We start from the raw sequence: 72,089 nt of genomic DNA, 5'->3' as shown, positions 1-72,089 counted from the left end.
ATAGGACCAATACTTTTGATAGTTTGAATTATTAACCAACTCTAGATCTATAGTTATTTTCAATGACGAATCTGATTTTCTGGCAACGGAAATGAGAAGCTGCATAATTTGCTATACACACAGATGACTCTTATTTGATATGATAACATCTCCATCAGTTGAATGCATTTGAGTTTATTATGTTTATTATTAAAGTTTATAACAATGTAATATTTATTATAAGTAGACAAACATATTTTCAAAGCTACCTGTATAAGAAATTTGGACATGTCACATAGGTTTCTTTCACTGAAGACCCAAGTAAAAATAGGCTAAATACTAGCCCTTTGTTTTTACACATAATGAAATCCACAGAAAAGGTCATTCCAGGGTAAGTTAATTCAGGGCTCAATGGTATCCCAGCATGTTCCCATCTTTTTTTTTGCCCTACTTAGCCAGCGAAGTCTCAGTCTATTAATGAATGATGATTTCTACGATTTTAGGCAACACATGAGAAACATCATCATCTGATGTTATACTGGGCTTTTTATTTATTTTTCTCATCTTCTCTTTTGTCTAGCAAAATAACACTTTCTAAGAAGTAAGATTTTTATCTCATCTCCTTGCTTATGATTGTGACCCAGAGCTGTACTTAAACCAATCAATAGCTAGAGTAATAAGACTTCTATGATTGGCTTAGACCACTCATCATTCACCCCAGGGCCTCAAGGTAAGTAAGGGTTATAACCATAACTTTTGAAATCCTGATTGCATGTCAGAAGATTACCCAAAGGAAATTAATTCTTCCTCTTTCCAGTGAGGAAGAATAATGGCAGATGGTGTGCCTACTGGGTGGGAAACCAGAGTGGCTGCCACAATGGATGAAAGTATTCATTATAATAAATGAGACAGAATGACAATTGAGGATTTCATATATATATTTTATTTTGTTTCTGTTGTAGGGGAAAGATTTTACTCATGATTGCTCACTTGAAGAGTGTGAATGCAAAGGAGGGACTAAACAGATTAACTGCTATTCTAGGAGAGTTGTCAGCCCTTAAAAAAACACTTTGGTGATTAATGTTGTTCTTGCTGTTGTTTTGAAGGAAGGAGATGGGTTTCTTGCTGATGGGAGGTCAAACTCTAACGTGAAGGTACAGAATGCACTCCTTGTGATCCCAGGAGTTGTTAGAAGTTGCCAAAATCTGAAAACAAATCCTAGAAGATTAGGAAAAAGGACAAGGTTGGCAGATTTCATTAAAGCTGATTTCTGAGACATTTAAATTCTTCTCTAGGATGTAAAAACCATAAAGAGAAATGGTCCCAGTCTAGTCTATTTTACATTAAATTCTTTATTTTCATAGAAATTCACTCAAAATTAGAGTTACTGTATAATACAATTTGTCTAGATATGTCTTGGGTCCTGACCTGGTGTATTTATTAATATCTCATATTTTATTTTCTCCTAAAATTGTCTTCATTTGATTATGAATTATATATTTACCTAGTCAAAACAAGGAATGCTTGGTAACTAAAACCATGAAAAGTACCTATTATGCTGTCAGTAAAACTTTTAACTTAGGTCAAAACAAACTCTGTACCCTAACAAAAGTTTGAACAAGAGAGGAGTGTCTTGAAGTCTGCCCCATTGGACAGAAGGGAAGTTGAATGCAAACCATTGCAAACCTTTTCTTTTGATAATGTCACTTTCTATGGATTAGACTGGGTTTCCCTTGTGACTTGGCTGGTAAAGAATCCGCCTGCAATGCAGGAGACCTGGGTTCGATCCCTGGGTTGGGAAGATCCCCTGGAGAAGGGAAAGACTACCCAGTCCACTATTCTGGCCTGGAGAATTCCATGGACTTTGTAGTCCATGGGGTCACCAAGAGTCAGATAAGACTAAGCGACTTTACTACACTATAGATTAGACTAGAATACTGACCATCAGTCAGGTGTCTTTCATATTCAGCTCTCTTGACACTCTTATCAAACTCTGATCTACAGCTCTAATCTATAGTAATCTGATTTACACATTGAATAAAATTTCTCTGTTGAACTTCAACCTATATAACCAAAGGTTATGGAATCTAAATATCCAATTTACTATTGGATATCTTAACATGGATATCTTTTATTAAATCATTCATTCTAATCATTAGAAGAATCAATTTCTAGCAATTGTACCACTGTGGTCCCCATTTTCTTATTACTACAACCTTTAGAATATATGGAAGTAGTTGTGTTTTTCTCCTTCTCTGAAAGATCATTTTGCTGATAACTGAGAATTTAGATCATTAGGTATTTATCATATGATAGAACCTGTCTTCTTTGAAATAAAAGAATTATCTGCCCATTGGTGAATAAGTTTAAGAGTTAGTTAGAAGGCTTAAGGGGAAGTGGCCTGGATTTGAAAAAACTGGTGACAAAAGCAGGAGACTGAATTGACCAAAATCAAGTAAAATAATCTCAGAGGATAACTGGTGCTATCATAAATCTGTAGTGACAATAGACTACTTATTTTGAAGATACATTATTTTTTTTCTAGCAACACTACCCAGCCTGGAGTAGAAGTAATCTGGATAGATCCCAAGACAGATTTAAAGTGATTTGTTCTCAAGTACATATGATGAAGTCAAGAAGAACTGACTCACAGAGAATTAGGGAGAGAATTTGAAGTGGTTAATAGTTCTGAGCTCTGGAGAAACTGATTTGCTCAGAAGACTAAATGTGAAAATGTGGAGGAACCAAGGGACTTATGTTCTCTACAATAATTTGATGGGGATGAGAAAACTGAATTGGGAGATTGTTGTTGGCTACTGAAATATGGGCATGAAAAAAACAGAATAAAACAGATCTAAGAAAATCTCAGTTTGTCTAAAGAAAAGTAGGATGTACCACTGAAGATACTGGGGATTAACTTTACTGCTACTTGCTATGTTGACAGAACTAAGATTATTCTTGACCTTTGGTTCTTTTTTGGACAGACTTTGGAATATACATTTTTCTCGGTTTGTATGTGTGTGTATGGGGGGGAGGTTAGTTCATACTTATCATCAGGTTTTCAAGGGATTTGGGAGCCCCAAAATGATAAGGCCAATTAGATTATTAGATGAGTCTATATTTAATGAAAATATTATTTCCACTTTCTTTATGGTTTTCCTACATATGTGTCTGTAATCATCTGGTTTCTTGTCTGTTATTTATTACCTGCTCTAGCTTATTAGCCTTTCTTAGTAAGTTTCAGAAGTAATTCTGAGAAAGGTCCAGGACATATATGCCTTGTTTTCTCTTCAATAGTTAACTTTATTTTTCTAAGAAGTTAACTTTATTTTTCTAAGAATATGTCATTAGATTTGGTAGAGAAAAGAATCAATTCCTTTGAAATATTAAATTTAATAGGATACACAATACATTTATTTATGTAAGTATACTTAATCAGAAACAACCAAAATATATCTTACTGAAAATGGATCTGAATTTTAAAATTTCTGTTGTTCAGTTGCCCAGTCAGGTCTAACTCTTTGTGATCCCATGGATTGAACCATGTCAGGCCTCCCTGTCCCTCACAACCTCCCAGTTTGCCTAAGTTCATGCCCATTGCACCAGTGATGCCATCCAGCCATCTCATCCTCTGATACCCTCTTCTCCTTCGGCCCTCCATCTTTCCCAGCATCAGGGACTTTTCCAATGAGAGTCGGCTGTTGCCATCAGGTGACCAAAATACTGGAGCTTGAGCTTGAGCTTCAGCATCAGTCCTTCCAATGAGTATTTATTCTTTAGTTATTTAAACTAAATGCTCAAATAGTGAATTCTGAATGCTAAATGTTTACAATAAGATGATACAATAAGAAATACATTAATTAGAATTTTCTTACAGATGTATCCTCTTAGTTTGATTCTAGGAACATTTAAAGCCATTTCCTTTATGTTTCAAATGATGATTTTATTTTTACTAATTCACTGGGATAATAGATGAATATGGAACCTAAAGGAATATAGAGTTACTTGAAAATACTCAAAAGATACACATTATTGTGTACCTTTGCAGAAGAAGAAATTAAGGATGAATTTGGATTTTATAAGCTGTTTCATGGCAAGAAGGAAATGATTCTCATGAATGGGAAAGAAGTGATGATTTGTAAGCTAGATATGAAACATTTAGAAAGTTTACCTTTTGTAATGAAAATGTAATACTAAAATTGACAGTTGGTAGATTTTACAAATACCTCAGTGTACAAAAATTCATCAGGAAAGTGACAAAATGATAAAAGAGAATGTTGCACAGTAATATTAGTGAAGATTGAGACTTGTGCTAAAAAAGCCATCCTACTGCTGAGAACATCATTAGAGCTATTAACCAACCAGTATGCAACGCCAAACCCACATACTTGTAGTGATTGATTAGAAAGTAACTGAATTTATACTTGGTGCACTGGGCCAAAAGAACAGAGAAACTTCCTACAAGTTACCAAGTTTGGTTTTTGTTTTGTATCAGGGAAGCTTGTACATTTAATGCAATGAAAAAGTGAAGTATCTTCCCTCAAAAAAGTCATCAAGATCTTAAAAGGAAGAGGAAATAAAGTAAAAATAAATGGTAATAAGAATCCATGGTACAGAGTAAGCACATGAGCCCCTGATATATTTTATTAGCTATCATTATCTTCATTATAATACCTAAAAGTACTCATCACCATTTGAAACAGTGTATGTACATTAATCATCACCACAACTTCAGAAGTATTGTTGATTTTCTTATTTTACAAAGAAGGCATCAGAGGCAAAGAGCAGATAATTATTAACATTCCCAGTGGCAGCTGATCGCTAAATGGTAGAACAAGGATGTGGCAGCAATCTAATTGTAGGACAGATTTTTTTTCTAACCACTTTACACTGATGGGCCTGGTCACTGCCCATACAAAACAGAAATATTTTTAAATTTTTCTTATTCTAAAAATAAAAACTCTCTTAATCTAAGAAATCAAGGAAGGGAGACTAAGTACAAGATGGATGCTATCAATAGTTTGGGGATGGTGTTTTGATATGACAGCCTTTCAAAGGATATAGAAAAAAAGTGTATATTACAAATATAAAAAATTTTATAAAATCTTATAAAGAGTTGCAAACATAAGAATAGAGAAAGTAGCATGGTCTTTACAAATAAGCAATAGGAATATTTCACCATTATACTAAGTAATCCAAGCCTCCATTCTGAAATAAACCTACTGAAATCCCAACTTTGCTACATAGAGGTCACATGATCTTAGATGGGCATTTAGCTTCAACAACATTATCTATTAAATTGGAACAGTAAACTATTTAACCAGGCTATTTTGATGATTGCATGAATTAATATATTCTAAATGCTTAGCAAAATACCTGACAATTAGTAAATAAAATAACCACCACAATTAATGACAATAAAATAGGTGGTTATTCTATTTTTTCCATTTTAGTAAAGCATGGAAATACAAGAAATTAGAGGTTTTTTTTTCTGAGGCAAAAATGTGTTTTAAAATAATATGCTACTTTCACTGAACTTTTAATCATTTATCTCTTTTAACATTAAAATTGAGTCATATAAGTAAAATGAAATGTCAACAAGGACAGAATTTTAGACTGTTAAAATATTACAGATGTGCATAAAGCACACACAAAATCAGTTTATTGTCTTAGACTTGAGACTTTTCTGTACCAAAGAAGAATTTTTTGTTCCAAATAGGAAATTTTAATTTAGAATTTAACTTTTAATTGAATGCACAGCTCTATTCACAACATCAGAAAGTAGGCCTTACATTATTCTATAAGCTGTTCTATAATGCATACTTTAATAAATGGATTGATTGGCAATTAATATTTCCCCAAGCTAAGCTTCATCTTTTTGTTCTCTATGCTTATTTGGGGGCTTTCCTGGTAGCTCAGCTGGTAATGAATCTGCCTGCAATGCAGGAAACCCTGGTTTGATTCCCGGGTTGGGAAGATCCCCTGGAGGAGAGTATGGCAACCTACTCCAGTATTCTTGCCTGGAGAATCCCCAGGGACAGAGGAACCTGGCGGGCTATAGTCCATGGGGTCAGACATGACTGAGCAACTAAACACAGCAACACAGCACATGCTTGTTTTTAGAATATTTCAATTTGTATATACTGACAAAAAAGACATTGCCTAGGTCTACTCAAGCTGGTTTTAGAAAAGGCAGAGGAACCAGAGATAATTGCCAACATCTGCTGGATCATCGAAAAAGCAAGAGAGTTCCAGAAAAAACACCTATTTCTGTTTTATTGACTATGCCAAAGCCTTTGACTGTGTGGATCACAATAAACTGTGGAAAATTCTGAAGGAGATGGGAATACCAGACCACCTGACTCGCCTCTTGAGAAACCTTTATGCAGGTCAGGAAGCAACAGTTAGAACTGGACATGGAACAACAGACTGGTTCCAAATAGGAAAAGGAGTACATCAAGGCTGTCTATTGTCACCCTGCTTATTTAACTTATATGCAGAGTACATCATGAGAAACGCTGGGCTGGAAGAAGCACAAGCTGGAATCAAGATTGCCGGGAGAAATATCAATAACCTCAGATATGCAGATGACACCACCCTTATGGCAGAAAGTGAAGAAGAACTAAAAAGCCTCTTGATGAACATGAAAGAGGAGAATGAAAAAGTTGGCTTAAAGCTCAACATTCAGAAAACTAAGATTATGGCATCTGGTCCCATCACTTCATGGCAAATAGATGGGAAAACAGTGGAAACAATGGCTGACTTTATTTTTCTGGGCTCCAAAATCACTGCAGATGGGGACTGCAGCCATGAAATTAAAAGACGCTTACTCCTTGGAAGGAAAGTTATGACCAAGCTAGCTTGCATATTAAAAAGCAGAGACATTACTTTGCCAACAGAGGTCCATCTGGTCAAGGCTATGGTTTTTCCAGTGGTCATGTATGGATGTGAGAGTTGGACTGTGAAGAAAACTGAGTGCTGAAAAATTGATGCTTTTGAAGTGTGGTGTTGGAGAAAACTCTTGAGAGTCCCTTGGACTGCAAGGAGATCCAACCAGTCTGTCCTGAAGGAGATCAGTCCTGGATGTTCATTGGAAGGACTGATGCTGAAGCTGAAACTCCAATATTTTGGCCACCTCATGCAAAGTGTTGACTCATTGGAAAAGACCCTGATGCTAGGAGGGATTTGGGGCAAGAGGAGAAGGGGATAACAGAGGATGAGATGGCTGGATGGCATCTCCGACTAGATGGACATGAGTTTGAGTAGACTCTGGGAGTTGGTGATGGACAGGGAGGTCTGGCATGCTGCGATTCATGGGGTCGCAAAGAGTCGGACATGACTGAGTGACTGAACTGAACTGAACTGATGTCTATTCAACAGCATATGTTTTTTACCTTGCTCTAAACATTTGTATTTGAGTTTTGCTAAAGTAAAATATTTAAAATGTATTAAATATTAGATTTTAAAAACTTCATATAAAAATGCCCTATATAGGAAATGTTTTCTATTATATATTTTAAAATATTTACTCCAACTTTTTGCCTTTAGTTCCGTTAGATCAAATTTCACAGATACACCAGTACATAAAATCACATGTTTGCACTATAATAATTTATTCATAATAATTAGTTCAGTTCAGTTCAGTGGTTCAGTCATGTCAGACTATTTGCAATCCCATGGACTGCAGCACTCCAGGCCTCCCTGTCCACTACCAACTCCCAGAGCCTACTCAAACTCATGTCCATCATATCAGTGATGCCATCCAATCATCTCATCCTCTGTCATACCCTTAATAATAAACCTTGTAATAATAAACCTTGCTTAATCACATTGTTGACAAAGGTTCATGTAGTCAAAGCTATGGTTTTTCCAGCAGTCAGGTACAGATGTGAGAGTTAGACCATGAAGAAAGCTGAGCACCAAAAAACTGATGCTTTTGAACTGTGGTATTGGAGAAGACTCTTGAGAGACCTCTGGACTGCAAGGAGACCCAACCAGTCTATCCTAAAGGAAATCAATCCTGACTATTCATTGGAAGGCCCGATGCTGAAGCTGAAGTTCCAATACTTTGGCCATCTGATGTGAAGAACTGACTCATTAGAAAAGACCCTGATGCTGGGTAAGATTGAAGGCAGGAGGAGAAGGGGATGAAAGAGGATGAGATAGTTGGATGGCATCACCAACTCGATGGACATGAGTTTGAGCAAGCTTCAGGAGTTGGTGATGGACAGGAAAGCTGCAGTCCATGGGGCTGCAAAGAGTCAAACATGACTGAGCAACTGAACTGAACTGAATCAAAATACCAAAATGCATATTGTTATATTTTTCCACAAAAATGTTCAAACACTGTCTACTTGACTAAGTATGTTTATGGTATAGATTTAGTGCATTTGAAAATGTGACTTACAACTAACTTGTGTTTTCCTACTATTTCCTAGTTTTAGAGTAGAGCAGAATGAATATTAGAACCATTGATATATACAATTTTAGTAAATAAAAAATCTTGCGAAACTTTTGTTCAATATAGAACTAAATGGTGTGAACAGCACATTAATGCTTAATGACATAAAATCACAATCCATGACATTAATGAATAACACAACAGAAAAACATGTTTTTAAATTTCTTTCAGCTCATTAATTTAATAAGTGAAAATCAAATTTTGAGCAAGATGTCTAATTTTTATAACAAAAATTTATTATACTCTTAATTATTAGGGAGTAAACAGAGAATTTTACAGGGAAATAAAATATATAGGAATATAATAAATCCCTGTCTTTAAAAATGAAAAAATTAATGTGGGCTGAAAGTAATCTATAGTTCTATTCTTAAACATTTGTAGTCTCTTCAAAGTATATATTCAGTGTTGACATTCCTCATGTGAACCAATGCTACTATTATAAATATGCCTTCACCATGACATGAAGACATTGATATGCATATTCTTTTACAATAGTTTAATAAACTTCAATTATTTTAAATGGGTTAGTTGTTTTTAAAAGCAATTACAAAAAACAGCAGTAAAGAAGACTGACAGGGTCTTCTAGCAAGAAAAGAAATGAGCAAATCATTCTTTTTTTAGTACATCATTCTTATTGTGGGCTAAGCCAACCTGCTGTGGGAAAGACAGGAGGCTTGAGTTTCTCTTCCTTTTATAATGAAAGCCCCTTATTTCCTTTACTTTTGCCTGCTCCAGTTGCTCACTGCAGGTCCACTGAGGAACTCACCTTCAGCCTATATGCTGTGAAGTTCCAGAACAGAAGGGCAATCCTTCTGGAGGAAGGAAGTATATGAACTGCAAACCTTCCCTCCCCATCTGAAGTGCTTCTTTCCTCAGTTAAGGACTCACTGTACCCAGAAGGCCCAGTGCACTGCCTTTTCTGGCACATAAATTTTCCTTCTACAAATAACACAGTCTTGAAAAATAAATCATATAACACTTCTAATCATTCTACATGGAGGAGCACTGTTAACATTTTGGTGTCCATTTCTATTGCCTTATATACATACACACAAGCCACACAACACACACAAAAAGGATTTGCTTCAGGTTGGATTCTCCTATAAGCAGACACTGAATAAAACTACAGAGGAATCTGTTCTATCTGGGAGGTGAATCCAGGAGCACCCATAGAGGAGAAGGACTATACGGACAGAAAGAAAGTCTACTGTTAATGGATTAGTTACCCCTGTGAGAGATTATGGGAATTAATGAACAAATTACCTCTGTGGGAGACAGAGACCAATCCAGCTGGGAATCTCAGGGAAACTGTAGTGAACATGATTTGGAGCTGCCCCAGCCACTGAGAAACTGAGTGCGCCCATGCTAAGTCGTTTCATGTGGGACTCTTTGCAATGTGTGGACTGCAGCCCACCAGCCTCCTCTGTCCATAGGATTCTCTAGGAAGAGTACTGGAGTGGTTTGCCACGCACTCCTCCAGGGGATCTTCCGACCCAGGGATCGAACCTGTGTCTCTTAAGTCTCCTGCACTGTGGGCAGATTCTTGAACATCTGAGCCACCAGGGCCCAATAAAGTGACAGTGTTGGTTGCTCAGTCATGTCTGACTCTTTGTGACCCCAAGGACTATAGCCTGCCAGTCTCTTCTGTCCATAGTGTTCTCCAGGCCAGATTAGTGGAATCATTCCCTTCTCCAGGGGATCTTCCAAGCCCAAGGATCAAACTCAGGTCTCCTCTGTTGGAAGCAGATTCTTCATCCTCTGAGCCACCAGTGAGGCTCACAAACTCCCAGGTATTATTTAGGCTGTAGGATCCCCATAAGAGTATGAACTTCCTGGCATTTCAGGCTTGCTGAGCATATTCCAACGGCCAGAGAAATCTCTCAGGTGCTTGGAGAAATCAGTTGGACAGTGCCTAGGGATTCTTACGTAGAATAATCCAATTTTTTTTTTACCTTGCTTGCTTATTTTATAGTCTAATTAAGTAACATTAATGTCAGTGGTGCAATCTTACCCTTTTAAACAATTTTAACATTCATTAATATAACAACTTTATAACAGTATATTACTATATTATTTATTTCCTATTTCTTACCTTGGGACATTTACATTTTCTATTAATTTTCTATTTTAGTTAAAAATACACCATCTTATCTATTATTTCCTTAGAATAAAATTTTAAAGATAGAATAGTAAAGAGTTTGCACATGATACATTTGGGACTACAATTTCCTGATTATTCATCCTAAAATGTATGCCAAAACACTCCCAATAAAAGAACAATTAAAATGCCTGCTTACACATATCTTTCCATTGCTATTTTTTTATCCACTTTTTTAAATGTTGCTTGTTTTTCCCTTATAAATCTGTACTATTCTTATGATGAACAGCCAATCAATCACTTATCCCTTTAACACATTATCCATGAGGATATAAAGTTTGCTACTGCTGCTGCTGCTAAGTCACTTCAGTTGTGTCCGACTCTGTGCGACCCCATAGACAGCAGCCCACCAGGCTCCCCCATCCCTGGGATTCTCCAGGCAAGAACTCTGGAGTGGGTTGCCATTTCCTTCTCCAATGCATGAAAGTGAAAAGTGAAAGTGAAGTTGCTCAGTCATGTCTGACTCTTCACGACCCCACGGACTGCAGCCTACCAGGCTCCTCCGTCCATGGGATTTTCCAGGCAAGAGTACTGGAGTGGATTGCCATTGCCTTCTCTGATGTGAAGTTTGCCTTCTATACAAATCCTGAAGACACTCTGGTGTCTTCATTAGAGAGTTCTGTAAGATTCAAAGAACTTAAGGCCATAGTTCTGAAGACACATTGTTCTCCTCTATAATTTGTAAAGGTGGGCTTTCCTGGTGGCTCAGTGATAAAGAATCTGCCTGCAATGCAGAAGACATAGGTTTGATCTCTGGGTCGGGAAGACCCCTGGAGGAGGGCATTGCAACCCACTCTAGTACTCTTACCTAGAGAATCCCATGGACAGAGGAGTCTGGCAGGCTGCAGGTCATAGGCTGGCACAGAATCAACATAACCGATGTGACTAAGCAGCAGTAGCAGCCTAACTTTAAAAGGTACTGCCATTCTTTCTCTAAATGGGCTTTTCCAAGGAAAACATAAGTGCTTGATTTTGCCAGCTGGTTTCTCTTGCTGAAGCCAGAAGTACTTTCAGAAGTTATCATTCAAGGCGTGCAGGCTTTCCCATGTTGCTGAACCATGTATGTCATGCCACCCACAGGTATAAGATCCTCAAAATATATCTTCTGTTTTCAGTCACATGCGTTTTAAACAAAAACACTTTTAAAATTTTTAGATTTTAAAATTCAATGTAGAATGTTTATGTTTTCCTAGTTATTGACCAAATTGTTGTTTTCAGATTTTATTCATGAGTGTGCTGGAGAAACATTTTTAATTTCCAAGTTTCATAATAAGCCATTGATCACTGAAATGTCTATGAAGACCATCCAAACAATAGCTATCTTTTTTAACAAATTTAAAATCTAACACACTCTTAAGCTTTATGAGTGTTCAGTTATTTTAAAGAGATTCTGTTTTCTTAACACTTCTATATAAGAAGCCTCTAATTAAGGAGAAGCATTTTAAGACTAGGTTTAGCTGGAAATATATTTTAATAACTATGCTATATACCCTAGGAACTACTTTGTTAAGCTGGTATGCAGACTCCAAAATATCCTGTGACAATGAGTCTTCTTTCTGTCAAAATACTTGATTACTATTCATTTAAAAACTCATAAACTCTATTAAACTGGTGTGACATTTGACATCACTAAAATTAATTAGACTTGGTTTAGTGTCCGTAGAGCCAGATTAGGTCCTACTTCTGGCTCTTCTCTGCCATTTTTTTTAACTGGTTTAGGTCAGGCAGTTATCTTAGAGCATCAGTTGAGTTAATTAATGCATATTTTAAAATTTCTACAATCCAGCAAGGTAATGTACCACATTTTATAAATGTGCATTCATTTCACTGTTTAGAAGTGGTCAAATAGGAGTTGGCAAGAGGGAACATCAATATTTTAGGAATCAGTGAACTAAAATGGGCTGGAATGGATTAATTTAATTCAGATGACCACTATATCTACTACTGTGGGCAAGATTCCCTTAGAAGAAATGGAGTAGCCCTCATAGTGAACAGAAGAGTCTGAAATGCAATACTTGGGTGCAGCCTCAAAAACAACAGGAAGATCTCTATTCATTTCCAAGGCAAATCATTCAATATCACAGTAACCCAAGTCTATGCCCCAACCAGTAATGCTGAAGAAGCTAAAGTTGAACAGTTCTATGAAGACCTGCAACACGCCTAGAACTAACACTCAAAAAAGATGTCCTTTTCATTATAGGGGACTAGAATGCAAAAGTAGGAAGTCAAGAAACACCTGGAGTAACTGGCAAATTTGGCCTTGAAGTACAAAAGGAAGCAGGGCAAAGGGTAACAGAGTTTTGCCAAGAGAATCCACTGGTCATGGCAAACACACTCTTCCAACAACAGAAGAGACAACTCTACACACGGACATCACCAGATGCTCAATACCAAAATCAGACTGATTATATTCCTTGCAGCCAAAGATGGAGAAGCTCTATACAGTCAGCAAAAATAAGACCAGGAGCTGACTGTGGCTCAGATCATGAACTCCTTATTGCCAAATTCAGACTTAAATTGAAGAAAGCAGGGAAAACCACTACACCCTTCAAGTAGGACCTAAAGAAAATTTCTTATGATTAGACAGTGGAAGTGACAAATAGATTCAAGGTATTAAATCTGATAGAGTGCCTGAAGAACTATGGATGGAGGCTCATGACATTGTACAGGAGGCAGTGATTAAGACTATCCCCAAGAAAAAGAATGCAAAAAAGCAAAATGGCTGTCTGAGGAGGCCTTAAAATAGCTGTGAAAAGAAGAGATACTAAGGGCAAAGGAGAAAAGGAAAGATATACCCATTTGAATGCAGAGTTTCAAAAAATAGCAAGGATAGATAAGAAAGCCTTTCTTAGTGACCAAAGCAAAGAAATAGAGGAAAATAATAGAATGGGAAAGACTAGAGATCTCTTCAAGAAAATGAGAGATACCAAGGGAACTTCTCATGCAATGATGGGCACAATAAAGGACAGAAATGGTATGGACCTAACAGAAGCAGAAGATACTAAGAAGAGGTGGCAAGAATACACAGAAGAACTCTACAAAAAAGATCTTCATGACCCAGATAACCATGACGGTGTGATCACTGACCTAGAGCCAGACATCCTGGAATGTGAAGTCAAGTGGGCCTTAGGAAGATTCACTATAAGCAAAGCTAGTGGAGGTAATGGAAATCCAGTTGAGCTATTTCAAATCCTAGATGATGATGCTGTGAAAGTGCTGCACTCAATATGCCAGCAAATTTGGAAAACTCAGCATTGGTTGCAGAACTGGAAAATGTCAGTTTTCATTCCAATCCCAAAGAATGGCAATGCCAAAGAATGCTCAAACTACCACATAATTGAACTCATCTCACACGCTAGCAAAGTAATGCTCCAAATTTCTCCAAGCCAGGCTTCAACAGTACATGAACCATGAACTTCCAGATGTTCAAGCTAGTTTTAGAAAAGGCAGAGGAACCAAAAACATCTGTTGGATCATCAAAAAAGCAATAGAGTCCCAGAAAAACGTCTCCTCCTGCCTTATTGACTATGCCAAAGTCTGTGACTATGTGGATCACAACAAACTGTGGAAAATTCTTCAAGATATGAGAATACCAGACCACGTTACCTGATTCCTGAGAAATCTGTACACAGGTCAAGAAGCAACAGTTAGAACCAGATGTGGAACAATAGACTGGTTCCAAATTGGGAAAGGAGTACGTCAAGGCTATATATTGTCACCCTGCTTATTTAACTTACATGCAGAGTACATCATGTGAAATGCAGGGCTGGATGAATCCAAGCTGGAATTAAGATTGCCGGGAGAAACATCAATAACCTCAGATATGCAGATGACAGCATCCTTATGGCAGAAAGTGAAGAAGAACTAAAGAACCTTTTGATGAAAGTGAAAGATGAGAGTGAAAAAGTTGGTTTAAAGCACAATATTCAGAAAACTAAGATCATGGCATCCAGCCCATCACTTCATGCCAAATAGATGGGGAAACAATGGAAACAGAGACAGACTTTATTTTTTCGACTCCAAAATCACTGCAGATCGTGACTGCAGCCATGAAATTAAAAGATGCTTGCTCCTTGGAAGAAAAGTTATGACCATTCTAGACAGCATATTAAAAAGCAGAGACATTACTTTGCCGACAAAGGTCCTTCTAGTCAAAGCTATGGTTTTTCCTGTAGTCATGTATGGATGTGAGAGTTGGACTATAAAGAAAGCTGAGTGCCGAAGAACTGATGCTTTTGAACTGTGGTGTTGGAGAAGACTCTTGAGAGTCCCTTGGACTGCAAGGAGATCCAACCAGTCCATCCTAAAGGAGATCAGTCCTGGGTGTTCATTGGAAGGATTGATGCTGAAACTGAAGCTCCAATACTTTGGCCACCTGATGCGAAGAGCTGACTCACTGGAAAAAACCCTGATGCTGGGAAAGATTAAAGGCAGGAGGAGAAGAGGACAACAGAGTATAAGATGTTTGGATGGCATCACTAATACTATGGACATGAGTTTGAGCAAGCTCCAGGAGTTGGTGACGGACAGGGAAGCTGAAATTCTGTAGTCCATGGGGTTGCAAAGCGTTGGATACGACTGAGTGACTGAACTGAACTGAACACCATCTCTGTGCAAAATAAGCCCTAAATTAAAAAGTCAGGGTAAACATTCCTATTACATAACAGTTCAAATAGGTGCCTTTCCTACCTTTTCATTTTTTCTTTTTTTCATTTTAGTTCTCCAGGTTCAGTATCTGAAGCTTTAGCACATAAGTTAAGTTTTTAAATTGACTTCTCTTTCCCCTGAACAAGAACTCTTTGTAGTCATTCTCAGTCTACAACAGCTGAATGACAGAATAAATACTTTCCACTCCAGGGTGGAAGTACTTGACTTTATCAGAAATAGATAACTATCACCTCAAAGAAAAAGTCTCATTCTGCCTGATAGTGAGGTCTAAAAAACCTGCAGAGTCCGTTCTTGACCCTGCTCTTGGTTCTAACTAAAAAAGAAACTTTCTCAAATATGCCACTCCACCTGTTATTCTACTGTCCCTTAATAGGGATGACCTATTACCCCTCTGCTGTTATCCAGAGACACCACATTCTTCCTCTTTCTCTAGCATGTCCATTGGAGAAAACATTTTTCTTAAAATTCTGTGTATGGTTATCTAAACTTGGCTGAAATAAAACACATAAATTTGACACTTGTGAACCTGTGAGGGGGAAATTTTTCCTCTATTAAATATACTGTTTTTATTCTTAAACCAAATGTTTTAATTAGATATTGTGGATAAGAAACATCAATATTAGTTAATACAATCTGGCTGGCTAGAATAATATTTTGATTTTGTTCTGCCTATTTTTAGTTATCACAACCTTGTCCCTCTACATCACACACACACACACACACACACACACACACACAAGCTGAGAAGTCCCAAGATCTAAAGTTGGCAAGCTGGAGACCCAGGACAGCTAATGGTGTAGTTCTGGTCTGAGTATGAAGATCTGAGAACCAGCAGAACTGACAGTGTAAGTTTCAGTCTGAAAGTTGGCAACCAGGAGACACCAGAAGAGACGATGTTTCAGGTCTATTCTGCAGGCAGGGAAAGACTGGTGTTCCAGCTCACCCAACCAGGAAGGAGGAGTTCCTTTCTTTCTATTCTTGGGAGGTTCCACCTTTTATTCTATTCAGGCCATCAAGTGATTGGGGAAGGGTCACACACACTAGGAAAGGCAGTCCTGCTTACTCAGTCTATTGATTCAAATGTTAATCTCATCCAAAAACATACTTACAGATGCACCCAGAATAATCTTGACCAAATATCTTGGCACTTTGTGCCCAAGGCAAGTTGACACATGAATTCTCACACCATATCCATCTGACTTGAATGAAAAATTCAATAGAACATAAAGACTTTACTCTGGATATAACAACATGTGGAAGACAGGGTCCATGACAGCTTCACTATAGTATAAAGGACAAGAGCTGGGGGGGATGGCGGGTGGGGGGCTTGGGGGAGAACAAAGGGAGGGGGGAGCACTAACAAAAGTAAGATCTGGGTTACAGAATGTAGCTGCTCAAGGTGTCCATGGTGAAAAACAATAGCCACAACTGCAACAACCTGGAAGCAAAATGCAGGCACTTTCTGGTCCATCTGGGGTTACAAATACACACTGTTAGCCAGGTCTACTTTGAGAAAAATGACCCAGTATTTGAGGATATCCTAACTTCGTATCATGAGTGGAAAAGCATCAAAGTCATTATTGTAATTTCTCACCCCCAGCACAGACTGACGATGCCTTCTCCACATTAGTGTTCAGAGCTGACATTGGTGCATAAAGTATAGACACGGGCTAGGGAGAAGAGAGGCAGAAACCATCCTGCTGCACTGGCTCATTTTCCTGGGCTTGAGAGTACCCTACAAAACCATCCACTTAAGGTAGATGCAATACAGACATGGCTTTCCTTTTAAATCTAGCAATTTTTTACTTAAAAACAAACCAACCAACCAAAACCCCTGTTTATAGAAGTATAGTATTCATGTAAAAAGTACACATCTAGTAAATATAAAAACGAATTTGCACCATCTGAGAACACCCCTTTAAGCACAACCAGCTCAAGAAAATAGAACATTATGACCAGCCCCCAGAAGTGCCCTTAACTCTATCACTGAGTTCCTCTCTTCCCCTGTCAAGTGTAACCATTAACATGAACGGGTAACCAGTAACCTAACTTATAAACTGATGGATTAGTTTTGCCTATTCTGTACCTATTTTAAATAAAAAATATACTAATTAATTGAAAAACAATTTTTAAGAGCAGTATTTTTTAAAAAAATCAAATATATTTTGAACTCACACTATATCACAGTTCTTAAGCAAGTTCCTCAGCCCAGAATGTTAGTCTTGTTTTTACATAGTGCCCTCCTTTGTCTGGATTAAGGTCTCTTTCACTCTGTAATTGTCTTCTTGAGACTACTTTCTTATTTACCTGAGAACTCAGCTCTGACATATTTCTTTTGCCACTTCCCTATTGCAAGCCTTGTGTTCCTCTCCTTTTTCCCAAATGCCCAACTGTATTGCCACAGTCAGAAAAATTTATCCTACCAACAAGGTTAAAACTGCATTTTCTCCTAATTTGGTTTTAAGTCTTATTGATAAATTTCTTAATTTTCCAGCACTAAGTTAAGGCAAACTTGTTCTCTTACCCCTTTCACCTAATCTGAGTGACATGAGCCTAAATGATATGTAGAGAACCTTGTTAGTCTCAAACAAAACATGAGTCATTTCTTCTATGCTTGATAGGGTACATAGGATATATTTAGTAGTTGCTAATAAAGATAATCAAAATCACCATGCATTGTTAATCATACAGTTCTGTGACAAAATAACAAAAAATAATAATTTAGTGTGCTATTTATCCAAGCTATTCCCGCTCAGAAAGACTTAAGTTGAGCATAATGCCAAACTTCTTGAAGGCATAAGTTATGTTAGGCAGAACCAAGGGCAACAAGTAGAAGTACTTCATCAAGAGGTGATGTGCTGAAATGAAAAAATATTAGCATGGACTGCAGACCTTCATGCCTGTCAAAGAAAGAAAGTAATATTTATCTAGCTAAGGTAGTTCCAGAAACTATAGAAAAGACTCATAAAAAACATATATTTGCTCTCTAGAAGCCAGTAAACTACAAGAAAAGCTGATTCCCACTTTTCTTCCTATCAGAGGTAGACCTTGTTGAAGGTCCCCAACCTGAGGTTCCAAAAACTAAATGGATAAAAATGAGTATATGTGTATGCCTCAACAACTGTTCATTATTAACTGCGTTGCAAATCTAATTTTTGTGCCTCATTAGTGATTATATCAAGACTTTTGTCTAAGCACTTCTATCCAAAAAAAAATGGTGTCATTCATTCTAGCAGGTTGTAGGGTACTGCCAGTGGTAGAGAAAGAAAAGAGGAAGGGAGACTCTGCAAATACAGAAACTTTAAAAATAAGTCACCTGTCAGATAACCACTCAGAAATGTCATCTTTGAATAAACAAAAGAGGGCTCATTTGGGTTCGTGATGGGAAACTCTTCCGTAAGATTCTTCATCACCTAATCTTAAGGACTTCCCTGGTAGCTCAGATGGTAAAGCGTCTGCCTACAATGCAGGAGATCCGGGTTTGATTCCTGAGTCGGGAAGATCCCCTGGAGAAGGAAATGGAAACCCACTCCAGTACACTTGCCTGGAAAATCCCATGGACTGAGGAGCCTGGTATGCTACAGTCCATGGGGTCGCAAAGAGCCAGACATGACTGAGCGACTTCACTTCAATCTTAGGAACTATTTAGTTCACTTCAGTTCAGTAGCTCAGTCGTGTCCAACTCTGCAGTCCCATGGGCTGCAGCATGCTAGGCTTCCTTGTCCATCACCAACTCCTGGAGCTTGCTCAAACTCATGTTTATAGAGTCAGTGATGCCATCCAACCATTGTGGAAGTTCTGTAATCAAGCCCCATTGGCCTCCAAAGTTAAATTTCCTGGGAACTACTACTTTTATTGAATTTTTATAGTTCTAATTGTGCATACTACATTGTACCATGTACCAAAATGTACCAAAAGCACATGTTATATTACTACATGTGATTTGAGTTTTTAGTTATGTCATGTTCTTATGAAGTTCTTATCTTCCAAATTAGATTTCCCCACATCTATTCTTATAATGTTCTCCCACATATCTGGCACAGAGTAGAGAAGAACTGAGCATCTGGCACTCAGCAGATCTCTGTTGATTAACTGACTCAATCATTTTAATTCTATACAAAAAACTTTGCTAATTTTAATTTGATCCAAAGTCAGCTGAAATTTTAATAAATGTATTTGTAAACAGAGATGTTACAAGGATACTTCTGTTGTGAGAAGCTATCTACAGTATTAATTGTGTAACATTGGCCTTCGACTCTCAAAACATTTCAAAACTATTCTACCTGTGGCTAACTAAATTAGGTAAAAAAGCATGCAATTCATTCACAACCTAGGTTTTATCTTACTTTATATCTTAGTTTAAACCTTAATTAAAATCAGAGACTTTGTTTAAGAAGTAAAGGAATGTCATTCCAAGCACTGAGATTTAACAAGCTTGAGGCTGACAGATTATGCAGCTGTACTCAGAGAGAGAATCTGATTCACTGCACTTACTGATCGATTGAGTAGGTACCACTGACTTAGTAGGTATCGCCACTTTTTATAACTACAAGAGAATGTGTGTATGTTGATGCTCCAGACAGTGAAATTCTTTCTGTTTCCTGGGAGGGTGAAGCTATCCATCACACAGTAAAGATAAGTTTGGACTGCAACACAGGATCAATGAGAAGGATGAAAAGTTGTGCTATAATATTTACATCTTATATATTTCAACTTTAAATATTTATGCTATTCACCTGTTTTACAATAATTAACTGTTAACCATTTGATAATTGTTTTATAATAAGTAAATGTCAGTTGATTACATCAGTGACAAAAATAATTTGTACAAAATCTAAATGCTACAACATCTAGAATATCAAGAATTATATCTTCTAATAATGATGTTTTATGCAAGAAAAATTGTGTCCTGAAACACTTGGTTGGATTTTTTTTCAAAATTAGTAAGAGCTGAATTAGTAAATCAGTAATTTGCTTCAGAGTATTATTGCACATTTATCCTAAGTAGATCATTAATCACTTATTTCCTTAATATTTTAATATTTTATACTCCAAAGCATTAATTTTAGATTTAATTCTATCCACATTTTAATATTAACATTTATTTCTAGGAAGAGTTGAGCCTGAACAAAATCTGTATCATAAAGTTTTTCAAAATAATTTTTCTTTTGTTAAACATACATTATTTTATTCATATTAAAAATATCAAAGCAGAAAGGAGAGGCAAAGTAGCCAGGCTAGCTCCCCTACTGCAATATGTTATTAATGAGGACACTCTGTACATCTCATCAATTATTTCAATTTGCTTAAAAACAATTGCTAGAATTGGTCCAATGTATATTTTGATACATTCCATTTATGCTATGATTTGGCTTAAGTCACTAAAAAAATTTTTTGAGAGAACACCATAGTCGAATCTTACATAAAATTAGCCAGACTATGTTAACCAGTTTGGATAGATATACATTAAAAGCACTTTCTCCTACTCTATAGGCAATCTTTTCACTTTCATGAAGATATCTTGAAGCATAAAGTTTTAAAAATGGAGCCCACTGCAACTAGGTTTTTCTTATTACTTATGCATTTGTTACCACATTAAAAAACCCTGAAGTTTTACTCCTTTGCTCTCTTCTAAGTGTCTTCTTAGTGTTTCCACTTAGGGAGGGAAAAATGGAAAAGAATATTAAGAAAGAGAAAATAGTACATTTACTTAGAAATGAAATGACCTCTAATAGAATTAATGAAGCTTCAGATTCAAGCACCTTTATTTACACAGGTTCCTTCCAAGGCTCTAGGATGGGCCCTAGTAATGTGTTCACACATTGTTTTTATAAAAATTGCAGTCTCTTCTGCACTCCCACTTCCTTTCCTTCACACTCTGCCTGACGTCAGACAGCACTGAAATGGCTTTTGTAATTTGGGGTTCTGGCGAAAAGGAAGTTATTAAAGGATGCATTTAGTATGGGCTTAGTAGGCACATTTATGTGGTCGGCAGTCATATCAACATACAGATTAGTAGCTGCTAGTTGTTCTGGTGTTGAAATTGCTTCTAAGAGTCTTCTGATTATTCTGTATGCTGACTCGTCTAGCATTGTGATTCAAAAACACATGGTCAAAGAGGCGTTTATTTAAATAACTGACAGAGCTGAACATGAACTATTTTGACACAATTGAAAATATACTATTTTAATTGCAATCTGGAAAGACATTTTGGGACATCTCACTTGGCACAAGTGAAAACCATAGATTCCTCATTTGGTATTGCTTTTACTTATTAAATAACTGAGAAAAAACAGCAAAAACATATGGACTATAAGATACTGGAATAAAGATAAACAATATCATAGAAAGCTTTCTGTAATCAAGAAACAAATTATTGCCAAAATGAATCTCAGATCCAATCAACAGCTTTATTTAATTAAATAAAAATTTTAACTGAAGTTATAAATAGACCCTTGTATTGTTTCCAAATGCAATTAATAGAGAATAATAAATTATTTGAACTTATTACCAAAAGATTTGAATTCTAACTGACCTGACATGGAGTGCTGATCTCAGTGAAGTACACATGTAATAACTGGCTCTCTGGAAAATAAAACATAAAGAAGTTGATTTCTAGTTTTTGCTAGTGGTGTAAATACTTCATCACAGCCAATCAACCTACCAATATGATATCACTGAGCTCCAAGTTGGAAGCAGATGCACACAATCAGCTCTTTTGAGTACAGATGAAATTAGTGGAAGATATCTTCGTATCTTCCCAACACCACATTGCAAGGAAAATACCGACTGTACATTGGTTCACAGGAATCTTTCACTAAATTTTGCAGCCAATCATGGCCCAAAGAAAACTGACATTCTTAGATATATGACAGTTCATATGTGAATGTGAAAGACTTCCCTCAATTTGACAACAATTTTAAAGATATACATAGCACTAGTGATATTAGTTATGATGTTCAAAAAAACTTTTGCATTTTATCAATGCAAATTTCAAGAATCCTACAGAAGGATACTGAATTGAGTTTTTATTATTCATAAAAATTTTAGAAAACTTTGGTCAATAGAGAAAAGACCAAAGAGTATGCAGCCAGAAAATATAAGGAAGAAAGCTTTTAAAGGTGGATCAGGCAATTAATGAAAATATATTATTTTTTAAATGGGTATGTTTTAAGTTTTGTTTAATAGCTAGTTATAATTTGCAATTTATTTTCTCATTCTAAAATCAATATTTGCTTTGTCTTCAATTTTGTATTAATAATTTGCATCATTTTTCTTAAAGAGGACCCTCAGAATTGTATCAGTTTCAGATCCAACAGGCCCTGAAGGGGCCTCATTATTGATTTACAATTCACCCTAGAGCCAGCTTAACTTTCAGATGTTAAGTGAATAGACTGCTCCAGTGTTGCTGACTTCCAATGGCAAATTTTGAAGAAGAAAAAAATTTAGAAAAAATGTTCACAAATGAGTTGAGTTTTCTTCAAGATCTACGGCTTACCAAATCTCATTTTTTGGTAAGTATTATGTTTCTGAGTACCAATTCACTTCACTTCACTCCAGTCACTCAGTCATGTCCAACTCTTTGTGACCCCATGAACCGCAGCATGCCAGGCCTCCCCGTCCATCACCAACCCCTGGAGGACACCCAAACCCAAGCCCATTGAGTCAGTGATGCCATCCAACTATCTCATCCTCTGTCGTCCCCTTCTCCTTCTGCCCTCAATCTTTCCCAGCATCAGGATCTTTTCCAATGAATCAGCTCTTCTCATCAGGTGGCTAAAGGATTGGGGTTTCAGCTTCAACATCAGTCCTTTCAATGAATACCCAGGACTGATCTCCTTTAGGATGGACTGGTTGGATCTCCTTGCAGTCCAAGGGACTCCTAAAAGTCTTCTCCAACACCACACTTCAAAAGCATCAATTCTTCAGTGCTCAGCTTTCTATATAGTCCAACTCTCACATCCATACATGACCACTGGAAAAACCATAGCCTTGACCAGACGGACCTCTGTTGGCAAAGTAATGTGTATGCTTTTTAATATGCTATCTAGGTTGGTCATAATTTTCCTTCCAAGAAGTAAGCATCTTTTAGTGACATGGCTGCATTCACCATCTGCAATGATTTTGAAGCCCAGAAAAATAGTCAGTCACTGTTTCCACTGTTTCTCCATCTATTTGAGTATCAATTATTCACTTTGAAAATCAGGTTAACTTGCCTTTCCATGCCTTGCAAGATAATGATTTTGGAGAAGTAATGTATTGGAAAATATTTTTATAAAGAGATATATGTCACCCCTGAGCTCAGCTTTACTCAATTTATTAATATATACATGAGTTATATTTTGGTATTATGGTGAACTTAACAAATGAACTTAAAAAACTTTAAAACTCACTAAATTTCCAGAAACAACCTGGTAATATAATTTAATTTTGCTAAAATGACCTATTCAAATGAATTTATTAAGACACACATTTTTATTAATAAAATACATGCACAAATAGTCTACCTCATTCTGTAAAGGATATAAGGTGGCTTTCAAATAAGATGGTGAGAAAATAAAGCTTTAGGATATGCTCTGTTCCTGAATGCCATTAAATTGCCTTTAGAACAATTTAAAAATAGTATTTTACATAATCTGAAAGAAATAAGAAACAGCTATCTTCCAGATTGAGTCAATATTTTACAAATCCTCCCACTGTCCAGTAAAGAGTTACAAATTCTTATTTCTTTGAAATCAAGACTTATACCAAAAACTGGCAGGCTGTCACAGACTTGTTTTGCTCATTTTCATTTGTGTTTTTGCCTGCAGCATCACTTTTCCTACACTGGTCACTAGCACTATTTGGAACTAATCTCTGTTTTGCTACTTAACTGACTGATAGGAAGACTCATTCTAAAGATTATTTTATCAGAAGCAGTGAGCCTGTATTTAGGCCTAATTAGCTCCTGGATGTTGACCTCAAGTTATCACAGTAAATAAGCTGAAGCTGCCTTTTATACAGTTCTGTGGTTTAGCTGTTGAATATATGACTAGCATAATGAAATGGACACCTAGAAAGTAAATATATCTATATAAGGATTTATAACTAAGCACATTATAAAATGTATTTTGCCATTATTACAAGAATGTAAAAAGCATTTGTACAGAAACAGCTTAAGAAAAGAAAAATCAGGATATAAGAATGGTACATATAAAATTATTACAAGAAAACATGCCCAAATCTTGTTTATCTTTATATATTTGCCATAAATTATGTGCTAATTCTTAAATAAATATGTATTATACTTTTAAGCAGAAAATACTATGACTTTTTAAGCCTATTATATTTTAACTCTACTAGATACTATAAACCAGACATTCATTCTCCTCTGTGTTTCAATGCCCCACCATTTATTTACAAATGGATTTTTAGATTTCTAGGGGTGAGAAACAGAAATCCCAGAGCTTTTGAGTCAACTACAAAGTGAGAACTCACAGTCCCCAAGATTTTCCTCACTTTTGACACAAACTTCAAGTTTGGGAGATTTCCAAAAATATCATCTGATTTGATTGCTCACTATAAGAATTCACAAAACTCACTGTAGGTGATTATGCTCACAGTTACAGTTTGTTGCTGGGAAAGGAGACAGACTATAATCAACCAAGGGTGCATCCATTGCCCTCTCCCCATTGAATCAAGATGAATTACTCTTCTAACATTGATTTGTGACAGAAACAGCAAGGACCTAACCAAACCAGAAGAGATTAATAAGGGGTGGCAAAAACATACAGAAAACTATACAAAAAAGATCTTAATGACCCATAATAACGACAATGATGTGGTCCTCACCCAGATTCAGATATCCTGGAGTATAAAGTCAAATTAGCCTTAGGAATTATTACTATGAACAAAGCTAGTGGAGGTGATGAAATTCCAGATGAGCTACTTCAAATCCTAAAAGATGATGCTGTTAAAGTGTTGTGCTCAATATGCCAGCAAATTTGGAAAACTCAGCAATGGCCACAGGACTAGAAAAGGTCATTCCAACCCCAAAGAAAAGCAATGCCAAAGAATGCTCAAATTACTATACAATTATACTCATTTCACATGCTAGCAAAGTAATGCTCAAAATCCTTCAAGCAAGTTTCAACATCTAGTCAAGGTTATGGTTTTTCCAGTAGTCATGTATGCAACGTGAGAATTGGACTATAGAGAAAGCTGAGCACTGAAGAATTGATGCTTTTGAGCTGTGGTGTTGGAGAAGACTCTTGAGAGTCCCCTGGACTTCAAGGAGAACCAACCAGTCCATCCTAATGGAGATCAGCTCTGAGTGTTCATTGGAAGGACTAATGTTGAAGCTGAAGCTGCAATATTTTGGCCACCTGATGCAAAGAACTGACTCATTTGAAAAGACCCTGATGCTGGGAAAGATTGAAGGCAGGAGGAGACGCGGACGACAGAAGATGAGTTGGTTGGATGGCATCACCAACTCAATGGACATGAATTTGAGTAAACTCCGGGAGTTGGTGATGGACAGGGAGGCCTGGTGTGCTGTGGTCATGGGGTCCCAAAGAGTTGGACATGACTGAGCGACTGAACTGAACTGAGGTTTCAACAGTATATGAATCCATAATTTCCAGATGTAAAAGTTGGATTCAGAAAAGGCAGAGGAACCAGAGATCAAATTGCCAATATCCATTGGATAACAGAAAAAGCAAGGAAATTCCAGAAAAGACATCTACTTCTGTTTTATTGACTACACTAAATCCTTTGACTGTATGGTGGTTTAGTCACTAAGTCATGTCTGACTCTTGCTATCCCATGGACTGTAGCCTGCCAGGCTCCTCTGTCCATAGGATTTTCCAGGAAAGAGTACTGGAGTGGGTTGCCATTTCCTTTTCCATTTGACTGTGTGGATCACAACAACCTATGAAAATTCTTCAAGAGATAGGAATACCACACCGCCTTACATGTCTCCTGTGAAACCTGTATGCAGGTCAAGAAACAAAAGTTAGAACAGGACATGGAACAATAGAATGGTTCAAAATTGGGAAAGCAGTATGTCAAGGCTGTATATCATCACCCTGTTTATTTATATATGCAAAATACAGATAAATCACAAGTTGGAATCAAGATTGCCAGGGGAAATATCAACCACAGATATGCAGATGATATCACCCTAATGGCAGAAAGTGAAGATGAACTAAAAAGCCTCTTGATGAAGGTGAAAGAGGACAGTGATAAAAGCTGGCTTAAAACTCCACATCAAACAAACTAAGATCATGGCATCTGGTTCCATTGCTTCGTGGCAAATAGATGGGGAAAAAATGTAAACAATGGCAGATTTTATTTTCTTGAGCTCCAAAATCACTGTAGATGATGACTGCAGCTATGAAATTAAAAGGCAGTTGCTCCTTGGAAGAAAAGCTATGACAAACCTAGACAGCATATTAAAAAGCAGAGACATCACTTTGCTGACAAATGTGTGTATAGTCAAAGCTATGGTTTTTCCAGTAGTCACATATAGATGTGAGAGTTGAACCATAAAGAAGGCTGAGCACTGAAGAATTGATGCTTTTGAACTGTGGCACTGGAGAAGACTCTTTGAGAGTCCCTTGGACAACAAGGAGATCAAAACAGTCAATCCTAAAGGAAATCAACCTTTAGCATTCATTGAAAGGGCTGATGCTGAAGCTGAAGCTCCAATACTTCAGCTACCTGATGCGAAGAACTGACTCACTGGAAAAGACCCTTATGCTGGCAAAGATTGAAGGTAGGAGGAGAAGGGAGCATCAAAGGATGAGATGGTTGGATGACATCACCAACTCAAAGGACATAAGTTTGAGCAGACTCTGGGAGATAGTGAAGAATCGGAAGCCTGGCATGCTGCAGTTCATGGGGTCTCAGTGAGGCACACAGGACTTAGTGACTGAGCAAGAACAACACTGCCAACCAGAAAATTTGCCCAAGCTGCAGAGGTTTTATAGAGACCCATTATACAGCCATGATTGATTGATTGATTGCTAAAGGTTGCTGTAAGTCTCTAAGATAACTGATACCTACATCACATTACTGGTCTTCCTGGCATGGTCAGCCCTCACTCTAAATCACATTGTCAGACCAGCCAATATGACCAAAGTCCTTAGGCAAAAAAAGACACTAGAAATTACCTCCCAGAAACTTTGTGAAGTGAAAATCGCTCAGTCGTGTTCGACTCTTTGTGACTCCATGAACTATACAGTCCATGGAATTCTCCAGGCCAGAATACTGGAGTGGGTAACCTTTCCCTTCTCCAGGGGATCTTCCCAACCCAGGAATCGAACCCAGGTCTCCCACATTGCAGGCAGACTCTTTTACCAGCTGAGCCACAGGGGAAGCCCAAAAGCTTTCAGTTCAGTTCAGCTCAGTCACTGAGTCGTGTCCGACTCTTTGCAACCCCATGGACCGCAGCACGCCAGGCTTCCCTGTCCATCACCAACTCCCGGAGCTTGCTCAAACTCATGTCCATCGAGTTGGTGATGCTATCCAACAACCTCATCCTCTGTCATCTCCTTCTCCTGCCTTCATTCTTTTCCAGTATCAAAGTCTTTCAAATGATTCAGTTCTTTGCATCAGGTGGCCAAAGTATTGGAGTTTCAGCTTCAGCATCAGACCTTCCAATGACTATTCAGGAGTGATTTCCTTTAGAACTGACTAGTTGGATCTCCTTGCATTCCAAGGGACTCTCAAGAGTCTTCTCCAATACCACAGTTCAAAAGTATTAATTCTTCAGCACTCAGCTTTCTTTATAGTCCAACTTTCACATGTATACATGACTACTGGAAAAACAATAGCTTTGACTAGACGGACCTTTGCTGGCAAAGTAATGTCTCTGTTTTTTAATATGCTGTCTAGGTTGGTCATAGCTTTTCTTCCAAGGAGCAAGTGTCTTTTAATGTCATGGCTGCAGTCACCATCTGCAGTGATTTTGAAACTCAAGAAAATACAGAAAATTGGGCAGGGCCAAATTCTTTACATAGGGATTAAGCAGGTATTTGTTTACCTGTATACCAATTAGCATGGCAATTTATCTCTCATCTACTTCTTAATGTTTGCTGCCCTGGGGAAGAAACCAAAATATGAATGGATTAAAATGTTTGACAGGTGAGGCAAAGCTTTTTAAAAAGCCTTCCAAAGTCTGTACTTTATCAATTGGAATACTTATTTTGTAATTAAAGAATGCTTACATCTAATGCTAAGGATGCTTGTTCACTTTCATAAAGAAAATGTTCTGTTCAGAGGATAAAGATTCATTCAACTTGAAATACAATTGGGCATCATGATATGTCATTATGTAATCTCAATATTTAACTAAACATTTGCATCAAGCAAGTCTGTAAACCTAGTAAACCACATAAAACTTCATATTAATACTATTGGCAAGAAACTTGGGCATCAGGGATAAAATAACATTCCTCCCAGCATTTTGCCTTTTAAAATAAATGAACAAAGACTTGGATCTAAAGGAGAGAAAGTCCAGGCACTAAATATGTGAGAGGACAAGCTTCATACACAGCACCCTGATCCTAGAACTGTGTTTCTGAAATTTTCAGGCTGAACTAAACCATTTAATGAGCAGGGCCCTATGAGGCATTCCCAGGACATACCCTTCCCCCACATCCTCTGCTTTAACTTCTCTCTGAAGTACACAGACAATAGTGTCTAATGCACATTTCCTGAGTTGTTTTACAGAGGCCAAACTCCTCACCAAATGAAAGAAATTAACTACTTGATGACCAGGAACACAGGGCCCCCAGGCCCACTGAAGCCCAAGGATTGATAAAGTTAAGCCTTATGATACCCCCCCGTTACCAACAACCAATCAGTGAATTGTGTAAGAGTTGCTCACTGTACCCAGGTACTCCCCTGCCTCACTTTGCCCTGAAAATGTAAGGAGCATTTGAGCTAAAATCCATCAGGGAGTTTGGAATTTTTGAGCATCACCAGTCCTAGACTCCTGGTATGGCACCTTACAACACTGTACTTTGCTTCACACAACATGGAGTCAATAGACTAGCATTACTACACACCAGAAAGCAGATCCAAGTTTTGGTTTGGTAGCATTAAAAGAGAAGGACTTTTAAATGTATAAGTAGCTTATTTATGTTGAGTCAATTAATCTTTAGTAGGAAAGAGAAAGTGAAAGTTGCTCGGTCATGTCAGACTCTTTGTTCTCCCATGGACTATACAGTCCATGGAATTCTCCAGGCCAGAATACTGGAGTGGGTAGACTTCCCTTCTCCAGGGGATCTTCCCAACCCAGGGATTGAACCCTGGTCTCTTGTATTGCAGGCGGATTCTTTACCAGCTGAGCCACAAGCAAAGTCCCATCTTTAGTATAGTATTTTTATTTTTATGCTTTTCTATAACATTATGATGATTATATATTATAAATTATATCTTTGTTACAGCATTACTTAAATATTTATAATTATAAAACTACACATTAACTAATTAACATATAAAACTGATTAATGGCTTATAAATTCTGTACAAGGATGAAACATGAGCAAGTAAAGCTTACAAACTAAAATCAAATTCTAATAAGCATATTTATGCATTACTTCTTCCTGATTTATTCCTCATATACTTTTTCCCCAGTTTTATGGAGCAATGTAAAAAAAAAAAAAAATCATTCACTGGAGAATTCATCCTATACCACAAAAGCATAAAGGTTAAGTATATACTCAGTTCCTAGATCCAAAATAAAAAACAGATTCCCAAAAGGAGAATAATCAAAATGTATAAAATATCAGTCAAAAAAGAAAATTCACCAGACCCCTGGGACTAAAACAGTTAAAATGACTGTTTCTATTCAGAGAATGTACATTTCTCAAATAGATAAGACCATTGTCAATCAGGCGCATGAGACACCGGCTAAGTGGGACCACCCCTTAGCCATGACAATAGACAAAATTGACTCACTTTGAAGAGAAGGCCAGCATAACCATGACTCTTTTACATTCACTACTCACCTCCAGGAAAATGCAGTCAAGTTGCTCATCTAGGCTCTCAAAAATATTGAGATTACAGCTCCCATGGTGAAGTTACTAAAAAAACACAGATGAAAATGGCTGTTCATCATCAGTGGAGGCTTCACACTTCATTGAGAGCCCAAGTGGGAACATGCTCTCTGAATCACAGTATATTGTCAAACACCAAGTGATAGAACACTACTTAATGACTCAGTGATCAACAATGCAGGCGGTCCCAGCAGCAGGAAAAGGCATCCGGGGTGCACGTCAGTCAATACATTAGACTCCAGTGCATATTCTTCTTTGAGAACAAAATCAGGTTTAGCTCTTTGTGAAATGTTTGAACTGTGAAATCAAAGAAGGGAAGGAAGTACTGCACTGAATTGATACACAGAACTGTTCTTTTCCAGGCTTTGCATGAAGGCAGAGGATACTGGGAATTTGATTGTATTTTTAATACTATACAGTGCTAATTCTAAGTACATAAAGGCTGCCTTAATGAATAATACATAATCAGTAAGTACAAAATAGTGCAGATTTCTTCTATGGGAATTATGGAACAGGAGTGTGAAACCATGGCGGAAAGACTTCACAGCCTGAATCATTGTCTAAACACGTTTCCCTGCCTGCTTTTTAAGGGCTCCAAGAAAATGATCTCTCCCTACCCATGCCAAAATGCATTATTCTAACATGATTATTAGCTTTAGTCAAATTTGTTTTTTCTATTTTTCTTGGGTATGCACAGCACAACGGTAGCGTGCTAGAGCCAGCTAACCACCGACACACAAGAGCTTACTGTGTGTCTCTTGCCATTTCACGTTCATTAATATCACAGTGGTGGCTGAAATAATAATGGAGAATCTACACTAGAGATATCAACACGCACTACAAGTTGGGGGCCCCTCACCCCACTCCCCAAGGGGCAGGTTGTTAAGCCTTGACCAACACAGCTGTCCCTCAGAAGTGCTGGGTACTGATTCAAAAACTGTACTATGGGTCACACAATTTGTCAAAAATAGGGAGCAAAACCAATGACCTAATTGGATTTCTTGTTCTCCTAGATCTAATCAGTCTTATGCAGTTGCCATGCCCCTTTCTCACCTTATTCCTTACTTCGCTTTCATATATTCTAATTATTCCTTAAGACATCTCTATTTTATATGACACTAGTGTCTCCCTTTGCTAAATTTTTATTGCAATTACCAAAGTAATACATTTTATAAATGAGATCTAAATTATTTCCCATGTATTTCTTCTTTGCTATATTTCAGGTTATTTCAAAGCAGATAAGTTTTAAACTTTGTTGCAAGATTTGCTTAGCATGAAGCACATTGTGGGTACTAGGAGTTGGGAGACAGAGGAACACTCAAAACTTTGGAACTGATTGACGGGAATGCTTCTAACATTTAAGTAGAAAAATGTAGCTCAGACATTTTCCACAGGCTCCCCTCTAATGTCTGTAGGACTACGATGAAAAGAGTCTAAACAGAGAACCCCAGTCTGGCTCTCCCCTTCACTTCCCACCCTCTGACTCCAGCCTACAACTGTAAGGGGGCCCATGCTTAAATGTGGTAGGGTGAGCAACTCCCTCATTTTGCCTTGGATTGAGGGGTCTGGGGGGATGCAGGGCTTCAAAACTGGTACAGTCCCAGGCAAACGGTGATTGGTCATCTTTTGGATTAAGGAAAGAGAGTTATGTAAGCAAGCACAGATAGTCACACATCTGCTGGTCAGAGATTTCTATGGTTTTGAAACCACAAAGCATGACCTAGACAGGTGATGGTGAGTGTGTGATAGCACATGAACTGCAGCTGGGTATCTTCCTTTGACCTCACATATTCATCTCTTCCTGAACTATGATATATTCTGGGCATGTAGTAGCAAAAAAAGATACAAATATGTTTTTAAAGTGAAAGATATTACAAACATATTCCAGTTAAATTCACTTATTTTCTTCAGTGCTGAAAAGCCTTCCTTCCTGACTTCCCTGCATCCATTTTTTTGGCCCCTTACAGTCTATCGTACGTGTGTGCTCTATTGCTCAGTCGTGTCCATCTCTTTGCAACCCCATGGACTGTAACCCGTCAGGCCCCTTGGTCTATTGGATTTTTCAGGCAATAATAATGGAGTGGGTTGCCATTTAATCCTCAATGGGATCTTCCCAACCCAGGGATGGAATCTGCATCTCCTGCGACTCCTGCACTGGCAAGCTGACTCTTTACTACCGATCCACTTGGGAAGCCCCCACTCTATTGACTATATAGTAAATATCAAGTGACAAAACCTGTGTAAAGCTAACTCTGTTCTCAAACAGAAGAGTAGGATCACTAACTTGTTAAAAATGGCCATTGTGACATGAAAGCTGCCCCTCCTCCCCACCCCCCTATCCCCACCGCCGCTCCTACTGGACTGACTCATTGGAAAAGACCCTGATGCTGGGAAAGATTGAAGGCAGGAGAAGAAGGGGCTGACAGAGGATGAGATGGTTGGATGGCATCACTGACTTAATGGACATGAATTTGAGTAAACTCAGGGAGTTGGTGAGGGACAGGGAGGCCTGGTGTGCTGCAGTCCACGGGGTCGCAAGGACTCAGACACGATGGAACAACTGAACTAACTGACTGACTATTTGTAAATTCTCTCCCTTTCATTTCCCTATTTCCCCACACTCTGATCCTGATCATATTATTTTTTATAAAATCTAATAATAGAAGAAAGCAAACTATGAAGCTCATTCTCAGTAAGGTGTAAAACATTAACAAAGAATAAATAGTTACGCTTTTTGTTGTTGTTGTTTGTGGCCTCGCCTCCTGGCTTGTGGGATCTTAGCTCCCTAACCAGGGACAGAACATAGACCCTACAGTGAAAGTGCCAAGTCCTAACAACTGGATCACGGAGGAATTCCCAACAGTTACTTTTTATACAGTTCCCAGAAGCTGCAACATTTGAAAATGCAAACAGCCTTAAAGTTTAAAAGTTTAGTTGGTATTCCAATATTATGGATGACATTTTGACAATAAAATCATTCCACATGGCCAAATAAATAAAACCAAACTCATGTTTCTAAAGCAATTATCAAGCAACGTGTACAACAGATAACTTCTCTCTCTCTCTTTCGTCCCTCTATTTTCATCTCTTCCTGAAGCTCATCAGGGAGCTTATACCAAGAAACCACTTTATCCATGAAGGTGAGCACATACTCTGAGAAACAGCAATTGATCTACAATCACTGATGGGGATGTGAACTCTGGCATTATTTGAACAAACCAGACACAAGGTATGTTTACTAGGTAGAGAGCCCTTCCTCATTCAAATTCTGGGAAAGTACATCTTTTATACCTATGACAAACCTTATGGCAAACATTCTAGGCTCAAGATGAACAGGTGGAAGGAAACAGCCTTATGGGGCCGCTGCTGGAAGGTCCACTGCTTCACCAGGATGCCCGCATGTCAATATATTCAGCAGCCTCTCGGTCCTGCTGTTTTCAAATCTCCCACACGCATGCGTAGAGTATATCTGCATCTATGGTGGGGATGTCGTGAAAGAGAGTCTTCAAGTCCTCTATGGTTCCCGCACCTAGATGGGCAATGTACATATAGCGCATGCGCAGGCGTGAGCGCGAGCGCTTCTTTCACTACTACCCGCCTCAGAGATTCTTCCTGTTGTCATGGGCCGCCGCCCTGCCCGTTGTTACCGGTACTGCAAGAATAAGCCTTACCCAAAGTCTCGCTTCTGCCGAGGTGTCCCCGATGCCAAGATCCGCATCTTTGACCTGGGTCGGAAGAAGGCCAAAGTGGATGAGTTCCCACTCTGTGGCCACATGGTGTCTGGTGAATACGAGCAGCTCTCTTCTGAAGCCCTGGAGGCCGCCCGAATTTGTGCCAACAAGTACATGGTGAAAAGTTGTGGCAAAGATGGCTTTCACATCCGAGTGCGACTCCATCCATTCCATGTCATCCGCATCAACAAGATGTTGTCCTGTGCTGGCGCTGACAGGCTTCAGACAGGTATGCGAGGTGCCTTTGGAAAGCCCCAGGGTACGGTGGCCCGAGTCCACATTGGTCAAGTCATCATGTCCATCCGCACCAAGCTTCAGAACAAGGAACATGTGATTGAAGCTTTACGCAGGGCCAAGTTCAAGTTCCCAGGACGCCAGAAGATTCATATCTCCAAGAAATGGGGCTTTACCAAGTTTAATGCTGATGAATTTGAAGACGAAGTAGCTAAGAAGCGCCTCATTCCCGATGGGTGCGGAGTCAAATATGTCCCCAACCGTGGCCCTTTGGACAAGTGGCGAGCTCTGCACTCCTGAAGTGTTTGACAACACTGCCAGCTTTGCCCATGCTGGTCTGAATTTTGCTCACCAATAAATTGTATTTACTGGCAAAAAGTAATTATTAATTTTTTAATATTTTAAGCGTTTAAAAAATATCCAATTTTTAAGACATAGGCTACTAGAGAAATAATTTTCCTATTAAAATTATCAGAAAGAATTTTAATAACAAATGATAATTTCCTTTTAAGTGAAATGATTTGTATGCCATTCATAGGGAAAGCTTTTAACCTAGAGAGCTTAGGGAAATATGTAAGAAATTTTGTTTCTAGAGAAGTCATAAATTACACAGTTATCATTACCTTGAATAAAAAAGTAGGGAAGAATCTGAGATTTACAGAAAAGAATTACTGTTATAGAAAATAATAGGAATGAAAATCATGGTAGGCATTAGTCATGTTTCAACTACAGTCTCTTTGAAACTAAAAAGTCTATTCTTAAACTTGTTGCTTAGGTTTTCCTTATACATGTCTGCACATTTTTTTTTTTTTAAGAACTACCTATCAACTCCAACTATCAGCCTTGGGACAATGGGGATCACTGCAAAAGATTTCCCCAGACAAGCCTTTCATTATCTCACACTCAAGAGGGGACAATCCAATCTATTCTTCATCACAGAAAGGTCATAGGTTGACATCCAAGTTCATATTGCTTGACCTGAGTCCCAGTAGAATGAACAGAAAAGAAAATGACACTAAATCAGGTAGCTGTGCTGATTTAAAAGATCCCAGAGAAAAATTTCAATCTGTTGGTGCTTGCCCTACATTAGAGTTATGTTGTGCATACAAGTGGGATTTTTAGTTGTTATGTTTTATTTTAGAAATTACATAAGCTAAAGTTTCTGGGTCTCTACTACATTTTAAAATTCTGGTTCTTAATGTTGTTTAGTTTTCTAAGTTTCAATCCTGAGAGCAGTGCCCTCAGTTTTCTATAACTACTCATTTCGAAGTCAATGTATTTAAGGAACAAAAGGAATACAAATAAGCAGTATTGAAAGACATCTTTTTAAAATTATTTTTTAAAAAATTAAAAAAATAAAATTATTTTCATTTAGTTAAAATTCCTATGTCAATCTTAAAATTTTGTGCCTGCCTTGATACTTCTTTTCTGCTCTTACTATATTACCTACTTGAATATTTTTAAGGTAAGTTGCTATTTTAAGCTATACTTATTATTATACCTAAAGAAGAAGGATGGCAGTGGTTCAGTCACTTCAGTCCTGTCTGACTCTTTGTGACCCTGTGGACTGTAGCCCACTGGACTCCTCTGTCTGTGGGATTTTCCAGGGAAGAATACTGGAGTGGGTTGCCATTTCCTTTTCCCGGGGATCTTCCCGACCCAGGAATCAAACCTGACTCTCCTGCATCTCCAGTATTGGCAGGCAGGTTCTTTACCGCTGAACCACCAGGGAAGCTCAAACAAAAAGAATAGTAGGTACTAAATTACATGAATATATAGCAAGGACCATTCAGCTTAAGTAGCATTTGACATGTTTTACTTGATATTAATACTTTAAACCTCCTGAAATTTTCTAGGAGATTAAGCAGTGTGCAACTTGCAAATGAGAGTATACTTGAGCCAGATCTTCTGACTCCTGTCCAGTCCTGTTTATTTTTTACCATATAATCTTTAAAAAAAAAGCCAAAAAAACCTCCCTCAACTTCAGAAAAATCAAATTGCCAAACAAAGCACTTCCTTGGTCACATGTTAATACAAATATGATGCAGCTTTGAAAATATTCTCTGTCTTCATTATTTTTCCTTATCTTTGGCCTCAAACTTTCTAAACACTTTAACCTTCATATGTGGAGCTCTATACTGCTTAAATGCAGGAGACATAAGCCCATGAATGTCTTTGCTCTAAGAGATTGGTAACTATGATTGTTATTGTGTATAGATAGGTGAATGAAAGGGGAATTAAAGATGAAAAATTATTACATTAAACATCTAGTAGGAAGGTGTCATCAAGATTTATTGCTTGACTTTTCCCTTCAGTTTTCTATTACAAGCTATTATATATAAATTTTATTTCTTTTAACTTTGATAGAACATTTTCACTTGTTTTTCTTAACAAACATCATGCTAACTTATGTTCTCCAAGCCATAATTTTGTTTTATCAGCATTTTCCTGTTTTCTAGTTATTAAAATTTGTAAGACATTTGAACTGAAATTTAATTTTATATTGTAGAGCTCTTCATTATTTTTCAATTTCTATTCAAAATGGAAAATTTAATTTTGGAACATGTGTATTCAGAATTTCATCCACTACTGCAATGAAACAGAACTATCTGCTTATTTAAAATAAAAATCCAAGTACAGTTGAGTAAATTCAAGCAAATATTGCCTTGCAAAACTCTCTGATTTAGTTGTTGGAGTTCTTCTGACTTTATGGAAAATGCTGGCTGAATCTGTTAGGAAATGGACCATGTACTATTCCAATTTTGTTTTGAAAAGCATATTCCACCAATAATTATTGTATAATCCACCATTTATTTCCTTCTCTCAAAATATGGAATTATATTAAGCAAATATTTCTTAGAATCTTTAATTTTTATGAAAATATACACCAGCTCTTACATGAATTGGTTATCAGTAATATTGGCAGGCATTTTATTTCTTCTTTAGCAGCTTTGTACTGCCTGCCCTGAGACAAATCAAGTTGGGCTTTTTGTTTCTTAAAGAGTGTCAACTACTGACCTAAGGATTGAGATGAGAGATCATTTAGCCCCAATCATCCCCTGCCTTTATATTAATAACATATGCTTTTTAATTTTAAAGTAATGACTTCATTGTTTTCCTAAGAATATCTACATATTCTTTTTTTAAGTAAATAATGTAAAAGTTAATGAGTAAAGTCAAAAGTATATTGCACCATTAATAATTCTAAGTGAGGTTATTATCATGCTTAATAGTGGATAATAAGGGAAGATCTGATGTCAGGATGGCTGGATTTGAATCTCTTTCTTCACTTACACAGGCAAGTTATTTAGTATAGCTATTCCTTAATTTTAAATTATAAAATGGGATTAAGACCTTATAATTATAGGTTGTTTTTAGGACTATATGAGATAATCCACTGAGAAAATGAATAGGATTGTGGCTTGCACATAAGTACACAAAATTAATGTTAGCTTATAACAGTTGAATCTGAAGTTATTGTTGTTACATTTGTTCCTTCCTCTCTCCTAATTGTTGTTGCTTGTAGTGTTACTTTTTTCATGATATATAACCTTAATATTCTGTTTTGCAACCATAATTCCCTCTGGTTGTATAATTTTGAGTTCTAGTTTTACTTGGATTCAACATTCTGGTTTGAGTTTTTGTTGTTTATATTTAATTTTATAAATTTCCATTTTCATATTTTTCTATTTTGTCATCTCTTTTTGGAACTTATTTTGAAAAATGTTATGCTTAACCAGTTATCCTCTACATATGATTATTATTCACTATGGAGATTTGTTTTATTATCTATGTTTTCCTTCCAAACTAGATATTCTATTTACCTTACCTATCTTTTTCATTCAATATTTACTTCTTTCTTCTCTTCTCCTCTCCTTTTTCTCAAGAGACTTATTATATAGCTGTCCTGACATTATTTACATACTACATATGTGTGATATATATACTGTTCTACCCAGACCTTATATTTATTCTGAAAGATTAAATGGTGGAATATCTCTAGTCACCCTTTCACAAAGTTTTTGCAGTTTTTGGTTAATTTAGCCTTCTCTTTGGGTGACATTGTTTGAGAACTGGGTATTGCTATCTATCTTTTCCATAACCTCAGGATGAGAGGGATAAGGATAGGAGAGAAATTGAAGGATTAATAGTTACAGCCTTTGATGGATGACGGATACCTCTTCTGAAATCCCTTTAAATATTCTTACATCACAGCTCACTCCTGTCTTTAAACTGTTCAGTCTGCTCATCAATCTGTGGTGTATTTCTTATCCTGACCTTGCTCCTATTCAGTGAGGAACTCTAGAAAATAGCACGTCCAAATGCTGAGGATCTTCGACATTGTTTGGAGCTACAACTGTCCATGAATTTTCCTAGTGTTCCCTTATGTAACAACTTATATGCTCAGTACATTTCTCTCCTTATTAGGACATTTGTGAGACTTTTTAAAATTTCATGTTTCTTCAGGAATGCTTCTAAGAGTTTGAAGAGCTATGTTTCATAAATCATCATTATATAATCTATTATTTCTCCCCATGCCTCAAAATATAGAATTATAGTAATTATATTAAAGCTATTTAGCCAGAATTTTTTCTTAATATATACATTTTATTGAAGTCAAAATGTTAATTTAAAAAATGGTGTTAGAAGAACACATGAGAATACTGTCTTCATTTTATGTCTTCTCTCCTAAATTTATGACATGACCCTTTCCTTGGTGGGTTTTAGATGTATTTCTTTTTCTATATCATTCACTTCATTATATATTGGAGAAGGAGATTCTTTGATCCTGTTTTGTTTCAGTTTATTCACCCAGAAGTTGTCTTAATATCATACTAACAGTTATCTACTTCTGGAAATTTTAACTTTAAATCATGCAGAAATATGCTTCCACATGTTTTGTAGCAACTTCTGGTATCTTTTATTGGTGTAGATCCAAATAGTTATAGGTAAAATGACTATGATCATCAAGATGAAGAATTTTTAATATAACATCTAGAAATAAAAATTTTGTATATATGTTCATACTGAAGAATTTTTAATATAGATTCCAGAAATATAAATTTTGTGTTGTGTTCAAACATGTCTGATAACTTTTATGTTGTTATGTAATAATTACCTAGTCAGGTAATTATGCAGTTTAATTATATTTTAAAATGTCACCTGAGAGTTACTGATATCTTTATGCTCCAAATATTTAAAAAATAGGTCTATATTCACTTTAGAAAATATTGTATTTTTAAAATAATATTATTAAACTCTTCAAGTGTCCTATTCATTAAACTCCCTGTTGTCCTAAAATGACTGGTCACTAATGAAGAGAAATATTAGAGGTTATGAAGGAGGATGGTGTTTTTTGCACAAATGCAGAGTTCTTAAAGGAGTAAGGATCCCTTCCCCTCTCTGGGTGAATGGAGAGGGGGAAAGGATGTTGAATTGTTAGAAAATGGTGACTTTGTTTTTTGGCCACACCATATGACTTGTAGCCAGTTCTCCAAACAGGGATTGAACCTATGTCCTCATCAGTGAAAGCACAGAGTCCTAGTCACTGGATAACCAGGGAATTCCCAATGATGATTTTCTTTTACCTGAATGCTGAGCCATTGACCACCAGCACCACCGCCAGCATCACCACCACCACATACAAGACGATGGTACTGGGGGTGAAGACAGGAAAGAGATGGTGCAACTGAGAGAGAGAGAGTGTTGGAGGGCAGTCCTCAACTTCTGGCATAGTAAGGATAAGATTTAAATATCCCATGATGTGGGGCCATTCTGGTTCTTTATGTGACACTGCTGATTCTATCCGGAGAAGGCGATGGCACCCCACTTCAGTACTCTTGCCTGGAAAATCCCATGGACAGAGGAGCCTGGTAGGCTGCAGTCCATGGGGTCGTGAAGAGTCGGACACGACCGAGCAACTTCATTTTCACGCTTCACTTTCACATATTGGAGAAGGAAATGGCAACCCACTCCAATGTTCCTGCCTGGAGAATCCCAGGGATGGCGGAGCCTGGTGGGCTGCCGTCTATGGGGTCACACAGAGTCGGACACGACTGAAGCGACTTAGCAGCAGCAGCTGATTCTATGCCTTTGGAGACCTCCTCTGTGGTGGCAGCTACAGGCATGGAATGAGTCATGCTTTAACCAGATTTCTCTTGAGGGAATTTAATAGGGAGAGGAACTCCAGTTTTTTCTAAAGAACCTACAAAAAGACCCCATAAGAGTGAGCATTTGGACATCAGATTCATAGAGAACCAGGAGGCAGCACTGTAAAGATCACCAGGAGTATGGAAAAGGAACTAATTTTCTGTGACTTGGATTCTTCATTTAACACAGGGAATATTGTCTATGCTCACATCCTATTGTCAGTAACACATATCAAGGAATGAGGGAGCATGAGCTAGGGGAATAAGAGCAGGCAATTTCTTCTTTCCTGCTCTAAGAAACTGAAACTACTAGTCTAGGCTGCTTTATAACAGATGGGAGGTTTGAACAGGAATTGAAAGTGATTGAAAAGTTACAGATGAGGGTTAGATGTTATTAAGGAAACATGCTAATGTAAAAGCAATATGGTTTCACTGGAGCACGGTTGGTAGTTTTTCCAAGAAAATAAAATTTCATGTTCACTTCAATATTTCCCCTGTCAAACCATTTGGATGAAAAAATTCCACACACCATGCCAGTAAATGCCTGAATTACTAAAATTTAGAAGGCATTGAAATTTCACCAGACTAAAACAAAACCTCATTCAACAAAAAGAAATTTCCATATCGCTTCTAAACAACTTCCATTTACCTGTGGCCCCTCTACTTTTCTATCATATGTGAGCACCTTAAGTGTGAACATGCTTTAAATTTCTATCACTGAAGCCCATGATCATGTGGCTCTATTCAAATTACCCATAAACAATGTCTATTAATTTTATTTTCTGTCTAGTTGGTAGGGATATGATTTATGTACAATGGACTGCTTCAATTTATGAACTAATTGCTCTGTGATTACAAGTCATGTTCTTGAAGCAAAACTGGATTATTGATAAAAATGCCATTTACACAGTTTTATATATTTTTCAAGACATTATAAAATAATATAAAATCATCAAAATATAACAGTATGTACAAAGTCCAAGCCTAGTTTATTTAAAAAGCAAATTTGAGGTTTTAGAAATTTTATTCTTAACTGTATCTAATGACATATTTGTGACAAGTGCCACCAGTATTTATTGAATGAATTAATGAACTTAAGGTGTATCAACCCTCTAACTTCAGAAAATAATTAAAAAATCGCATAATAAATTTGAAGAGGCTTGTGCCCTAAGAGAAAGAAATACCACTTTTAGATATCTAAACTAGAAAAACCCAATCACGAATCAGAAGATGTATGCAAGAGCTTTTATATCATTGTTCATAATAACAAAAGTGAAGAAAACCCAAAACTAACTCCTAATTCCTAAAATAAATACCTGAATATAATAATTGGAGTATGTTCACAAAGGGAAATATATACAGAGTGAAGGTGGCTCAGAGGTTAAAGCGTCTGCCTGCAATGCGGGAGACCCAGGTTTGATCCCTGGGTCAGGAAGATCCGCTGGAGAAGGAAATGGCAACACACTCCAGTATTCTTGCCTGGAGGATACCATGAATGGCTTCACTTTCAAATGAACTACAGATAACAGCATAAATAAGTCTCTATGAGACTTATATAAGAAATAAAGTGTTAAATGAAAAAAAGAAAAGAAGACTCTAAATAGTGTAATGCCCTTTTATAAGCTAAAAAACAAGGAAAACTAGAGGAAATAAGTATAAAAACATGATACATCTAGTTTTCTTAAAGGATGCTAAGAACAGAAATTTAGGCTAATGGTTGGTTGGGAGGGACATAGCGTGGCAGGGGAGTAATAGACATGGTCTATGGAAGGTACACACAAGAGATTAAATGGTGTTAGTAATTTTTTAATTTATATTTTGAAGTTTGAGTTCAAGGGTATCTATTTAGTTATTGTAATTCAAAATGTACAAACCTGTGGCAGACAGACTTTTATGTGACTCTCTAGATTCCTACCTCCAGATATTTCATGCCCATGTATAATCTCCTCCCCTTGAGTGTGGGTAAGACCTGTGACTTGTTAATATTTCTAACTAACAAAGAATAACCAAAGTGATGGAATGTCACTCCCAGAACTGTGATACTACATATAAGACTGTGGTAAGAAAACTTCCATTTTCCTACTAAACTTGTTCTGGAGTCTGGTTCTCCATACTGGTTTTGAAGAAGCAAACTGCTAGGAGTCCTAGAACTACCAATAAATAAACTGTCAACAAACTGAATGAATCTCCAAGTTGATCCTTCTCAAGTCCAGCCTCCAGGTGAAAACTCAGCCCTGGCCAACACTTGGATTGCAACTTTACAGAAGACTAAGGATAACTTATGCTTAGACTCCTGACTCACAGAAACTGATAACACAAATGTGTATGTTTTAAGACCCAAAATTTGTGCTGAACTGTTATGCAATAACAGATAACTAATGAATAATAGATTGCATTACATACATTCTTAGTTATAGTGTAGTAGAATTTATCATTTTTTTCTTTAGTTGCTAGCATTTTTTCTGTGTTGTTTAAGAAATTATATCTATCCTGATATTGAAATCTAGTACTCTGATTTATTTACAAAGATTAAATTTTACTACTGAGATTTAATCTTTAACCTGTGGAAATTTGTTGTTTTGTTTAGTTTACCAAGAGATTCTTTTCTTCCCCATATGACTAGCTAATTATGATAACTTTATAATAAATATTTTCTCTTTGAAAGCAAGCTTTTGCAGCTCATTATCTTCATTATGTCAGGGCTATTCTTGGAACTTTCCCCTTCCAGATATACTTAATAAACAGCTTGTCAAATTATTATGCTCAACAATACCTTATAAGGTTTTTATTGAATTTATAGTAACTTTCTTGAGTAATCTGAGAATTGACATCTCTATGAAAATGAGTCTTCCTTTTTCTAAATTGTGCCTCTAATTTATTAGGTCTCCTTTAATGTTTTTCAATATATACCTTATAATTTTCTCCATTATTGTTTTACACATCTTCTGTTAGATTTGCTCTTATAGATGCATTATGTTTTTTTGTTGGTATTGAAAAGGTCATCTTATTACATTTTAAGTGTGCTCTTTTACTAAATTTTTAATAGTCTTTCTGTTGATTCTCTTGCACATTTTGCATAGATAGACATCAAATCATCTGCTAATATTAATAATTTTGCCATTTGCTTTCAAATATTTATATTTTAACATATTTCTTATTCTTACTGTTGCTTCTATATGATTTAAATCATATGATGATTCTATATGATTTGAATAGAAACAGTAGGAGTGAATGGAGAAGGAAATGGCACCCACTCCAGTAGAGGAGCCTGGTGGGCTGCTGTCCATGGGGTCGCACAGAGTCAGACACGACTGAAGTGACTTAGCGTGCACGCATGCATTGGAGAAGGGCATGGCAACCCACTCCAGTATTCTTGCCTGGAGAGTCCCAGGGACAGAGGAGCCTGGTGGGCTGCTGTCTATGGGGCTGCACAGAGTCGGACACGACTGAAGCGACTTAGCAGCAGCAGCAGCAGCAGCAGTGAACAATATTCTTACATTAATCCTGAACTTTAAAAAATCACCTCTACCTTCCCACTTTTAAGGATGATATTCCTTGAATTTTTGTGACAGATATTCTTCCATAGGATAAAAAAATTTTGAAATTTTCAATTTTGGCCAAAATTAGCTTCTTTTATTAGTTTTCTTTTTTCTCTCTTCAGTCTTTCAAATCTGAAAGTTGAACATTTTTCATGTCTTTGTGCATCTGTTTGGATGACTTTAAGTTTTTCTGTAATAATATCTAAATGATGTGGTTTGCATTAATATATTTTTACAAAATTAACCACCCATTTGTTCATGGGATAAATCTAATTTGGTTGTGCAATTCTTTAAAACACTCAGCTTGAATAAGTTTGATATTATACTATTACTTTATGTTCATTTCAAAGATATTCTTGCCTCATAAATTGAGTTAGTATGTACTGTTCCCTCTTTTCTATTTTAGAAGAGGTTTATAATACTGTAATAATTTTCCCTGGAAGGTTTGTTAGAACTCTATTTTGACATTTGATCCTGTTGTTTTGTGTGTGTGTGTGTGTGTGTGTGTGTCTGTGTGTGTGTGTGTGTGTGCGTTAGGGAAGATTTTTACCTTAACCTAACTTTTATAGTGCTTAGAAAATATTCTGACTTTTATATTTTTGTGGTGAGATATATATATATGTATATATATATATATAAAATATAGTAATATATATATATAATTAAAAAAAAAAAAACCCACCAGGTTGCTCTATTTAGAGCACTGAAGAAGCCAAATGGCATATGACCCAGACAGTAGGGCGCTGAGCCTCTGGTCATGCTGCAATGTAATTAGGCAGAAAGAAATTGCAGAAGCAAATGATTGGAAGGAAAAAAATGATATCTAAGGAAATATGACAGAAATTTTTCCATTTACAATAACCAGAGGGTAAGAGTGTCCAACACAATATTGAAAAAACCAAGTAAAAGCAAAAGCTTTCTACTGAGGCAGGTTTCTAAGCTTGGAATTACAACCCAACATGGTCAGAACTGTGCCACAGTCTGGCCAGGCTGACCCTACGCTACTCGTACTGACTCCAGCATGGGAAGTGTTCTCAATCTCTTGAAGCAAAGAAAAAACTGAGAGCCAGCAGTTAGCTCCTGTGGCATTTAGATGCCACGGGATACCTGTAGGCCATCCTCCACTGAACCTTCCTGGAATGCAATGTGCAGGAAAGAATCATGGAATTGGAGGCAGTGTCCTTCTGCCCAGCACTGGTTTTTCTCCCACCTCTAGCTCACAGATGCTGGAGTTTTCAGGCCTAAGTGGTATTGAATGAGGATGTTGGTGACTCCCTCATGGTCGCTAGTAATGGGTTATCAGAGCCCCAGGGCCCTAGCTATTCTTTATCCTTCTATCTTATCATCGACCTTTTTTTTTTTTACTTTCTCTTTTTATGTAACATTGGTTGCTGTAACCTGTTCTTTTTTATATCTCTGACTGTAGAGATTCTGCTCTTTTTTTCAGATCTGAAAATTTCTCATCTATTGTTTCTACAGATACTACTATTCTTCTAATTTCATTATTCTCTTTTTCTGGAACTCAGATTATGTGTTAGAAACTATTATACCCGCCATGTCTCGTGATATTTCTTTCAGGTTTCCATCTTTTTGTTTCCTTGCATGTAGTTTGAATAATTCTGAATATACTATTTTCCTGTCCATTATTGTTTCTTTAGTTTACTTTAGACTGTTGTTTAACCAATCTGTTAAGATTTTAATTTCTGGAATTGCATTTTTTATTTCAGAAGCTATAGTTTTTTTCTTAAAATAGCAACATTTTCACTACTCCTTTTCTTTATTTCATATGTATTTCTTCCTTCTTCTTATACATTATTGCTCTAATTTTATAATTAATAATTTCAGTATCTGAGATCATAGAGGATCTAAATTTATTATTTGTTGCTTTTACTTTCATTCTTATTTCATATTGGTTTGTGTTCTTTTAACAGTATTTGTTATTGTTGGATACATCTTGCTTAAGTTATTCTCTGACATACCAAGGTCTACATTGGGTATTTTTTCCACCAGAAAAGATTTGTAGTGGATTTTTCCTGTTCCCGGGGATACTATCATACTGGAACCAATTTCTTTTGTCATGAGGGGTCAAGACTGTGGAGTTCTCAGGCTAAGCTTTTTGACTTTGCTATACACTTAGGTTCTGTAAAGATTATATATTGTTGTGTGAGTCTGGAAAATATATCCCCTCCACTTTGAATGCTGTAACCACTCACAGGTTTCTGCTTCAATATCAACTTGCTGCTGTATGTTTGCTTTTATTTTCATGTCTCTTGAGATTTCTTATTTTCTAGGCAACCTAGAAACGTGACTAAAGTTAAGATTATAGGCAGAAATGAATTATATTTTATTTGGAAGTACACTTAAAGTCTACCTACTAAGTGGAAATTTTGTGATATTTTAAAATCTGGTGTATGTACCTTGAAAAATACTATGTAACTTAACCCTACTTTCTATATGGAGATTTCATAAATATTATTATAGGGTTTTTAATTGCATTGCCTTCTTCCAAAATTTAGATCTAAATTACTGTGTGCAAAGCAATGGCTTTTTACTATGTTATCTTACTACACAAAAGCCAAAAATATCTTTCCCTCTTTTCTAGGGTGCTTGATCACAAAGAAATTTGCATGATGTTTGGAAGGCAAAAGGAAAGCAACAACAATTATACTCTTAAGTTGGTGCAGAGTCACAGGCTCCTCTGTAGTTCATGAATGTTGTGTTTGATATGCTGACTCACCTCACTGACGGATAGCAACGTCGTCACTTCAGTTTATAGCCCCTGATAGATTTTCTCCTTTACTTTCTTTGAGACCCAGGCCAGGCATGTGTGCAATTGTGCAGAAGGGCACAGACTTGTGTTTAGTAACACTGTTGGAATTTGATATACTGACAGACTTGGATTCCAGATTGTTCTTGTGGAGTTCCATTTGCCCTCATGAATTTCATTTGCCTATGGGATCAAGTTTATCCATACTTCTCTTCGCTTTGCATTTAGATTTCTCCCTCCCAATTGCCTGTCTTTCTGGCTTGGGATAATTTCAGGGCCCTTGCAAGGAGAGAGGCAGTAGCATCCAGTAGACTTCATTATGGTCCCTGGTTGGTGACTTTTGTCTGATCACCCTGCTATCCCCTTCAGAATTATTTTCCCAGCTGTTCTCATTATTCTACAAAGTTTAATTCTTAAAATACATTTCTTATTCCATATTACACTTAGTCTACCCTAAGCAAACTCTAGCTGATATAGGAATGATTGTTAAAATCAGGAAGATGTAAAAAATTCGTTTGGTGAAGCTATTGAAAAAGTAAAGCATTTGAAATATCTAGACTTTTATTTGGATTCTGGTTGTCCTCTACATACTCTTTCACTTTGAGCAGTTTATTGAAGTCTTCAGAGGCTTAGTTAAGTTGTCTAAACTTCAAAACAATCCCAACCATAACTGAAAATTATTGTGACAATTATGAGAGTATGCATTTAACACAGTTATTGTTACATAGTATGCTCAGAATAAGTGCTTCTTATTATCATCATTTATTATTAAATGATTAGAACTTTAAAGGAGTTTGCTGTGTATTAGCTATGCTTATTAATATAATTATCCTGACCATGAAGTAAATCTAAAATACTAATATACTTTCTTCTAATTACAGAATCTCAAAATCTTTTTGACGTTATTTTAAAAATACATATTTAAAGTATACATCACACATATTTTTTTCTGTGTAAGCTCAATAATGATGAAATATTTGAATCCAAGTGTGAAAATATCTAATAGCCTTCATACTCAGTATTCCCTGGTAAGTTAATTCTGATTTTCTACTGAAAGCACCTAAAATTTCTGTGAAATAGCTATTGCAGCTTGTGCAATTTTGCCATATTTTAACCTTTTACTTCCTGTTACTATATTGTTTGAAGCATTTAGATATAATTGTAACTATGCAAGCAATTATTTGTGTGGAATATTAAAAATTAATTATTTTAAGGAAGTGTAAAAGGTAAAAATAAATTACTATTTCCAACTTATGTTATGGAAGCATATTAGTATATATTTCTATAGGTTTAATGAACCATGAAAAATTATGATCAAGTTAGAAAAACAATTTTTATTTATTATCATACATTTTAAAAGGTATATCAAAATGTAATAATGGACTGTATAAATTAAAGTCATAAAAACACATAGACTCCTACCATAAGATCATAAAGAATGCTAGCCTAGACATTGTCTTTCGTTTTGGACTTAACCTTATCAAGGCAACCAGTTCACACACACAATTACAATAAGTCTTCATGCTAAATTCTGATTTGGGAACATTTTCTATCTCTCTCTCTCTGTATGTGAATATATATGACAACATACACACATACATTGGAAATTGTCAGTAAGTCAGTACTCAAGCAAATTCAGTAGTATTGTATTCCATCCAATCTAATAACATACCAATCAACTAAAAGGAAGAAACAAAAAAATCACTTCTTCTGGAACAAAAAATTTTACATGAATCATTTGCCTAAATATTTATAATGTTTATCAGATTAAGTGTTATGTTTTGAATCTTGAGCAGAAAATAAGAATTGCAATACTGATAAATATTACCCTATAATAAGAAGGAATTAAAATGCACTTGTAGAAGACCTGGTTGAGCTTACTAACTGATTACAATAATGTCCTTAAGAGTCCTATAACAAAATGCAATCTGAATAATATAATGAGGCTCATTTTTACCAACAAAAAATGAATGCATTGTTCATGAAAATATGAAGTCTCTTTTTAAAAGGTAGATAGTATTCTGTTAAGATGGGCATGCTATTGGATCAAATAGTTATTAAGTGAACCTGTGTAGTATACTGAGTATCTATAGTGGGATATGGCAGACCAAGACATAGTGAAATGTGGAAATACAGTCACTAGAATGGGGTTCCAGTTCCAGAGAGTAGAACATTTAGAGGGCAGAGAATATGGAGAAAAATCAGAATTTAGCATGAAGGCTTACTGTAATTGTGTGTGATCTGGTTGCCTCTTCACTTTCTGCCATAAGGGTGGTGTTATCTGCATATCTGAGGTTACTGATATTTCTCCTGGCAATCTTGATTCCAGCTTGTGCTTCCTCCAGCCCAGCATTTCTCTTGATGTACTCTGTATATAAGTTAAACAAACAGGGTGACAATATACAGCCTTGATGTACTCCTTTTCCTATTCGGAGCCAGTCTGTTAACTGTTGCTTCCTGTCCTGCATACAGCTTTCTCAAGAGGCAGGTCATGTGGTCTGCTATTCCCATCTCCTTCAGAATTTTCCAGTTTATTGTGATCCACACAGTCAAAGGCTTTGGCATAGTCAAAAAAGCAGAAATAGATGTTTTTCTGGAACTCTCTTGCTTTTTCAATGATCCAGCAGATGTTGGCAATTTGATCTCTTGTTGCTCTGCCTTTTCTAAAACCAGTTTGAACATATGAAATTTCACCGTTCATGTATTGCTGAAGCCTGGCTTGGAGAATTTTGAGCATTACTTTACGAGCATGTGAGATGAGTGCAACTGTGCGGTAGTTTGAGCATTCTTTGGCATTGACTTTCTTTGGGACTGGAATGAAAACTGACCTTTTCCAGTCCCATGGCCACTGCTGAGTCTTCCAGATTTGCTGACATATTGAGTGCAGCACCTTCACAGCATCATCTTTTAGGATTTGAATGTTGAGCTTCAAGCCAGCTTTTCACTCTCCTCTTTTACCCTCACCTAGAGGTTCTTTAGTTCCTCTTCACTTTCTTCTATTAGAGGGGTATCATTTGCATACTTGAGTTTGTTGATATTAATGTTTCTCCCAGTAATCTCAATCCCAGCCTGTGATTCATCCAGCCCAGCATTTCACATGATCGTCTCTGCCTATAAGTTAAATAGGCAAGGTGAAAACTAGTTAACTTTTTCCATTTGGTGGGAGGTTTTGGTTCTGTGGAAGAGCTCAAAGATATTGCTCTGTGTATCACCTGAGGGGGAACCAGGACCCCCCCCAAGATTGCGCTAATGTTTCTTGACTGCTCCTCCCTTGTCTCTACATCCCCTCCTTTCACTGATTAACAACTGTTTGAACCTGTCCTTTAGAACTCAAGGAAGATCATGAAGGCTGAACAGAAAGTCTCCCACGCCCAGGAGGTCCAAGGGGTCCTGCTTGGTTTCAGTACTATTTTTGCGAGGTACAGTAAGTTCCCTAAAAAAGAACCTTCAAGTTACAAACTTTCAAACATGTGAAGGTGCACTCACATGTCCAGCCAGGTAAGGCATGAGTGAAATTGCAACTTGTTCTCTGTCTCCTACCACCAATGATCTTTTGGCTCTACCATCTCCCACCACCTGTCCCTCCTCCTCCACTCAGTAACTCTCTTGTTTGTTGACTCGATGCCAGCCCCTGTATGCCAGCTATTGTACTGTACTACTGTACTTTTCAAGGTACTGTACTGTAAGATTTAAAATGTTTATTTTTGTATTTGTTTTTATGTACTATTTGGGAGAAAAGTATTTTAAACCTATTACATTACAGTACTCTATAGTCAATTGTGATAGTTGACTACCTAGGCTAACTCTGTTGGACTTACAAACAAATTGAACTTACAAATGTGCTGTCAAAATAGAACTCATTCATTTATAGGAAACTTACTGTACAAGCAAGCCTATAATTGTACTAGTGGCAAATAAAAGGAAGTAAAGCAAGGTAAGTTGCAAAACAACAAAATACAATAAACACAATGTGTGACAATGAGCCACAGAGAAACATAGCGGACTGATCATTAGGTGTGGCATGTGGGGCTCTTCCAGAGAAGGAGGGACTACATGCTAGAATCTTCTCCAGAAGAGAGGGGAGGAGAATTTGTCTAGCCCTTGACTGTTCCTTACTTTTCACCAAGTCCCACTCTTGATGGAACTTCTGATTTATTTCTGATTTATGTTATCTAGTGGCTACTCTGGAAGTCATATCCCATGTCCTATGCAATTGCTTGTATCTGTATTGTGTATTTTGTGTAAGTCTGGAAATGGAGGGGTGTTAACCAAGAGGCAAGAAGACTGTAAAAGGAATTTGAGAAGCCCGACAAGGCTTCTAACCCAATAGAGCAAGCGTCTGTTCTACTCTTAATTTTATGAATTGATTTTAGCATTTATCGTTGGCTTTATATTTGCTGTGTGAGTCAATAGATACATCATTACATCATATCAGATTAAATAAGTCCTTTTCTAGTCATCGTAGGGTTTTATCAAGAATAAATATTATAGAAGACATACTGATGCCAAATAACCATATGAAAAATATTACATATCATTTGTCATCAGGGAAATGCAAATTAAAGCAACAGTAACATACCACGCACACTTATCAGAATGGCCAAAATCTAGGACACTGACGACAAGTACTGGTAAGGAAGAGGAGCAACAGGAACTCTCATTCATTGCTATTGGGAATATAAAATGGTACAGACACTTCGGAACACAGTTTGGAGGTGTCTTACAAAACTACACTAAGATAGAGCAATCATGCTCCTTGGTATTTACCCAAAGGAATGAAAAACTTGTGTCCACACAAAAACCTGGGTGTGGATATGTATAACAGCTTTATTCATTATTGCCAAAACTTGGAAGCAACCAGGATGTCTGTTAGTAGGTGAATGGATAATTAAACTGTAGTATATCCAGACACTGCAATGTTATTTCTCCCTGAAAAGAAATGAGCTTTCAAGACATGAAAAACATAGAGGAAACTTATAGTCATAAGTATATGATTCCAAACATATGACATTCTGGAAAAGCAAAACTATTGAGATACTAAAAAGATCATGGTTTGTCTGGAGTTAGTGTCAGTGAGGGGTGGTGGTGGAAGGATAAATAGGAGGAGCACAGTGAATTTTTAGGGCAGTGAAAATACTCTGTGTGAGATTATAATGATGGGTACATATCATTATAAATTTGTCCAAACCTAGAGAATGTACAATACCAAGTGAATGGCAATGAGCACTATGGACTTTGGGTTATTACGATGTATCAATATAGATTCATCAGTTATAATAAATGTACTCATCTGGTGGGGGATGTTGATAGTGCACAAAGCTATAAATATCAAGACAGGAACTATGTGAGAAATCCCTATACTCTCTGTTCAGTTTTTCTGTGACCCTAAAACTTCTATAAAAAAAATTGACTTAAAAAAGTGAAGGTTGAGGTTTATAAGATTTTAATTACATTAATATACATGTTATTTGAGGACACTTATTTTCCTCTTCTGTGAAATGATTATGTCTTTTGTCATTTTCCTAAAGAGCTAACAGTCAAATGCCTATTGATGTGAGGAAGTTCTACATGTATACCAGATATTAATTTACTATCAAATTTTCAAATTGAATTTAGCATTTACTTTCAGTTATATAAATACTTGATATAGTACAAAAGTAGCATTACAGACCACTGAATAAATGATGGACAGTTTCAATACGTGGTGGTAGGACAACTGACAAACTATAGTTTCAAACTGAAATTAATTTTTGTTACTTGTGAATTCATAGAGGATTTATTTATGGGCTTTCTTGGTAGCTCAGACAGAATCTGTCTGTCAATGCAGGAGATGTGGTTTCAATCCCTGGGTCAGGAAGATTCCCTGGAGCAGGAAATGGCAACCAACTCTAGTATTCTTGCTTGAGAAGTTCCGTGGGCAGAGGAGCCTGGTGGGCTACAGTCCATGTGATTGCAAAAGAGTCGGACCCAAGTTAGCAACTAAACAGTAACAACATTAAAAACATAAAAAGAATTTAAAGATTAATTACAAAGAGAAAACATCCCGCAGAATAAGAAATGAAAGTTGCCTGTGTCTTAGAAGTGACCTGTTTATCATTCACAGATCCGCTTTCCTCCTTCTTCCTTAAAAGGACTCCATTCTGATTTTTATAATTCCTTTGCTTTGCTTTTAAGCTTGCTGTCAATGTTTGTACCTATAGTCATTATATTGTACAGTCTTGCCTACTACTTTGTGTAAACAAAATCTCAATGAGACTCCACTGTCTACTTGTCTCTATAAAATCCCAGGTCTTCTTCCTTCCTTTTTTTTCTGAGTTGCCTCTCATTTAAGAATGCTGTCCCTGTTGCAATAGCCTGAAGAGAATCATCTCATTAATGAATTTTGTCTTCCACAAAACACACACACACACACACACACACACACACACACACACCATCATACATAGCTTAAAAGTTGAGAAGGTGGAGAGGGGAGAAGAAATGTTTTGAGCAAGAAAAAAGATTTATATACACTAGTGGTGGCTTTGTATGGTTAATTGTGATATCATTGTTGAGATAAATTTTACTTTTTCAAAACTGGTAAAATTTTGACTCCTACACAGATATCAATATGAGTGCATGATAGATGTATGAGTTAGTTGTTAATGAAGACAAATGATGTATTCAAAAATAGACATGAGATCCATATCCATTTTTGTTTGATTGTTGTGTGAATTTGGAACTCTGGGCATTTTGAAGGTTGCAATTTTTTAATGGTGACATACTCCTGCTGCACTTCAGGGTTTGTTTCAAGACTGTTCTTGTTTACCATTATTTGAAAGCCTTTTTATACATGAACACATTAATTTAATTTCAGGGAAAGCTTTTGTTTAAACAATTATAGGCCACTTTTACTAATTTTTTTTTTAACTTATGGCAGGACCCAAGAAAAAGGTTGGAGTGTGTTTAGGAGAGTGTTCCACTTTTCACTCACTGTATATATAAAATACTCTTCTGCCTAAGTTCGTTTCCTCATATTTTAGATATTTTTATTTCTTTGTTCTCTAAAGAACTCAAAATCAATCCTCCTTTCCTTTGTGGCAATTGAGCTCATATGCCCAGAGCTCACGAGTTTCTGTGGGCATCTGGATGTGTTTTGTTTCCCCCATCACCACCACTGAGTAGTTGTGAAAGTTCCTGAAATGTGAGTTTCTTCTTGTGTAAATTTGGAGCAAAGTTAAAAATGAGATAACCTCTGTAAAGTGCTTCATGTTGTTGTTGTTCGGTCACCCAGTTGAGTCCAACTCTTGGCGACCCCATGGACTGAAGCATGCCAAGCTTTCCTATCCCTCACCATCTCCCAAAGTTTGCCCAAGTTTGTGACCATTGCATCGGTGATGCCATCCAGCCATCTCATCCTCTGCTGCCCTCTTTTCCTTCTGCCCTCGATCTTTCCCTGCATCAGGGACTTTTCCAGGGAGTCGGCTGTTTGCATCAGTTGACCAAAATACTGGAGCTACAACTTCAGCATCAGTCGTTCCGATGAGTATTCAGGCTTGATTTCCCTTAAGATTGACTGGTTTGATCTCCTTGCTGGCCAAAGGACTCTCAGGAGTTTTCTCCAGCGCCACCGTTTAAAGACATCAATTCTTTGGCATTCTCTTCTTTAAAGTCCAGCTCTCACAACCATACTCAATTACTGGGAAGACAGTAGTGCTTCATACAGTGATCATAAAATAATAAAAACTAAGTAATCATTAGCTGTTGTATCACAACCATCTGCTTGCCCCTTACCCTTGCTCTTGAGCCCTAATGTATCTTTGAAAACAAAATTAGGGAACTAGTTCTACTGGAGAAAATAATAATCATATAATAATAGCTGATAATTATTGGGAATTCACTATATACAACTTAATGTATTATTATTTTTTGTATTTCTCTAAATGGAAAATATTTTCCCCTGAGTAAAAAACCAAATTTAGTTTGTAATTTAATCTTTCTTTTAATTACACCTTGAGATATAATCGCACACTATACAATTCACAGATTCAAAGTTCAATCCAATGGTTTTTAGTATACTTATTGTTGTGCCACTATTACCACAAACAGCTATGTATTTTCATCACCCTCAAAAAGAAACCTCATGCTCATTAGCAATCATTCCCATTTCTCTACAACCCTCAATTCTAGGCAATCATTAGTCTATTTTCTCTCTATATATATATATGTATATATATATATATATATATATATATAGTCTATTTTAGACACTTTATGTAATTGAAATCAAGCAATGTGTGGCTTTTTGTGTCTGGTTTCTTCATATAGCATGTTTTCAAGGTAAATGCATATTGCAGCATGTATCAGTACTTCATATATGTATTTTTTATTGCTGACTCCTTTCTATGGTAAGATATATCACATTTTGTTTATTCATTTATTAGCTGGTAGACATTTGCGTTGTTTCAATTTCTGGCTGTTACAAAAATGCTTCAATGAATATTTGCATATAAGTTTTTGTGGACATATATTTTTATTTCTTCTAGGTGTATATCTGGGAGTACAATTGCTGGGTGATATGATAAGTCTCTGTATAACTTTTAAAATTTTACTAACAATTTTTGATGTACAAAATAACTGTATACATACATTGAAATGAATTAGCCATGGATTTACATGTATTCCCCATCACGGTCCCCCCTCCCACCTCCCTCTCCACCCGATCCCTCTGGGTCTTCCCAGTGCACCAGGCCCGAGCACTTGTCTCATGCACCCAACCTGGGCTGGTGATCTGTTTCACCCTAGATAATATACATGTTTCAATGCTGTTCTCTTGAAACATCCCACCCTCACCTTCTCCCAGAGTCCACAAGTCTGTTCTATATATCTGAGTCTCTTTTTCTGTTTTGCATATAGGGTTATCATTACCATCTTTCTAAATTCCATATATATGTGTTAGTATACTATAATGGTCTTTATCTTTCTGGCTTTCTGTATAATGGGCTCCAGTTTCATCCATCTCATTAGAACTGATTCAAATGAATTCTTTTTAATGGCTGAGTAATATTCCATGGTGTATATGTACCACAGCTTCCTCATCCATTCGTCTGCTGATGGGCATCTAGGTTGCTTCCATGTCCTGGCTATTATAAACAGTGCTGCGATGAACATTGGGGTGCACATGTAAATCCATGGCTAATTCATTTCAATGTATGACAAAAACTACTGTAATGATGTAAAGTAATTAGCCTCCAACTAATAAAAATAAATGAAAAAAAAAAAGAAGTGTACATTTAACTGCTATGTAAAATAGGACTAAGAGAACTCTTGTTCCAAAGCTAGCTTCCTTTTACTTTAAATAAAGAAGTATTTAAAAAAAAAAAAACAAAAAAAAAAACAAAATAACTGTATACAACTAATATATACAACTTGATGAATTTGGAGACAAGTATCCTTCCAGGAGGGCTTTCCTGGTAGCTCAGCTGGTAAAGAATCAGCCTGCAATGCAGAAGACCCCTGTTTCATTCCTGAGTTGGGAAGTTCCCCTGGAGAAGGGATAGGTTACCGACTCCAGTATTCTTGGGCTTCTCTGGTGGCTCAGATGGTAAAGCATCTGCCTGCAGTGCAGGAGACCTGGGTTTCATCCCTGAGTTGGCAAGATCCCCTGGAGGAGGGCATGGCAACCCACTCCAGTGTTCTTGCCTTGAGAATCCCCATGGACAGAGGAGCCTGGCGGGCTACAGTCCATGGGGTCACAAAGAGTCGGACACGACTGAGCGTCTCAGGACACAGCATGGCATACTTCCTAGAAACTATTCTCACAATGTAGGCCACAGAACTATTTATCTCTTCCAAATGTTTCCACTCACCCTTGTATTTATTGTTATATCTTTTGGTAATAAGAATACAATGTAAGATTTACCTCTTAGGAAGTTTTAAGATATATACAACATATATTTTATGTTAAATGAGAAGAGGAAGATAGAATGAAGTTGCAGATAGGATAATATTGCTAATATTTGAATTTAAGGTTAGGACTCTCCCTGGATTATCCAGATGCTGGCATGGTCCACAGTAAGAGAGAAGGGGGCAGAAGACTCAGAACTGGAGAGCAGACTTGTCCATGAGAAAGATTCAGCTGATCATTGCTAGCTTTGATCAGGGGAAATAAGGGGACCTCTAGCAAAGGGAAAAAATCAAGAAATGGATTTTCTCCAGAGATTTCAGAAAGGAATCCAGCTGCCATCACCTTGATTTTAGCCTTTTGAGACTCACTTTAGATTTCAGATCTCCAGAACTAGGATAAAATTTGGTTGTCTTAAGCCATTAAATGTAAACTTACCTATTACAGTAGCAGTAGCAAATAAATACAGAGATAACTTGGAGTAGAATGGGGGAAGGGGAAGAAAGAAGAGTGAAGAGTATGAGGAGATATTTTGGAGCTAGTTTCTATAAAACATGATGGTGGACTAGGTAGTGTGGGGATAAGAGAAAAGGATATAAATCAAAATTTTCTCTAGGTACCTTGGTGCTATTAGCAGAGATGGAAAGTACAGGACTGGGAGAAGTATCAAGATTTCCATTGTGGGCCTATTGTGTTTGGGCTCACTGACATCCTTCAAGGCAAAAAGAATCTTCCAATAATAAACATTTAGGAAAATTCTGAAATTACCATAAAATTACTGGGCTTAAAAAAAATCCAAATATTTAGTATGACATAGACCAGAGGTTGGCAAGCTTTTCTATATAGAGCCAGATAGTAAGCATTATAAACTTTGTGGGCCAGATGGTCTTTGACATGACTACTTAACACTATCATGCAGTAGGAAAGCAGCCAGAGACAATGTGAAAACAAATGGGCATAATTGTGTCAAAGAAAATGATTTATATGATCAGGCTGCAAGTCAGAGTCAGCTCATGGTATATAGTTTCCCAACCTATGATATAAACCATCAGAGCATTTATTTGAAATTTACGTTTGCTTAAAAATGTGCATCACTTCATACAGATCACACTAACATCACAAAAATAGGGGGAAAAAACCTTCATCATGAAAGACATTGCCAGCTAAACAAATGGATTATAGATATGATACGTTATTATTGTTAGTAGTAGTTAACAGTGTTAGTTAATTTTTGTTGCACAGTTACTCTACTTAGAATTTTTCAGGTAATGTCTTATTTAAGGGCTTCCCTCATGTCTCAGACAGTAAAGAATCTGCCTGCAATGCAGGAGACCTGGGTTTAGTCCCTGGGTTGGGAAGATCACCTGGAGGAGGGCATAACAACGCACTCCAGTATTCTTGACTGGAGAATGCCTATAGATAGAGAGGCCTGGTGGGCTACAGTCCATGGAGTCGCAAAGAGTCAGACATGACTGATCGACTAAGCACAGCACAGCACATCTTATTTAAGCTTCTCAAAATCCAATGAGGTACTTATTAACATTATATTATCCCTAAATTTACAAATGAGGTTAACTGACAGTTCCAGCGGTCAGATATGGATGTGAGAGTTGGACCATAAAGAAAGTTGAGTGCTGAAGAATTGATGCTTTTAAGCTGTGGTGCTGGAGAAGACTCTTGAGAGTCCCTTGGACAGCAAGGACATCCAACCAGTCAGTCCTGAAGGAAATCAATCCTGAATAATCATTGGAAGGACAGATGCTGAAGCTGAAACTCCAATACTTTGGCCACCTGTTTTGAAGAGCTGACTCATTTGAAAAGACCCTGATGCTGGGAAAGATTGAAGGCAGGAGGAGAAGGGGACGACAGAGGATGAGATGGTTGGATGGCATCACTGACTCAATGGACATGGGTTTGGGTGGACTCCGGGAGTTGGTGATGGACAGGAAGGCCTGGCATGCTGCCGTTCATGGGGTCACAAAGAGTCAGACACAACCGAGGGACTGAACTGAAGGGATTAGTAAATTAATCATGGTTTAGTGAGCATATCTATTTTTTGTTAAATAATCCTTCATTGATTAAAAATCAACATTTTTATAGTCAGTGAGTGGCAGAGTTGTGAATTTAATCCAAATGTGCCAAACCTAAGTGTATCATGTCACCATTGCACTGCACTGTGGGGTGTGTCAATTTATGAGGTCACACATCCAGAAATCTCTAAGAATTATATGAGTGTTTATAAGAATGTAAAATACATAAATTTTGGAATGCTCATATAAAGTCCTGTTAAAAATGCAATAAGATGTTTTTAACATCACTAATGCTGACTGTGAAAGCCTCTCATCTGAATTGAGTATATTTTTAAATAGACCTAATTAGGATATATATGTAGTTATTTCCATTCTGTATAAAGAATGAAAAGACATTTACTTCCATTCTGTGTAAAAGACTTGCAGATATAGGAAGTAAATTAAAATCCTAGACAGTGATTAACTGTCAGAAAAAAAAGGAACATATCTCAGCCTGTTACCATTTAGTATCCTCAAAATCACTTCTTCATCTATCTTAAGAGCTATTCTAAAGCATTTCCCTGCTTACCTCTTTTGTTAAAAAGAAAGGCATTCATTCATTTTTCAACTAAGTTGTTTCAAGTCCTCTCTGAGAAATCAATCTGTGAACCAAACACACTTTTCTTATGTTTCTTTTTAAAAAGTGAAACTCATGATTAAACAGGCTGATTTTAGACTAAAAGGCAATATTAAGCGAATTTTGTCCAAAAACATTTACTTTTAAGTGAAATGTATCAGTGGAGTTGATTTTTCTCTATTCATTTCTTGGAATACAATTGAAAGGATAATGCAATATGAAAATATGAAGTTTTAAGATGAGCAGGATTGTAATTTCTAATATTAAATAAAATTGCAACAGGAGAGATTCTTGACTAATGAGAGCCTATAGATGTTTATAGAGATCTTCTGGTTTATAGCTTTTACTTACACTATTCAACTCAAAATACACTTTCACATGAATTTTATATTGGGAAAAATCTGTGCAAGAGAAAATCTAAAGTTCAGTATTTGTGGTTAGTCATATCAAAGCAGTCAGTCCTAAAGGGAATCAATCCTGTATATTCATTGGTATGACTGATTCTGAAGCTCCAGTACTTTGGGCACATGATGTGAAGAGCCAACTCGTTGGAAAAGATCCTGATGCTTGGAAAGAATGAGGGCAGGAAGAGAAGGGGGAGACAGAGGATAAGATGGTTGGATGGCATCACTGACTCAATGGACCTGAGTTTGAGCACACTCCTGGAGATAGTGAAAGACAGGGAAGCTTGGCGTGCTGCAGTCCATGGGGTTGCAAAGAGTAGGACATGACTTAGCCGACTGAACAACAGCAATAGCAATGTCAGAGCGATTATACAGTTGCCTCTAATGGAGTTTTCTGTTTGCAAAGTCTTAAGCCCAAAGGATTTATCATCTTACTTACCTTATTGAACATGGAAAATCCTGCATCTGTGCCTTCTGACAGAACAAATTCCAGTTTTTTTTTTTGATAAATATAAATAAGTACCTGAGATATACAGATGACACCACTCTTTATAGCAGAAAGTGGAGAAGAACTAAAGAGCCTTTTGATGAAAGTGAAAGAGGAGAGTGAAAAGTTGGCTTAAAACTCAACATTCAGAAAACTAAGGTCATGGCATCCAGTCCCATCACTTCATGGCAAATAGACAGGGAAACAATGGAAACAGTGAAAGACTTTATTTTGGGGGGCTCCAAAATCACTGCAGATGGTGATTACAGCCATGAAATTAAAAGACGCTTGCTCCTTAGAAGAAAATCTATGACCAACCTAGGCAACATATTAAAAAGCAGAGACATTTCTTGGCCAACAAAGGTCTGTCTAGTTAAAGCTATGGTTTTTCCACTAGTCACGTATGGATGTGAAAGTTGGACTATAAAGAAGGCTGAGCACTGAAGAATTGATGCTTTTGAACTGTGGCGCTGGAGAAGACTCTTGAGAGTCCCTTGGACAGCAAGGAGATCCAACCAGTCAATCCTAAAGGAAATCAGTACTGAATATTCATTGGAAAGACTGATGCTGGAGCTGAAACTCCAATACTTTGGCCACCTGATGTGAAGAACTGATTCATTGGAAAAGATTCTGATGCTGGGAAAGATTGAAGACAGGAGGAGAAGGGACAGCCGAGATGAGATGGTTGGATAGCATCAACGACTCTATGGACATGAGTTTGAGTAACCTCTGGGAGTTGTTGATGGACAGGGAAGCCTGGCTTTCTGTAGTCCATGGGGTCACAAAGAGTCAGACACAACTGAGTGACTGAACTGAACTGACCAGGAATATCATGGAAAAAGTTTTTTTTTTCTTCTCTCTACCAATACCAAAGCTGTTATTCCTGCAAATGTTTGTGATCACTAGCATGATAAAGAGTTTTTGACAAAATAAAATACAACTTTTTTCCTTTAAGACAATATTATCATTTTTAAGATATCACTTGCTTTGAAGGCAGCTGCAACTTCTGTCTATAATGCATTTTAGCTAAAAATTTTGTCATATTTTCCCTCAACAGTATAAAGTAGGTTGTTCAAGTCTTACTGATACATAAAAACAAGGGAATAAATGTGAAAATATGTGAGCAGCCTTCATTTTACAATTAATCTGTATTGCAGAAACCACAACATCATAAAAATTAAAAAACAAAAAATAATTTCTAAAAAATAGGCAGAGAAAAAAGATGAAAAAGTGGAGTTTTGAGACCTAGTCACTCACTGTTGCCCTGACAACGAAGTGATGACTTGGAAGAATGCTCCATTGGACGAAACTGTCTTGGACCATACAATAGTACAAGCCTTTGGAAAATATGATAGAACAGTGAATATAAGGACAATGGAATTGGCTGGTTGTTAATAAGCTGTGTTGACCTCTAAAGAAACAAAAAGCAAAAAGAGAAAACCAGCATATATTCCTGTAACCCTAAGACTAAAAGGCCTAGAAGGATGAGATAGTGAAAAGTGGGTTTGAGGGGAAAGATTTTAGTTCTCAAAAAATCTAGATCAGGGTTATTGTGAAAGTAACTAAGTGAGAAATATCCATCAGACAAAGAGTATTTGCCTAGAGATAGCTAATATGAAAAGAGAAAACCGCTAGATAAGCAGAGGAGGAAAAAACAATGTCTTGCTCACAGTAATGGCTCAGCAGCTTTCTAGCACACTAAAACTAGCTGTAATCACACATTTTCGTTTGCTACTCTCTATCACCCTGATGGCCAATTTATCCACAGTAGCATATTTACAGGCCTGTTTACGAAATTGAAACTCTTCACCGGAGCTGGTGCTACATTGCCTCCGAGCACTATAGGATTTAATTGAACCAGCATGAAAGAACTGATGAATGGCTTTGCTTGCAATGAAGAAAGTGGTGCAGGGCAGAATTTCAATGGAAGATTTTAGCCAATACTTAGTGGCTGGGATACAAAATTGCCGACTAATGAAATGTTATCTTCCTTCTTTCTCTCTGAGCCTCCATGTGCCTAATTATTATTTTCTATGCCACATCCTCTTGTTTTTCTTTCCATTTATGTGTGCTGTGCCATCCGCTCTCATCTCAAATCTGTGTGGCAGGGTCAAATCAGATATAATTGTAAACCTCAATCTCTTTACTTTACTATGCCTCATTAAAATATCCCAAAAGAATAGCATTTTCAGATTTCTGCCACTCATAGAGTTATTGAGATGAAACATTGTAAACCAGCTGTAACCAAATTATGTGTACCTTATATATACTTTGTCTTTGGACTGCACAATAAGTACATAATACATTTGTGCCCTATTGCATTCATTTTTGAAATGCCTATCTCAGCTGTTTAAGTTCCTTGTTCTCATATTTAGGTGATTTTCTCTATCAAATATTTACTCTTTCATTGGAATTTTCTCTATTTTCCCATCCTCAGAGTCACAATCCCCTTTCCTATCCTGAGACTGCTGCTTTTGCCTTGCTTTTCTGAGGTGATATTTATTGAAAATCTCATAAGAACACAATTATGCAACTATTTCCTGAAAGTCAACAATTTCCTAAATATTTGTTTCTAGTCATGAGGTTTCAAAGTTCGGTCATCTTCTTGTTCTCCCATTATACATTTCTATTTCCCTTGTTCCCATGTAATAAAAGCTAACCAGGAGTTATATTTGTTTTCTTTCTGTTTCTTTACTATTCTAACAACTGTTGCTTTTATCTTTGCCTTTTCAGATTTTCCTGAACACCAAAATTGGTTAATAAAAGTGGTATACCTCACTTTATTTGCTGAACTGCATAACTAATCCATACTTGTTTTCTCTACCATCTTACTACAAGTGGAAATAATTTGTCATTTGTATTTTCTTTCCTTTCCCACTGGATATCATTTTTATCCCACCTTTGTGCTTCCATCTTTGTCTCCCTTCATTTCGATGATACAATTAAATTTTGCTTTGACTTAATGCTTCCTGGCTTTGCTTTTTAGTCTTTTTTTTTTTTTTTCATTTTTCACTCCATTCTACCTTTATAACACTCTGTTTTGAATATGGCTTCAAATTTGTCCTGATTAAGCACTGATCTTTCTATGTATTTGTCTTTACATCTATCTCTATTTCATCACTTTTTAAAATGTTTCTTGGTCAGTTATGATTTGCCTCAACCCCTTGACCTTTGGACTTGTTGCCTGCCAGTCACATCTTCTGGTTTCTCTACTTTTTCATTTACCTGCCAACCTCAAACGCCACAAATTCCTATCCTAATTTTATCCTGCAGTTTTTATGCCTTTTTTGTTCACATGCTGCTTTTCAAGTTTAGGACACACATGTTCAATCAAGACATAATTACTACTGAAAATGTCCTCTAGTCATTCACATGGCTCAATGGAACCATATGGCAATACCCTCTTACACATTAATAAATACATCCATCTAATAGTCTTGACAGCTCTAGGAGTAGAAGTAAGAGTGATAAAAATGACATGTAATGCAAAATGTCCTATTTCTTGGCATGGAGACTATCAAAATTACTTTTGAAGTTGTTTAATGTTCAGAAACTCACCTTATACATAATCTTGGGAATTTGTTCTTCAGTTAGCTGATTTCTTTTCTGTGCATTTTATTTATAACCTCTCTATTTTTCTTTTTCCTATGAATGAACCAAGCAATGAAGGATGCAAAGCATCAGTTTAAGTAGAATTGATATCCTTCAAACTTTCACTCAAAGAAATGTCAGTGTACTTTTTCTTCTGTTTTACTTATTTATTTATTTTTGAGAAATATTTACCTCCTGAAAAGAAAAAGTAAATTCTGCCTTTAACCAAGCAAGGAAATATAAAAAATCACAAAGATAAAATGGAGCAAAATAGATAAGGATTCCAATATAGAAAAAAAATGGGGGAAAAAAGAGTAATGCTTGGTGATTGAATATGGAACAATGCTTTCTTTGGATTACTTCTCTTCTAGTCAAACTTGTTTGTTTTTCTTGGAATTTACTTTTATTTGTTGCTTTCTTTCTAAGTTAAATTAATAATCAGTATACATTTCTCCTAAATCTTACTACTAGCCATTAAGAACATATGTTTTATATATTAAATGTATAGCCAGAAAAATAGGATAGTCAGTACCTGTGAAATAATGGGCTTTCCTAAAGCTCACAGCTCATAGAATCCTTATAGATTCCTAAGTGATAAAAGCACTAGGGAGCATCTCTTGTTCTAATATTTGATCCTGTCTCTGACACAGGGTTCTTAAACCTTTGTAAATTCCTAAATGATAAGAGCACTAGAAGCATCTTTTGTTCTAATAAGGTGACTTTGGGTCAGCTGCTTAATGGCTGATCACCTGGAGCTGATCACCAGGAAGACCAAGTCATGATTTAAAGCTCAGAATTTTCAGTCCATCACAAATCCTCCAAAGAAGGCAGTAGAACTAATAATTGACTATGTTGACGTGAGGAAGGTGCTTTGCTGGTGGCCCAGAGGAGTCTGGTGGGCTACAGTCCTTGGGGTTGCAAAGAGTCAGACACAATTTAGTGACTAATGCCCCCATGTGAGGAAGCCTCCATAAAATCCCAATGGAGCAGATTTAGAGGGCTTCCAGATTAGTGATCACATTCACATGCTAGGAGAGTGACACATTCAAAAGCCCCATGGAGTTAGATATTCCTGTCCTTGGGACCCTCCCAGGTTTGGCTGTATGTATCTCTTTCATCTGGCTGTTCACCTGTATTCTAAATCATGTCCTTTGAAAAACAGGTAAACATAAGTGTGGGCTTCCCTGGTGTCTCAGCAGTAAGAATCTGCTGCAATGTAGGAGTCACAAGAGATGTAGGTTCGATCCCTGGGTTGGGAAGATCCCCTGGAGGAGGGCGTAGCAACCCACTCCAGTAATCTTGTCTGGAGAATCCCCATGGACAGAGGAGTCTAGTGGGCTACAGTCCACGAGGCTGCAAACAGTCAGACACAACTGAAGTGACTTAGCATGAAAGTGAAAGTAAAAGTCGCTCAGTTGTGTCCGACCCTTTGTTACCCCATGGACTGTATAGTCCATAGAATTCTCTAGGTCAGAACACTGGAGTGGGTAGTCTTTCCCTTCTAAGGGGATCTTCCCAACCCATGGATTGTATACAGGCCTCCAGCATTGTAGGCGGATTCTTTACCAACTGAGCTATCAGGGAAGCCTGTGACTTAGCATCAGTTCAGTTCAGTCCTTCAGTCGTGTCCGACTCTTTGCGACCCCATGAACCGCAGCATGCCAGGCCTCCCTGTCCATCACCAACTCCCAGAGTCCACCCAAACCCATGCCCATTGATGCCATCCAACCTTCTCATCCTCTGTCGTCCCCTTCTCCTCCTGCCCCCAATCGCTCCCAGCATCATGGTCTTTTCAAATGAGTCAGCTCTTTGCATCAGGTGGCCAAAGTATTGGAGTTTCAGCTTCAACATCAGTCCTTCCAATGAACACCCAGGTCTAATCTCCTTTAGGATGGATTGGTTGATCTCCTTGCAGTCCAGGGGACTCTCAAGAGTCTTCTCCAAAACCACATTCCAAAAGCATCAATTCTTCAGTGCTCAGCTTTCTTTATAGTCCAACTCTCACATCCATACATGACCACTGGAAAAACCATAGCCTTGAATAGATGGACCTTTGTGGACAAAGTAATGTCTTTGCTTTTTAATATGCTGTCTAGGTTGGTCATAACTTTCCTTCCAAGGAGTAAGCGTCTTTTAATTTCATGGCCGCAATTGCGATCTGCAGTGATTTTGGAGCCCAGAAATATAAAGTCAGCCACTGTTTCCCCATCTATTTGCCATGAAGTGATGGGACCAGATGCCATGATCTTAGTTTTCTGAAAGTTGAGCAACTTTTTCACTCTCCTCTTTCACTTTCATCAAGAGGCTCTTTAGTTCTTCTTCACTTTCTGCCATAAGGGTGGTGTCATCTGCATATCTGAGGTTATTGATATTTCTCCCAGCAATCTTGATTCCAGCTTGTGCTTCCACCAGCTCAGCGTTTCTCATGATGTAATCTGCATATAAGTTAAATAAGCAGGGTGACAATATAGAGCCTTGACATATTCCTTTTTCTATTTGGAACCAGTCTGTTGTTCCATGTCCAGTTCTAACTGTTGCTTCCTGACCTGCATACAGGTTTCTCAAGAGGCAGGTCAGGTGGTCTGGTAGTCCCATCTTTTTCAGAATTTTCCACAGTTTATTGTGATCCTCACAGTCAAAGGCTTTGGCATAGTCAATAAAGGAGAAAGAGATGTTTTTCTGGAACTCTTGCTATTTTGATGATCCAGCAGATGTTGGCAATTTGATGTCTTGTTGCTCTGCTTTTTCTAAAACCAGCTTGAACATCTGGAAGTTCATGGTTCACGTACTGCTGAAGCCTGCATGCATGTGGACAAATATAAGTGTTCCTTCATGTTCTATGAGCTGTTCTAACACATTTATCAAACCTGAGAAAAGAGTTGAAGGAACCTCTGATTTATGGCCTGTGGGTCAAAAGCACAGGTGATAACTTGGGCTTGCAACTGTCATATGAAGTAACTGTGGTTCGTGTGTGTGTGTGTGTGTGTGTGTGTGTGTGTGTTGAGAGGGAGACAATGTTAGTGTTATGAGATTGAGTCTTTAGCCTGTGGGATCTCATGTTCTCTCTCAGTAGATAGTATCAGAACTGAGTTAAATTGTAGCATACACACTAGTGTCCAAGGATTACTTGTTGGTATGGGAGAATATTTACACACATTTGGTGACTAGAAGTGTCAGGAGTGAAATGTTCTTCTCTGTGAAGATAAAGAAGACATACAGAATAAAGAAATGTACAGTAGGTAAGAACAGGGTTTTTCCCTGTCTAGGAAGGAGAAAAACTGAGAGATTTTGCTTTATAATGCCACAAAGAGAAGTAATAAAATGGGCTGTTCTTAATTTTCACATCCCATAGTAGAATGTGTGTGTGTGTTTGTGTGTGAAGCGATGAGAAAGGGATGGCATAAAAAGGACCAAAGAGAGCTTTTTGAATAAAAGATAAAGTTACCATGGAAATTTTGTGAATAAGAAGAAAATGCAAGCAAGTTAAAAGAGGTTTGGGGATAGGTACCTGAAGTAAAAGATATGAAGGAGATTTCATTAGAGTGAATGAGTTCAGGGAGAAAAACAGTGAGTAGACCCAAAAAAGATTTTTTAAGGTACAGTGAAAGACCTAAGTCACCTTTAAGTGAAGTTAACATGGGTGGAAAGAAACCATGAAAGATACTGTACTACTTAGGATACTTCATGTGTGATTAAATAATTCAACTGAACAAACACTCCATGAGTGCCTAATAGGAATTATGCTGAGCAAAGCTGTAAGCATAAATGTAGCATGTATCCTATGCTTCAGAAGCTTATAGCTAACTGTGATGAACTAAGACATATATGAAGATAAGGAATACATGACATAATTTGACAAATTCTATATTTCAAATAAAGTACAGAGAATAGTTTGTTGTCATTATTTCCTGCTGAGATATGGAGGGAAATTGTTCTGTTATAAAATATTTATTTATTTACTTGACTTCACTGGGTTAGTTGTGGCACTTGGGATCTTTGATCTTCATTGCAACATACAGGATCCAGTACTCTGACCAGCGTCGGAACCCCAAGGCCCCTGCATTGGGACCATGGAGTCTTAGCCACTGGACCACCAGGGAAATCTTAAAGCATAAAGTTAAATGTGAATTAGATCTTAAAGGATGGGTTAAATTGTGGTGTTGGAAGATGAAAGGAAGAACATCTCAAATTAAATATATACAGCCAAGACCTAAGTGGTCAAGATCTAAATGGATAAAGTAGTGCTTACCTGTATAAATTTTAGTGACTAGTTTATTGAAGTTATGCAGACATAGAAGGAGGAGGTGATCAGGACTAGACTTATCTGTTACATATTTTATTATGTTGGCCATTTAAAAACTAAGAAAATCTTTGACTCAGGGTATTCATGTGATCATAGTTTTGCATTAGAAATTGTTAGCTATAGAGGTGATGATAAATTATATGTGGAAAGAGATTAACAATAAGTTGATTCAAGAGTTCAAACAAAAGATAATAAGAACAACATTATTTTTTTAATGGAAAGAATTGACTTTTAGAGAATGCAGAATTGATTGAGAATTGAATATATGCATAAGGAGTAAGGGGTTTCCCAGGTGGTACTAGTGGTAAAGAATCTGCCTGTCAATGCAGGAGGCATAAGAGATTCAGGTTTGATCCCTGGGTTGGGAAGATCTCCTGGAGGAGGGCATAGCAACCCACGCCAGTATTCTTGCCTGGAGAATCCCATGGACAGAGGAGCCTAGCAGACTATAGTCTATAGGGTCACAGAGAGTTGGACATAAGTGGAGTGTATTAGCACACACACACATAAGGTAAGAGAAAGAAAAATTGACTCAGCATGTCCAAGTTTGACTGGCTGAGAGATGTAATCCTCACTCTTACATATTGTTTCAATTTAATATTTTAGTTACATGTATTAAATATGGTGTGTGGTTCCTAGTAATAATATAATTTCAAATTCCTGTGGGAGAACGCCCTACATAGTAGTTTAATATAACTTGTATATACTATATACAAACTTTACTCAAATAGTAAGTACAAGGAATTTTCTTAAAAGGAGATGAATATATTTTAAACTTTAATAGGCAGTTGCTTAGAAAATTACAGATGTGTTGGTATTCCCTTAAAATTATGCAATGATATGAGACATAAAACTATTTTCTCTTAAAAATCAGAAGAAAATTTGAAAGACCTTTGAGAACTTCTCAACCCAACTGTACATGCCTATGGATGGGCAAATTGAAATACTTAATTAAAGACTTCATGCATTTTTGCTTGGAATGTATATGATTAAGAAGAAACATCTGCAATATGTTTTGGATTGAATTTTCTTACATTTTAATTTCATGTCTTTTATGCAGGCCTCTGCATGAAAAAAAAAATGCTTCTCTGTGGTTAAGCAGTATAGTACTGTTTGGAAAATATTATCTAGCCAAGAAAGGGAGAACAAGATGGGGCAATACCTTGAATAGAATAACTCCCAACAGCTAGATATTGATTACCAGAGACCCAACAAACAACATGCCAAGCAACAGAAACAGCTCCATTGCAGCTGTGTCCTGTGCATGGCTGGAATAAAAAAATCCAAAACTGGAGCTGGTTCAGACCAGTGGAGTCTGAGTGCAGGCAGAAGACACTTTTACTGAAGTGCTATCATTAACCCTGTTAGAATGTAGAACCTGAAAGCCATGCTATGTGTGTTAGATGATCAGTCATGTCTGACTCTTTGTAACCCTTTGGACTGTAGCCTCCCAGGCTTCTCTATCCATGGGATTTTTCAGGAAAGAATACTGAAGTGGGCTGCCATTTCCTCCTCCAGGGAATCTTCCCGACCCAGGGATCAAACCCATGTCTCCTGAGTCATGTGTCTCTTGCATTGCCTGTGGATTCTTTACCATGCTGAACCATTGGGGAAGCCCCTGAAAGCCAGGGTAGGCACTGGTGTAGGAGAAGGACTAAGATGAAATGCTCTCATGTGTGTAGAAAACTATAAAGATAAGCAGGCTGCCCACTTATTAGTGAGTTTGCTTTATGTTGGCCTGTGCTTTGAAGTCCTGGAGGTCTTCTGAGGGTGCAGACATGACTCCAGGTGATACAGGCACAAGAGCATGGGGGTGAAACTCTACCAAACACTCTCCTTTTTCAATCAGAGAATCTTTTGTTAATGTCTTTTCTGTGTTTGGTTTCTCTAAAGATTTTGTTTAAAGGAAGGCTTCAGAGGCTAGTTTTCTTTTTCTTTGTTTGGTCTTGTTTTCTTGGAGAACACTAGTTTAGACATCATAGTGCCGGGAAACTAATCAAAATGTTAAAATGTAAAGAGGTAATAATTTCTAATCTCTACATTTGACTTAAGTGAGATGGTGAATTCTTTGGAGAGACAATTAAGGAGACTCAAAGGGTGAGTAATTTCCAATATTCTTGCACTGTATTGTACTTTTTAAATGTTTACAATTTTGTACAAAAGAAGACAAAGTTATTAACTTGAAGAGCAATTTTTTTTCCTCCTGAAAGCAGAAAATGATATTCAGACTTACAAGAGTATACTTAAGACACTAAATATTTGCTTCTTTGTTCAAAAGTAAGCAGCAGAATCTTGTCAGTTTTTATGCCAAGAACATTTTCTAGCTCCTCTTTGTCAATTATAATTTTTACAGAGAGATGATACAAGAGCACGTTGATGCAAACACACACATAGATTCAGACACAGATGTTTGCATGCAGGAAAGGAAAGAGAAGAGAGGGAAGAGACAGGGACAGAGAAAGACAGAGGGAATTGGTGAGGTTTAAAGCCATCATTTTGTGAATAAAACTACATTTTTCATTTGCCCATTTTGTTTCCTTCTCAAAAGAGCACTTCTGCAGACACGTAGCAGAGTACTGAGGAAAGATAAAGCCAGGAAAATATTTGGTTCCATGAACTGTGACTAGTAATTTAAGATAGATTTGTAAACATGAAGCTTAAAACTTTCACTTATTTTTTTTACTTCCTTTTTTAAAATTAATTTTTATTGGTGTATAGTTGCTTTACAATGTCATGTTAGTTTCTACTGTACACAAAGTGAAACAGCTGTATGTATACACACACTCCCTCTTTTCTGGATTTCCTTCGCATTCAGGTCACCACAGAGTGCTGAGTATAGTACTGAACTATCCAGTAGGTTCTCACTAGTTATCTATCTTATACATAGTGTCAATAGGGTGTATATGTTGATCCCAGTCCCCCAACTCATTCCACACCCTCTTCTCCCCTTGATGTCAATACATCTGTTCTTGACATTTGTGTCTCTATTTCTGCTCTGCGAATAAGGTCATCTGCACCATTTTTCTAGATTCTACATATACACATTAGTATATGTGTGTTTTTCTCTTTCTGACTTTGTTCTGAACAACAGTTTCTAGTTAGACAATGTACAGTGTCACAATACATTCCCCATTATCCGTTTCATTCACTAGGAAAAGCTACTCTTACAGTTTGGTCTTAAATGTAGGCAAAATAATGGAACTGTAGACGGAATCATTGGGATGATGTGTTCAAAGTCCACGTGCAAGAGCTGTTTTAAAACGACACAAACAACTAATCACCAAGTGGTGAGGCGTCTGCTGTAATCACGGTGATCCCACAGTGCCTCAGCAGCTGCCCTTCGGACCCGTCTTCCTGCTCGTTTTCTGAGTTCAGCAAAAACTATCGCTATTAAGAAACAGCTAGAGGAGATCATGGACCTTTCCCCATTCAAAGTAGCTGTTCAGTACATACTCAAACATCTGTGAGAAAAGAAACAGAAAGAACATCTTTTCTGTGCCTACTTGTGCCAGATGCTTCCATTTTACTGATTTAGGCACCCCTTCAGAAAGAAGCCTCTTGCCCAATGCACACAATTGAGAAGAAGCAGAATCTGGATTTGGGCTCAGAACTTGCTGAAGAGAAGGCCCATCTTTTACATGGACTCCCATTGCCAATCAAAAATAAAATTCAATTAGAAACAAGAAGAATTCTAATAATAGGTACAAGAATAGTTCTAATAATAGGTAATCTAAGCACTGCTGATGGCTGGTTGTTACGTTTGGTTTTAGAAGTGTCCCTCCAACTATTTTATACATTTTCATCTCCCTTCATCACATACCATGTCACTCTAAGGGAGACATGTGTTCACAGAAGAACTGGAAACGGGATATACTTCCTAGATAGACTACCAACAAAAGTTTTGTAAAGTCTCAGGACAGATTAAAAATACATTGAAATGATATATTGTTAAATTAAAATGACATATTGTTCATGGTGTTGCTTTACTTTTAATTAAGCTTATACATGACTGATGGGTAAAAAAATAGAAAAAAAAAAAGACAAG

General features: G+C 37.0%; 1 protein-coding gene across 1 annotated transcript; it reads left to right on the top strand.

Moving 5' to 3' along the window:
* Positions 1-33,866: 33,866 nt before the first annotated feature.
* RPL10L (ribosomal protein L10 like) lies at positions 33,867-34,657 on the top strand. The gene has a single exon (XM_020907968.2). It carries the CDS (start codon positions 33,931-33,933, stop codon positions 34,573-34,575), a length of 645 nt encoding a protein of 214 aa, XP_020763627.2. The 5' UTR covers positions 33,867-33,930; the 3' UTR covers positions 34,576-34,657.
* Positions 34,658-72,089: the final 37,432 nt, after the last annotated feature.

The sequence above is a fragment of the Odocoileus virginianus genome, chromosome 6, assembly GCF_023699985.2.
Source record: "Odocoileus virginianus isolate 20LAN1187 ecotype Illinois chromosome 6, Ovbor_1.2, whole genome shotgun sequence".
NCBI classification, from domain to species: Eukaryota; Metazoa; Chordata; class Mammalia; order Artiodactyla; family Cervidae; genus Odocoileus; species Odocoileus virginianus.
Note: the sequence above shows the minus strand (reverse complement) of the source record. Positions and strands in the feature narration are given on the sequence as shown.

Excerpts from the sequence above, each read along its gene's own strand:
- RPL10L (XM_020907968.2), top strand. The coding sequence starts at position 33,931 with ATGGGCCGCCGCCCTGCCCGTTGTTACCGGTACTGCAAGAATAAGCCT.